Source organism: Sander vitreus, chromosome 12 (genome assembly GCF_031162955.1).
Source record: "Sander vitreus isolate 19-12246 chromosome 12, sanVit1, whole genome shotgun sequence".
NCBI lineage: Eukaryota > Metazoa > Chordata > Actinopteri > Perciformes > Percidae > Sander > Sander vitreus.
In genome coordinates this window covers 16,064,669-16,120,450 of record NC_135866.1, presented here as the reverse complement: position 1 = coordinate 16,120,450, position 55,782 = coordinate 16,064,669, and the positions used below count along the sequence as shown (strand labels likewise).

Below are 55,782 nucleotides of genomic sequence, written 5' to 3'. Positions count from 1 at the left end.
CACCTGTTGAGGATGCCTGCAAACTCGCACGTCCCTCGTTATTTTCCACATAAAAAGACATTAATTCATCTTTCTTACAAGGGGAGATGCAGATATTATATTGTTATCCCTCTCCGGTCTGTGTTTTTGACGGTAAACGCGGGCCTCCCGGTGCCCATTACCGGAGCTGCCAGATGATCGGTAGGAATGGAGGTCCCATGGGACACTGAACACGTGGTCCCGGCTGCCACAAGACGTCAGCGGCAGATGGCATGGGTACCCGCTGTTGGCATGAGTGTCATTCCTCAAAGAGAGAGGGAAGGGGAAGAGAGAGAGAGAGAGAGAGAGAGAGAGAGAGAGAGAGAGAGAGAGAGAGAGAGAGAGAAGGAGGAGAAAGGAGGAACAGCACAATACAGCAAGGCAGAGAAAAGAGTGTGCACGGTTTAAGCTTTTTCCTTTAATTTGTGGTTTGCAAGAGAAGAAGCTGCAGCGCAGATTCAGAAGAGCTATTTGGGAACATGCAAGGTGCACGCTGATCAGAGGTTAGTATTATTAGTATTATTATATGACTTATTAATGGTTTGACTTTGAGAGTTTGCGTTTATTGATTTTAAATGTGTTTTGTGCTGCGCTTTGGCTAAAAAAACATAATAGGCTTTTATCACGTATAGCCTATTATCAACAAATATGTTAAAAGAGGCTTGAAACAATTAAGGTTATTTTTCCACAAGTCCAAAGACAATGAAGTTGAGTGTCTTTGAAAAGGTAGCCAGCTGTGACATGGCCTTGGTTGCCAATTTGTTCCTCTTCCTCTTTGGGGGGTCAAATCACAAGGTAATTAACTGACAACCTTCAAAAGACTTCCGTGTTGTACTCTGTCCTCATAGTTTGGCTTTCATTTTCCAGGAAATATGTTGACGCTGCCATTTGAGGAACCTCATATGATGTGTGAGCCGCGGTTTGGTGCCAATTATCATCGTGAAAACTTACCTGAGAGCCTGGAGAAGGAGCGACAACACGACCCAGACAGGTCCAATTCAGACATGAAGGAGGACGAGGACGACATCTCCGACAGAGATGAGGATGAAAGGGAGGGCGATCACGATGACAACGGACTTCCTAAAAAGCGCGGCCCGCGAAAAAAGAGGCCCGGTAAGGAGATGGACAGGTCCAAAGTACGGCGCCATGAAGCCAACGCCCGAGAGCGCACCCGGATGCACAGCTTGAACGACGCGTTGGAGAGCCTGCGCAAAGTTGTGCCGTGCTACTCAAAAACTCAAAAACTGTCCAAGATTGAGACCCTTAGACTGGCTAAAAATTACATCTGGGCCCTGTCAGAGACTCTGAGCGCTGGGAAGAGACCGGACCTCCTCGCTTTCGTACAGACTTTGTGCAAAGGATTATCTCAGCCAACAACCAACTTGGTTGCCGGTTGTTTGCAGCTGAACGCGAGAAATTTCCTCACAGACCACAACGGTGAGGTCATGTTCTCTGGCAGATCGCCCTATGATGCCATGTACTCGTACCCCGGCTCAGACATGAACACGCCCCCCGGTCACAGCGGGAGCAACCTGGACAGCAGCGCCAAGCCGTTCAGACACTACAGCTACAGCGGCGCGTACGAGCCCTACTACGAGAACCCGTCCCCAGAGGGCGGGAGTCCGCATTTCGACGGCCAGCTGAGCCCCCCGATGAACTTCAACGGGATTTTCTCTCTAAAACACGACGATCCGCCAGACTACGGCAAAAGCAGCCACTATGGCATGCGCTACTGCAGTGCGCCAGGGCGCACGGCTCTTGCGCACAATTCCATGTACCGGGTCTCCCCAGAGGGCCGTTTCCCCTACGATCTGCACGTCCGCAGCCAGTCCTTCCAAGCACAAGGGGAAGTTAATGGCTCTTTCCACAATTAATCAATCAGCTGGACGAAGTTCAAGTTTCAGAAGCAATGCAATTTCCCCCGCAGATGTCGAGAGTGGAACGAAATGTACTCCAGACACGCTGATGCACTGCAAAAATGCCAATTTTAACATTATCTGTTGAATGTTCAGTCTTGTTTTTCTTTGAAACATGGTAAAAATCTACAAATGAGATATGAGGATTTCACCTGATGTGTGTCGATATAAGGCAGAAAAAAGACACAAGAACGCTTTTGCTTTGAAAACAAATGAAATGATTTCAATCTGAAGACAGATTCTTCTCTGATTAATTTAAAGAAAACTAAGATTTAACGGCTCACTGCCACATATTTGTTTCCATTGGAAAACCACAAATGTAGAGTAGGCCTAATTCGTTAAAGATGCAGGTTTCGAGTAAATTACATATATGATATGATATTTGTTTGTTAATGGCTGTACTGCAGATGTCGGTCGTGATATGGGTTATTTAAAGCTGATATGAATATGATTGAATTTTCTGCTTATTTAATTAGATCACAGCAGTCAGTCAAATTATTTACCTGGAAATAAAATCAGCTAAATGAAACAACCGGGGAAGAAGAATCTAAAGCATTTCACCTCATCAGGGAAGTTTGCTGAGCCATGATTGGAGTTCAGAGATTCAGTCTGTTAGCAATACAGGTCAATTGAGCTATGCAAGGCAGCCAAATGCAATCTTTGCTTATAAAAAAAAACACACACATATGTGTCTATTTCCTCCCACAAGGCGTTTCTCCTAATCTAATATCTAATTAAAATGATGACAATTACACAAAATTGGTTATAGAAAAAAGCCAGTTTGGAATTATGCACGTGTTTAGGAGCCTGATGATGATGATGTCATACAGAAAGTTTTGGGGAAAGAAAGTTTAAAAACTAAATGCATTTGTAGTTGGATTAAATAGTGTGGTAACGAGGTGAATATAAATGATTATTGTATTTATTTATTTAAGCTTATTTATTATAATTCCGTCAATTTTAATGTGGATAATATATCATTACAAATATTGTAAAAATCAATGGTATTACCTTTTTATGTGAATTCCCATACATTAACAGTTTGTTTAGGTTGCATTGTTGTATATTTCACTGCAGCTGAAAGGAAAATCATTTTGTGTGAGGTGAACAAAATGTTTCAAAATTATATAAATGCGAACAACATGCCTTAAAAAAGAGATGATGACCATCAATATGCAACGAAATGACAGTTTTGGATAGTTTGATGTGAACTTTTTACACTTCCTTGTTCCTGCCGAAGAGCAGCTGTAATGCACTTCATGTATTTCTGCACAATGTTGGTGACTGTACTCTCATAAATTCTGTTGCTTTTGTAACTTTAACCGAATGATTATTGGATGGTGTTCTTCATTTTTATCACACACACACACACACACACACACACACACACACACACACACACACACACACACACACACACACACACATTGGAAACTCGTTATGGATCGAAATATTCGTGAAGTAATGTCTTAATGTTTTGTGATGTGTTCGTCCCAATAAAATGAAGAGGCAGTGAGAGGCTTTACCTTGAAGCTTTTCAGCTTTCTGTGAAAATGATCGACAGCAGGAAGGCAGGAAAAAAAACTGATTAATAAATTGAGATAAAAACGCTCCAAGCGTAATTTACTTTAACCTATTTATTTTTTTGAGAAATTGAGTCTCATCTTGCATACCCTCTGAGTTTTGGGTGACACAGTAAGGCCTTTTGTATAATAGCAACATAGATGCGTATATCATTTTTATTTTTACAATATGTTAAGTTTCAAACCGTAAGAATGCATTTTAAATCAATAATTTTCGTTAACGATACAAATGTTTTAACGTCCCTTAAATTGTTTTTTATTTTATTTTAATTTAACAGTTAAAGTTAAAATATAAATCTGTGAAGTTACGCAAATATAACGCAAAAAGAGTTTTGAAATTCTTCATATGAGAGGCTTGTTTAAATTCCAGTCGATCAGATGGCTGATTTGTGACAAATATGCCCACAAGGTGTTGGATGTCAGCCAGTTGTACGCACCTATATTTTATTAATTTTACTCGCGGTTTTACAAATCGTTATTATACAGGACTATAATTTCATATAATCAGTGGAAGAAGACTCAAGCCGATGTTAATGAAATGATGTGGATCAAGTTATTAGTTTGTGTTTATATCGGTGTTTCACCGGCTGGATGAACTGGTTTATACTGTCACTGATTTGATTGTGTTTCACTTTCACTTATAAAAACATAGATTTCTTCTACATGTATCATCATTAAAACCTGGTGAAAACCACTAAATTATCTTTTATCCAGACTCCGATCATTGAAAACGTTGAGGTCTAAGTGCGCAAAGTTCACCTTGTTCACTGCAGCGACACACGGGACAACGCTGTTAAACATTTGACTTATGTACCAAACTTGTATCCAAGTCTAATTTATCCCTAATTAATAAATTAATTCTAAAACAACACAGCAGCAAAGCTCATGTTTATGGGAAGCAATGCTTAAAGAAAAACATATACAGGCTTAAGCTGTGACTGACATTCTGATAGTTTATATATCCACCTGTATGCAAATTTAATTAAAGTTAACAGCAGCAAAAAAACCTCTAAAGACATTAAAAAAAATCTTATAGAAACTGTCATTAATTAACCCTGTCTTTTTTAAATGATGTATTTGGATAGCTGTGACTTTCAAGGAGATGATAAGTGATCTATAGCGAAACCAGATAACTGAGTTTGAGAAGAGGCCTGCATATTTGACTGTATTTACTTTAGAGAGAGGAGAGATACAAAAAAATGAAGCCTATGAAACTATTTGCCATTGCCATATTGTTTTTTTTTTTCAGTTGTTGTCAAGCCACATGTGAAGAAGAAGAAACTTGTGTACTAAGCATGCATGAATTAAGAGCAGTGAACCTATTTCAGCATGTATTCTATTCTGTCGAAGTTGAACTAATGAGACAGCACATCATTGCAAATCATGAAATTCTTGTTCTCTTTACGTTTTTGTAGAGTGAAATGTAAGGGCCATAGCCTACTGGTATCAAATGTTAAATCACATAATCACATATGCTTTTATAGGTGAACACAACATTAATATAAAAGCTTTGCAAACATTTGAACAAATTTAATTGTGGAGAGTTAAAAGAGCAACAACAAAAGGAAAATCAGGAAACACAAAGTAACCCTAATGAATTAATTAATCAGTTTTAGAGATCACAAACTAGAATACCACATAAATTGCACCACATCTCATTTTCCTCTTCTGTGGATGCAACTGCAGAGAATTTCAAATTGTGTTAGCATGTATCCTGTTGATTTAGAAATAACCGTCTTCATTCCTTCACTCATCCTTCTCTCCCTCTGTATCACCATAAAATTGGAAGACCGGGCTACTGAAGGTCCCTATAGGGCCATAAAATCACCTTTTTAGCCTTCCCTGTGTCAGTAGTGTGTGTGTGTGTGTGTGTGTGTGTGTGTGTGTGTGTGTGTGTGTGTGTGTGTGTGTGTGTGTGTGTGTGTGTGTGTGTGTGTGTGTGTGTCAGTGTGCCTGTGAATATATGTATGCAGGTGTGTGTTTGTCGGAGGGGATTCAAATCCCTCTTGGGGCCTCACAGAGAGGCTGAAGAAGGTGAGGAGGAGTTGAGGGAGGGGGGTGGGTGGAGGTGGGGGGCGAGGCGCTGTACAGCAGTTTAGCACAGGGTCAAACGTGTACACGTACCCCTACACTCATGCAGCTCATTAAGCTGCAAAGAGGGAGTGAAGGAGAGCGCGGGAGAAGGAAGTATAGGGAGAGAGAGAGAGGCAGCATATGGCCCGGCTCTGTGTGGGAGGTTAAGGACAGGACTGGGGGATATATTGTATAGAGGTGAATTCACAATCTGAGATGTGGTGTCATAATTAGTGCAAAAGAAACAGTATGTTTCTATAGGAATGCATTGCAGAAAGACAACAATAACCTCAGAAGTTGAGAAAAGTTTTATGCAATCACCTTTAACAGAAAAATAAACACAAATGCTTCTTTATATGTATTTCTTTTGTAATATATTATGGTAATTTATTGTAATCAGGAGCCTTTTTTCCTGCAATGTCTGAAAATCTGAGCACCAGTCAAAAACAAAATGAAAATAATGTTCCCCGCAACGTCGGCAAGCATCCTCAAATTTTGTGCCATTCCCAAGCCCCAGATGGTGTGGGATAGGAAACGTTCCCCCATTAAATTCCTAATAATCATTTCTCCTGTGGAATCGGGGGTGGTGGCAGTGGGGATGGAGGAGGGTGGGGTGTGAGAGTGTGTGGCTGGGAAGTGAGGATTGGGTTGGTGGGTGAGGGGAGTTGAGGGATTTGGTGTTTTAATTAGACAGATTTAAGGAGCTGAATCCCCCTCTCAAAGTGTGTGTGTGTGTGTGTGTGCGTGTGTGTGTGTGTGTGTGTGTGTGTGTCTGTGTGTGTGTGTGTGTGTGTGTGTGTGTGTGTGTGTGTGTGTGTGTGTGTGTGTGTGGGTGTGTGTGTGTGTGTGGAAAGTAGTACTCAGATACATGTATTCTTATATTTCTGTGTGTGGGTGCATGTGTGAAAAAATTACACATATGAGTAAAGATTGTGTGTGTGTGTGTGTGTGTGTGTGTGTGTGTGTGTGTGTGTGTGTGTGTGTGTGTGTGTGTGTGTGTGTGTGTGTGTGTGTTGCAGGTCATGGCAGGGCTGATGCTGCAGCAGAGGAGGCCTGACACCCCAGTTCTATGGGCCAGGATCTCATTAACGTGTCAGATTGGTGGATCAGTCTCTCTGGCAGCCGGCCCGGCCTCTCACAGGAAGTACTTTCTCTCTATCTGTGAACTTGGCACTGAGAGGTTAGAGAGGGTGGGAGGGAGGAAGATGAGGGGAATATATTGGCCTAAAGGAGAGAGAAGAGACATGGCATTAATTATAATATTTGGTCAGATTAGATAAATATTGGGTGAAGGATTGTGGTTTAAGAGCTGCTTTTCAGTGAAATTAATGAGTTGTAGGAGCGCTGATTTCCGTGGAGTGAGAGAGTCAGACCAGCTCCTGCAGTTGCACTATTTTGGAGGTGGAGATATGCTAAGTATGTGACAGGAGCATCTGTCACTGCATCACCTTTGTGCTTTCTGGTCTTTGTCTAGGGGTACTCTGACTGGGTGTATGCATGCATGTGTCTGAGAAAGTGTGTCTGAGAAAGTGTGTGTGTCTACAATATGAGAGAGTAGGCTATAGGGTTGGTTTTGGAGCAGGTGGGAAGCATACAGGAGTGTGATCCTTTGACACCCCAGCAACACCCTATTTCAGGGCACACTGAGGGTGCTGCTGGGTGAAGTGTTATCGATTCCCTCGACTGTGAACATGAGCGTGTTGTAATCCTGACTATATAATAGATAGATAGATAGATAGATAGATAGATAGATATATAGATAGATAGATAGATAGATAGATAGATAGATAGATAGATAGATAGATAGATAGATAGATAGATAGATAGATAGATAGATAGATAGATAGATAGATAAAGGCATCAAAAAGAAAGATCTTCACCCGTGATTTAAAAGAAATGAGAGCTGCAGCGGACCTGCAGTTTTCTGGGAGTTTATTCCAGATATGTGGTTCATAAAAACTGAACACATGCTTCTCCATGTTTAGTTGTGACTCTGCGGACAGAAAGCAGACTTGTCCCAAATGCCCTCAGAGCTCTGGATGGTGCATAATGTCGCAGCAGATCAGAAATATATTTTGTCCCTAAACCTTTTAGTGCTTTATAAGCACCAAAAACTAAAATCTCAGTTTTGTCTTTGTTTAACTGAAGAAGGTTCTGGCACATCTAATCGTTGATTTGTGCAATGCACTTACTCACTGTTTGTATTGGACGATAGTCCCCTGGTGATAAGGTTATGTAAATGTGTGTCCTCTGCATAATTATGGTAACGAATGTTGTTGTATAATCTGAGCCAGTGGAAGCATGTAGATGTTAAAAAGAAGAGGCCCCAGAATGGAGCCTTGGGGAACTCCACATGTCATATTTGTCCGCTCAGATATGTAATTACCTATAAACACAAATTAGTCCCTGTTCTTTAGGATTAAAGTAGGATTCAAACCAGTTTAATACTGTGTCAGAAAGTACAACCCATAGATAGATAGATAGATTTTTCCTTATATTTCCTTACATACATTAGAGTATTGAGCAATAAAAGATACATTTTATAGATAAGTTGATGCAAGATAGATGGAGCTAAGCTACAGAGAAAAACAGTGTAATTTTCATGTCAGGGTTGTTGACTTTACTGTAAATTCACAAGCTGTAAGAACATAACTTGGTTTATAGTCATAAACTGTAAAAAAGTGAATGTAGCAGAAGTGGCGTCACCCATTGGTTTGTGGACTGCCGTTTTGAAGCCACGAGTTTGGCAATTTGGCTGTCGCCATCTTGGTTTTTTGAAAGAGATTTTTGGTGAGAGGGTGGAGCTGGGGAGGAGGACACGGCCAAGCCAGTGTTGCTAATGGTTACAATGACGCTGCGCTAAGCGAAACTCTAAAGATGGAAAATTAGAGATTTTCTCACCTTGAAGCGAGTCATCCAGTGGAGATTCACCAGCAGGTAAACGCGGTACTGGCGGTATTCATCTGCCTGTACGGCAGTACACAGAAAATTTGCAAACTTTCTCTTAAGTTACCATTTAACTAGCGGTAGCTATGCATTGCTTACCCTCTGTCCTGATTGACAAGTCGGCGGGTAACCACTCCCTTAAACATCAGCTTTATATTCTTTTTTAAATAAATGGGACCATAATTTACAAAGTGAACATCATGCTGTATTGAAGAAGACTTGAAAGTAGCGATTGAGGCCATAAACTTATTAAGAAAATGTTTACTGAGGCAATAAATCAAGTGAGAAGTAGGGTCGTTATCCAATAGAAACGTAGACTTCTATTCTTTTTGCAACCAGTGGAGTCGCCCCTTGCTGGAAATTAGATAGAATGCAGATTTATCAGATTGATACTTCATGACCATGACTAATTTTATTTTCCAAGAATTGCTTATAAACAACAACAAGGTCACCCCAGTAAAACATGGATACATACAAAGCTTGTTCATAAGAGTTTAAACAAGTTGTACCTCTCTGGGGTCTAACTGTGCCCAAACATAAATAACGTCACTTTGTAGGATACCATAGCCTACGTTTTTTGTCTTTATATTGCTTTATAAGTATTTTCATATTCATATTCATCAAATCTACAAGTCCAAGTCTGTGGCAAAGAGGAGGATTACAACTTCAATACTTTTCTACATATTGGGTGTTACAGACGTACAGGCAGACAGACAGACAGACATTTCTGAAGCTCCACTGACACTAATATTATACCACCATCACCCACATTCCCATTTGGAAATGAGAAATCACCAACATTAAACATGTAAGAACAAGTAGGAACTTTCTTGGCTCATCTAGACTAATTATATAGCGTTTTGTGAGGAGTCATTAGGTACATAATTAACTATCTATTAGTATGGAGAAAGAATCCATTCATAATATCTATACTAATAGGACTTACTGCTCTTTCTTAACTCATAACGTATTGTTTCATAATCACTCCTCCTTATGATTAATAAGAATCTTGATCGACCATCAAATATCACTTGAATCAGATGAGAGGCAACCACTGCAGTGTTACCTTTCACTATGTGCAATGAATGCAAAGTTTAATAAAAAAATCTCATTTGAAGTAGGTCTCTTTCCTGAGCAGGATTTGTTTGTCAAATAAAATTTGGTACGCAAGCATCAGCTGGCAAAGAACATTAACAAACAACAATGTGCATCAGCAAAATCCAATTAAAGTTTTTTTTTTTTTCTTTTTCTTTTTTTTTACAGAAGAATGTACTTCTATGCAGTTTACATTGTAAGACATGCAGATGCACATTATTGTGGAGGTTACGACTGTAACAAATGCCCCAACTTGGCAGAAGAGTCATCTTATCAATGTATGATCTCTCTGAATATCTTTGCGTTTCTTTTTAGTATTCTAGTCCATTCTGCGCCATCACCAATCTGTCCCATACTGCCTTTCAAGCATTTCCTGTGGGACTCATGCTGTGTTTGCAAGGCCCCTCTCTCTCTCCCTCACACACACACACACACACACACACACACACACACACACATGCACATACTGTGGTGACTGCATAGGGAAGTGAGCTGTCTGCGGAGGGTTGGATTCTTGGTGCCGGTCCAAAAATGTGTCACTCGGGACACGCATGGCCTGCTGGAGGCAGGAATTCTGTCGCTAATGGGCCCCGCAGCCGTCGGCACCACCTGGGGATATGGGAGACGGGATGGATGGATGGGGGAGGATTGAGGACGGAGGGAGGGAGAGGGGGAGAGAAAATGGAGTGTATGCAGCACAATGTGTTCGTAACAAACAGGAGGATGTTGTGTGTGTATGTTTGATATGGAAATTGATCTATCTATCTATCTATCTATCTATCTATCTATCTATCTATCTATCTATCATTATCAATTTATCAATGAAATGAAACACTTTATTGTTCACCAAGTTGTGAAAGCAGCTTGAATGTTGTTGTTTTTTTAAAAATCTGCAGCAATAAAAAAGGACAGTTCCCATATTCTATCAGATATAAACCAAGTTGTTTGCGTTCAATATGTTCTTTGAACTTGTGGAATTAATGTATTTAAAAAGGAAAAGTCAAAAAATTTTCCTGCTATGAAAGACAGCTTATAAAAAATGTGAAGGCATAAACAGGCAGGGCAGGTGTTGACGATGCAAATGAAATGGATGACAGATGGTAAGCCTCGCGATTGCTCACTGTGCAGATAATGGATGGAGGTAATCAAATTCCTCTGAGGCTTTGGGACTTTCTTCAGAACTTTCTCATCAATTGCACCATCAAACAGTACCATCGTCAAATACAACAACCCCCCCCCACACACACACACACACACACACACACACACACACACACACACACACACACACACATCAAAAGAAGGGATACAAAGAAGTTACAATATTTTATTTTTTGATAGACATGGCCAAATTCTGCAGCTAATGTCGAAAATACACTTTTCTGTTCATGTTTGTGGAACTGACAGACAGAAGATCCACCTCGTAGGCACGATCCTCAACCTGTCGTGGCAAATGCAGGTGTCGTTTCATCTTCATACATGCTTCTAGTAAAACAGGGCTGTCTGTGTTTGTGTGTGTGTGGCTCAGTAGGGGATCAGTTAAAATGTACTACAGCTATTATAGAAAAGCAACAATCACATCAGCAGGCCAACAAAGCAAGTCTGCAGGGGAGAGTCTGCTGTTTCCATCCATGTAAACCCTCCTTTTATGTTCTGTCATCGAAGCTTTCATATTTATTCACTCGAGCTGTGAGCGTTGTTGTTACTTCAAAAAGGTTCATGAAAACGAGCATCTGATGTGTATTTTTCATATTTGTCACTGGAGGGACACAGGCTGTAGTTCTGTAAATTTCCCCATCAGTGTGGTGACAGCCATTTGATTTTCATAGGACCCAGTTTGAAGGTCATTTTAATGGTCCATTTGTGTTTTGTATTCGTCATGCTTCAGTGGAAGCTTCAAAACAAACAGGGTCAGACGACGCAATAAATGAGATCTTTTTTTATGAGTAAAACATGTCATTAAAAAATGTAATAAGTCTTCCAATAAGTGTAGAAACTATTTTATCGCAGAACTTATTATCCAAATAATCTATCAAAGCATTGCTAGAAAGATTTATTTGCAAACTTGGCTTCACTGTTATCAGTATGGAAGACAAACACTGTTGCGTCAGACAAGACTTGAAAATGCCAATTATGTATCAGAAAAGCATTTTTCTGTCACAACACTCAAGAAGAGCGGCATATTACTGCAACAATTCTCTTTCACACTTCCAGCTATGATAACAGCTTCAAGTGTCAACCATATGTCTGCAGAAAAAGCGTAGGAGAAAGTATCACAGAGGCAAAGGGAAAAAAGTATGCTGAATGTGACAAGTTTTTATGTGTCAGGTTATGCTGTTTTTTTATTTTTAAATGCCTGTATTTTTCTTCTTGAAAAAATGTGATAATTACTTCTGCCAAATCTTAGGGCAGTGCACCATATTGGTTATGTTAAATGTGCAAAAGCATTTGCTATGCCTTCTTTTTTATATGCTTGTATGATAATGTTACTGGTGCAGCAGTTTTATGACAGGCTGGTAAGTAACCTTCTGGAAAGTGTTTCTTTCTAACACTGTTGAGTGTCACCTAAATTGGAGGAAAACTCTATGATGAAAATGAGAAACAAAATCTTTTTCTAGTTTTCCTGTTGTTCCCTGCCCAACCAGATCAAGGGCACATACAGTCAAGTGAGTGTAATTAACTTTTTCCGAACTCATTTGGATAATCTCTCCCTCAGTTACTTTAGCTTGTGTGAAATTCCCAATTAACTATATCGCGGCAAAATCACAAAACAACGCCACATGAAATTTGTTAATGAATTCCTTTGTCTCTCACTGGCACAGATGAGGCATGAGAAAGGCACATGTATGGTGAGCGTATTAGTTAGGTGAGCCCATGTGATGGTGCCCGTTCACGGCTGACGGAGCGTTGGTGTCCTCGGGCATAGTTGCCAAGCTGCCAGTCTGTGCCGTCACACCTTGCTGCCTTTAAAGATTGCCCTGCAGAGACGGGGAGGGGGTACGGAGGGCCTCACGTTTTTAACAACGCATAGTCTGGCAACCCAGGAGGGTTTACGACTCAGGATCTGTGCCAAGAACTGCCCACCAGAGAGAAGGGGGATGAGGGGAGAGAGGGGGGGGGGGGAGGATGCAAGGAGACATGGGTGTAAAGCACACACACGCAAGGTATGTGTCCATGAATATGTGCATATATGAATGCTTCCTCTATATCAGTGTGTGCGTGTAAGAAGAGGCAGCTGGGTCCAATAATGGGGTGTATATTCAACAAAACAGTATCTCAAATCAATTCATCAAGCTTTCTCTGTGACATGTTAGGGGACAGAGAAAAGTGTGTGAAGATACAATGTAGCCCTAGCATCACACACACACAGACACACACTCTTTGCCTTTTCTCAGTAATCCACACAAATGGCAGTGGATGGCAGAATGTAAATGAGCTGGTTATTACACAGCAACGTTCATCAAGCTGAGCTGGAAAGACTTCAATGGCCCTGATGAATATGCATGCAAATTTGTTAATTAAGTTAATTATTCTGCTGAAAATTCATTTGTCTTCCCAAGGACATTTCTGCGATGATTTTAACATGTTTCCACCATTAGTCATGCACGGTGCTATTGAAAATCACTTCTGTTCACCTTTTGGAAAGTTGCGGCCAAAAAGGGGGATAGAACACCTACAAATGAGGAGGAGGAGGGACGAAGCAGGTAGAGGACAACATATCAGGGGCGTGGAGTGTGTGCGGAGGTAGACAGCAGCTGGTGCAGCCTGAGGATAAGGATGGGTAAGCCAAAACGCATGGTCTGTTAGGATATTAGCTCAGTGGGTAGAGCATTGAAGAGTCAGTGCCAGGTCTGGAGGTCCAGTTCTTATCGGGACCATCCAAGTTTTCATTCATAGTACTTGGACTAAAACGTTCTGTTATGTGATGTGAAGTTAGGTTGTGGACAGAAATATAACATCTGATGTGAAGGTTACGCTCTTTGCCATACAGTTTATGAGCTAAATGAATGAAGGAATAAGTGTCCTGGGAATACAGCTGTTTCACTATATTAATGGCTTAATCTGTAATTGTGGACCACATAAATTTAAGATATATATCACAAAGTCATGTTATATATGTTACGTTCTTGTTACGTGGTTTAACTAAATCAAGATACAATGTTATCAGGTTAACCTCTTACAGTAATTTCCATCCACCTAATTTGGTTCTTAAACTGCATTTAGATGATTAATATGTTAATCTTAATCCCTAATTTGAAATAAAGGCATCAAGAGTCAAAACAGTGGTGATCATATGATAGCAGTTATATGTGCTGGGCATGAAGCCTGCTAGAATGCCTTGGGGACTCATGGACGTAGGTCTCTTTTTATTATCAGTGTTTCAGGATTGTTACTGGTGTTATTTTCCACATTTCCACTCTTTCCACACTTGCTGTTTAAGTTCTTGCAAGTTATTGTGGTTAAACCATGAGTGATGTTGTGTCTTGTAGTCAAACTGAATTATATTTCTTATGAATATTTTTTTTTTTATCCATTTGTCTTTTACTGTAAGAGTCAGAAAGTTCAGGTTGAGTCTTTTTCAACATAATATCTCAAACTAAATCAGGGTTGTTTCTTTATGTAAGTGTACCTATTTTATTTTTTTGTATAGTTTATCATGTACAGGAAGGTAACTCTTTATTTTGAAAATTAAATGGTCGTAATCAAGCAATTTATATAATTTGACCCTTCGTAATGTTTTCTCAGTAGCCTTTACGTTTGCATTCAAACATCTTACTCCTTGACAAATGTGGACAGAAACATAACATCTGGTGTAAGGGTAAAATAAAATAATAAATAATAAAACAATACAGCTATTTCCTCTCATTAGATGCCCTGCATAATTTCTGGCCACATATATTTCAGACATATTCCTATGTCATGTTTCTCGAGTAATGTAATGTAAAGTTGTGTTATGCTGTCTCAAAGGCCTTGTCCTAATCAACAAACCTTTTCCAATCATTGTCCACAAAGTAGCAAAAACAGGTACATGAAATACTTGTAAATGAGCAACATTAAAAGTGAAAGTTTCAAAGTGAAAGATGCTGTAAAAAAAAAATAAACAAAAGTAAAAGTGAAGCTACAAAACAAGCCAGATGGAAAACATTTAGCAAGAAACATCAGGACGCACTGTTTGATACATCAAATGGCCAGTCTTACAAGAGGCAGCTAAGCCTTTGCAGTAGGCCTAGTCTGAATATCCAGATGTTTGATTTGTTAATTAAGTCTCCATGGTAGTTAATCACTGTGTTTTTCTATCAGCCAACAGCAGGTAAGTAGAGGAGGATGACCCTAAAATATAGAGATACGATGGTGTGGGACATGCAGACACAGGTTGCATTAAATTGCTCTTTGTGGTGAACATTTGTGTTTGAAACACACAGTTGCTGACTCAAAAATAGAAAAATCCAAACACACATGGGAATGTATTCAAAGCAGTGCAGCTCTTCAGCTCTTTTGTGGCTACTAATAAACTTTTTGTCAATCTATAAGAGAGTACATCTCTGTCTTAAGTCTTTGAGGCAGTATATTGTAATTAATAATGTGGCCCAGTAAAAAGAAAACAAACAGCATTATGCCAATACCCATGTCCCCTCTAGTGGAGAAATGTAGCACTGCAGTGACAAAATGAAGGTCAAGATGCAGCATGAGAGGTTGTTTTTTCAATCTGTCATCTTTCAAATGCACATTTTTTAAGAATGTACTCCAAAACATATGACCCTCCTGAGTTCATGATTGAGCAAAGCAAAGTTGTGTTTGTCCGGGTTTGTGTTAAACAGTGAATTTAATCCTTTTTTAAAACACATTGTTCCCATGACAAATTTAATCAGGATGAGGTGCATTAGCGTTAATGTCATACATGCTAGTGTATGTAGTACGAGGATTAAGTCATCTATATTTGTTCACTAAAACAGTTGTTTGTGATGATAATGCTGACACACTTAATCGATTTGTATGCATTTCCCTGACAGTCCAGATTAACAGGCACTAAGACTTTATTAGCAATATGCGCAAAATACACACACTTTTAGACATTTGCAAGGCATCAATTAAATTCACATATGGTTGGAGTAATTATCGTTATAGATAACTGGAATTAAAAAGGGAAGATATCAATGTGAAAAAGGAGGGTGAATTGCCCTGGAGAAAAGAAGAGCAGGGAGTGAATGTTAGGGCCAGGGAGGGCTAGTAGCAGAGACTACATAAGAAAACAACAACAGCTGTTAAGCTTGTGGCTAAAAACAGGATAGCACAACAACATCATTTGCTAAGAAAATTATCCGGGAAAAGAGATTGTACTGACTCGAAGAAATGAAATGGGATGCTTTTGATTGTCTTTTCTATTTAAGCTCCGTGGGGTGTGTTTTCTTCTGTATTGTTCTAGTTTTTTTCTCTGTGGTTTTGATGTTGTTAATTCTTAATAAACTTCCTACATATTGTTTTATTTGCACATTAAAAAACAAAAATCTTAAAAACTAATTTATGAGTCAGCTAGATGGGATCCCAATGCGGTTTGATCACTTCCTTCTCAGAAATGCTGATAACTACAAAAGGTGTTTGTGAACACTCATAAATTGTTGTAAAATGAGGAACCAGATTGTGCAATAGCTGTTCCCTATACTACATCAAGGTGCATAGGTTTGAATCTTCTCTATTCAGAAGTTACTGCTATAGTGTCCAATTTATCGCTCCTAGACACAAACACACAATATTCGGCACAAAATCCTCTCCCAGTTCCTGCCAGAGAATGTGTGAGCACACCCGTGACTGCTCTGCCCTTGACTTGTATCCATTCATCCAAGCGTGCTGGATGGTTTAGTTAATTAAGCTTAATCTACCCCCGGAGACAGATATGAGTGCTGTTACAGTGGCCCACTGAGCTGTCCCTATACACTCTTCTCTGGACCCCCTGGTGGAGCCATCAGGGCCACGCTACTCAACCATGTTAAGGGTACACTGACAGTAACATATTACATATAATAGAGTTAAAAGATATGGACAACAGAAGAGGGAAAAAAAAGGGTTTGTGAAATATTTTAATTACCGAAAGAATAATAATACAGCAACCAAAAGCACATGGACTGTTGGGTTAGACACACTTGACTGACTACGGTTTATCACGAATATGCAGCAGTCTGTTATATTTTATTGATCCTGCTGCTGAGAGCTAATTTGCTTATTCTGTGTCACATAGACAAGGTCACTCCAGAGGGAAATACTTCCCTAACATATTGGCCAGGTTGATGTGTTAAAAAAAGGGGGAATAAATGAACAAGATTCCGAATGGTTGAATTTGCAGTTACAGTAGGTGCACAAGGTACATTAGCTGGTTAATTGGTGCTTGCACATATGAAGACAGAGACTAAACAGGTGTCGACAGAAATATAACAAATGATATGCAGTAACACTGTTTGACTCTTTTTAAGCAAAAACAATGTAGCTACTGAATATATTTATTTCCCTTTTTAAGACTTACTCTTTATTTTTTGGCCAAAAAAGCACACACATTTAAGGTAAATTTTGTTAATGCAATACGGCCAGACAGTTTCAGTCTCTCTGGGACTTGGAGAAAAGTACTTTCACAGCCAAACTAGATTCCAGCTCAATTTTATTCAAATGTATTACAGTAACAGCACAGCAAAGTTCATTCATAAAGGCTGAGAAAGTGCAGCAGTGAAACCATTCCCACACATTATTATTATTATTATTATTATTATTATTTTACACAATGATATAGGCATTAGAATATCTTTATATGCCCTCACATTTTTAAGGAAATAGTCAAAACATTGGTAGAATTCAATAAATTCAATTACATTACATAAAAGCATTTACGCGTTTTATTTCAAAAGTCTACTTGGAGTGTAATTCCAACATAACAGCAGAGTTGTGTGCTGCAAAAGCTACATTCTGAAAAACAGAAGTGCTCTGGCCAGTTCCTCTCTCCCTGTTCCTCCTCCTTGCCTTCTCGCAGCGTAAAAGATCCAAAAGATGCCTTCGCAACTTTTCTGAGAGCATATAGAGCAGAGGGTTCATACAGCAGTGAGAATAAGCAAGTATACGACAAATATGATATGCAATCTCAAAGCGTTCCTCCTCATTAGGGCTTTCGGGTTCATAAAAAGAACAGATGATAAGAAAAATATTGTAAGGTCCCCAGCAGATGAAGAAGGCTGCAACAATACATAACACCACCACTACAGTCCTGTGCCTTTTTCTGTTTGTTGCCTGCAAAACTGTCTTGAGGATGGCAGAATAGCAGAAAACAACAATGGCAAATGGGAGGAAAAAGAGCAGTGACACTTGGAGATAATATCCCAGCTTTTCATCAGAGACATCAGAGTGATCCTCACATGTTGAATCATGCAAGTGGATTTTCACCTTTACTTTGATAGCATCACTCACGGATGCAGCAATGCTGATGGCCCAGGCAGCTGCACAGGCAACCATTACACACCTCTGCCTCCTTACAGGCTTACTTGGCCAGTTGTGCAGCACCACTATTATGAAACGATCCACAGTTATGGCAGTCAGTAGAATGATGCTACTGTAAAAACCTAGAAAGTATAACAGAGTCATAAATTTGCAGGCAAAGTCACCAAAGATCCAGTGGTGCAGGTAGTAGACGGACCAGAAGGGAAGTGTGACAGTGAAGAGCAAATCGGAGCAGGCCAGGTTCAGGATAAATAGATTTGTGACATTTTTCAGGTTCTCGTAGAAGACGAGAACACATAACAGGAGACAGTTTCCCATGACACTGAAGATGAAGATCAAAATGAAGAAGGCACCAGTGATGGTGTTAAAGGTAAACGTCTCATCATTAAGATACCCCACATCATCGCTGTTGTTCACACCTCCATCGCTTCCTGTGGAGTTGTTTGCCATTGTAGGTTTTCTAGAAAACATGAGCGCAAAACTAAAATTGGCAAAATGTAACTAAGACTGAGCAGATGTGTACAATCTTTTAGCTATTTTTGATTTAACGAAAGTAATTATTTTCAAACTATTTCAATATAGAGAACAATAAAATACTAAGTAGGGTACCCTTAAATATGGAGAGCAATTACAGTAAATATAAAGCAACTTACCTGGAACAACAGCTGTCACGTCTTGTGGTGAATTGCACTGTGGATGTTAAGTTGTTGTAACTCATGGTTCCTCTTTCACATTAGTCGAAGATGCTGCAATAGTAGCTTACCCCATTTTCAGTTTCAGCATTACATTTACATGAAATGGGGGAATGGGTGACATAGATATGGCAGTGAGGGTTATTCAAAACAAAGACACTCCAGAACTTAATATTTTAACTTCATTTTATTGTATATCAAGAAAATATTAATAGTGATGATAATATAACGTCAAAATAAACACTATAACAAATTCCAGCGCTGTGGAGGTAGGTCTGGCAATGCGAGACTACCACAGGATTGACGGATTCATTCTTTGTCATTCCAGAATTGGAGGACATTTCATGTCCCACCTATGAAATTTCAAAAAATCTATGTCCAGTATACAAAAAATGCAGTCATTGTGTAAAAAACACTTTTTTTTCAAAAATATTATTGAAAATAAAAAATGAATCTCTAGCACCCACTTAAGTGCCATTTTTCTCTTGTCCCACCTTCTAGATGACTACATGGAATGTTGAATACAACCATTAAAATACATTTTAAATATCCTTTTTTTGTATGATTTTGTTTATATATGCCTCTTTTAATTGTTATTTTTTTTTTTAAATGATAGAAATATTTCAAATGATAGAAATTTTGCAATAAAGTTATGTCCCACAACATACGCAACCCTGTTACAAAAACATTTAGTCTGGCAGAAGAAGAAAAAAACAGTGAGTGACATGATTAGCAGGAAATTACATCACTAAGCAGTTTGCCACCAGAATGGGTAGAACAAAGGTATGTTCTCTTTTCGATTTTTCATATTATTATACAACTTTTAGCTTTGATTGAATGTGTCACTTTAACCAACGCAATCCTGTTACACTTAATATCAGAATAAGACAAATTAATTTAAAGGTTTGTCCTAAATATGACAGTAAGAGCTAGCTAAACAGCTAGCTTCTATTCATGAGAAAAAGCTAATAATTATTAGCTTATTATATATATATAATTATTATATATATAATTAGAGTAACAGGGTTGAATCTCCTTCAATCCACTCGTAAGGGACAATCTATTATCAATAGTTCAGCTAAATAATTAATAGAATTTTGATTATAATTTAGCATAAATGTCATGTTATTAATGTATTACTATGGGGTGCCAGATGTAAAAATTCAGATACAATTTTATAGCTGATATATTTTGATTATATAGCTCACTTTCTAAATTATTTTTGCCTTTGTTACCTGAGCTGGATGAATCAAATTATTTAATGGTATATTATCTGTTTTTATTAAATACATAATAAAAAATAATAAATAAAATAAAGGGTCAATTTTTCAAAATTATGGATGCCTAAATTGTCCTCCAATTCTGCAATGACCAATTTTCTTTTGCATTATTTGAACAGGTGTACGTAATAAAGTGGCCGCTGAGTTTATGTCAGCTATTAAGAGCTAATTGTAGCTTGACAATTATGCAGGGTATTGAGTACATAATCCAAACAGCCATGCAGCTCTGTGTACTTAAAGGCACAGCAGAGTTTTCAGCAGAGTAAAGCCAGCATGCTAATATACTCAAAATGACAATGCTAACATGCTAATGTTTTGCAATGCTTACCATCTTAGATTAGCGTGTTCAGATGTACCTTGTGTTTAGTGCCAATTAGCAAGTTACAACACAGCCCAGCAAAAGTATTTAATGTATATTTAGATTGTGTTACTACAAGGCTACCAGTAGGGGTAACCATATTAGAATAATGTGTGAACACTCCCAAGTCGGAGATTTGTTTCTGCTCCTTCCATGAATGTAGCATAAGCCCTGATGGTAACAACCCATTCTCACTGGGTTGGATGGTAGGGTTTGTTGGGAATGGTGTTCATTAAAGGCAGCTAAAAGCAGAAATATTTAATATACAATTACATAAAAGTGTTATTAACATCCTTATCTAGGGATATGGAATGGAACACACGCAGCATAGTCTACTGTTCCTGTTGTTATTTGCCTAAAATGGCAATGGGATTTTGAATTAGGTTTTCTTTATTCTGGTACAGAACCTGGAGGTTCTGGTTTCACTTCTGCTCTCTACAGTATATCAACTACATTGAGAACTCTTCACCACTTGTTAGCGATGTGATTGTGAGTCGGCTTTGCCTATTGCGGATGCTGCTATTGCTGTGGCCCCAGCCCTTCAGCATTTTCTTCAAGTGGTTTTTGAATTTAACCCCCACAAACACATAAAATACGGGGTTGAGGCAGCAGTGGGAAAAGGCAAAAAGTTGGCTAATGTAAAAGGCGTAATCCAGTCGTTCTGATGTTTTACACGTTTCAGCCACAGTCTTTGAGTCAGCAGGTGGTTGGGGCCAGAAATACAATGACTTTTGAAATAGCACTATATTGTAAGGCGCCCAGCCCACAAAGAAAACAACCATGAGAGTAAAAATGAGTTTTAAAGTTTTGTTCTTTCTTCTTTGGGCAGTTGGACGCAGCAACCTGCACATGATCTGAGAATAGCAAAACATGAACACCACTGAACTCACTATGAAGAGACTATTTTGCTGGTAGATTCCCCATATGCTCCAGTACGAATTTGCATTTACACAGTGATTCTGCTCAACTTTGGTGAAGATGAAGGCTGGACTGGCGACCAATATACTCACTGCCCAAATGATCACACATGCTACAACACTGTAGGAGCCTGTGGTGGACACAATGTTAGATAGAGGATTCATGACAGCTACATAACGGTGAGCAGTCATCAGGATAAGGAGGATACCGCTGCTGTAGAAGCCAATGTAGAAGACAAAGTTGACTATTTTGCATACATGTTCCCCTAAAGTCCATCCATACATGTGAGAGTAGGCCCAGAAGGGCAGACCTGCGGTGAAAAAGAGATCCGATACAGCCAGGTTCAGGATGAAAGCGTTGGTGAGGGATTTGAGATTCTCATACTTGGCCAGAATTACAATGACCAGGATGTTGCCCAACAGACTGAAGATGATCACAATGGAGAAGAAAACTGGCGTGAAGACTGCTACAAACTGGTTGACGCCTTTTGTGTTGCATATTTCATCCCCATAATCGTCAGGGTGGTAATTGTCTGTGGTTGTGTCAAACGTTAAGCCAGTTGTTGCCATATTCCTTCAGCAAGAAAAGAAAGTCTAAATTTATAAAAAAGCTTTGTTAGAGGGGTAAATCAAATTACACATAATTAATGATACATAGTGAATGTGATTATTATGTTGAAAAAATGTTTTTCATACGGTAGATTTCTGTCAAAACTTCATCAAGTAATATATCAATATAGTATTATATCATTTTCTTGATAGATAACTATATTTTGTTATCTCATATATCTTGACTTAGAGGGTCACTTTACCCAAATTACAAAAAGCATATTTTCTCACTTACTTCCTAGTATTTAGCCATGTAGATAGTTTGGGTTTTATTTGCTTAGACTTCAAGATATCCATCTCAATTCAATCATCATTCAATCATTTTTTTTCCTCCAACACAGTGCAATAGAAGTACAACTTTCAAAACAAATACTGTATATATTTACAGGCACTGGAAACTTGTTTTGCATGTCTGCATACCATATTAACATTCATGACTGAATAAACAACAGTCAAAGTTACAGTTTAGAAAATAACATTCATATTTCATTAAGAGATTATAGCACTGATTTGTTAAGATTGGTGTGTGGAAGCATTGTCAGCAACACGTCAGGATCTATTTTCTTTGCAATGAGTAATAAGGTTGTAAAGGGCCTCTAAAGTTAGCCAAAACTGTCTGCATGGCTACCACTAAAGAAGGTTATTATGTTATTTCCCTCTGCTTTAAAGTAAAATAAGAAGATACAGCATTCTTGCTTCAATTTATATCTACACAGACTGGATGAAATAGATAAAAGACAAATATTTCAGTAAAAAAAAGGTTGTTTTTCTCCGAACAACACACAAAACATTGTAAACATTTTTACTTCAGTATTGCTTAGCCTAACAAATAATAAATGAGAAATGTGGAAACATATACTGTACCTACACAGAGGATATGCACACAGACCAGAGTCCTTGATGTGAATATCACTGGAACTGTGAATTGTTCCTTAAGTATTGACCACAAAGGTGAACAGAAATCAAACATCATTTTCAGAGAACATGACGTCTGTATGACAACTTGGTTTCAACCACACATGACAAGACATGTTCCCTTTACTCAATTAATACTTTTTGGTTGCCATTACACTTCAGAAGTGCGGCATGGTATACGTGTTTTGATTTATTTGACATCTCAGATTATTGCATGTAACTGCTGCACTAACAGCACTAATGACAGTTTTTTTCTAGAACTCTGGTTTAGGCCTCCTGGATAATCTTAAATATTTAGAAAGTGTTTTTTTGGTTGTTGTTGTTGTTTTTGTTGATGTTGGTTGGTTTGTCTTTTTTCTAATTTTTAACGATTTATTTGTCTTCATTTTTTATTTTAATATTCAACTGGTTCTGTTTTAAGAATTTATTTAATTGAAATATAAAATATTGTTAATAAAAAACATATAACAATAAAATGACAATGGAGATATAATAAACATATGTTTTTGATTATACTTAAGAGAAACGTTAAATAAATATTTAGTTAAATGCACCTTACTGTAGGCCTATACAGAGCTTAACAGTCCCACCCCTCCTCTGAGAGACCTTGGGTTCGGGAAGTAAATTTCCCATTCATTTCTCCCATTGACGTTGGGAAAAATCCGTATATAAAGAGTTTTAGACCATGCCTTAGGCTAACCAGGTGGTACGTGACTCATACGCACACAACGTATCATTTCGAGTAAAAAAAACAACAGAAAATCCCAAAAAAGTCAAAGGTACAAGACTGTGTACATATCGTCATCTCAGAGCGAAGGAACTACTCCTCCCATAAACCACCGCGCACCACTGAACAAAGGAAGCTAACGTTAGTTTAGCTAACAGCTAATTCAGTTAACCGCTAGCTGAGACAGCATGTAATAACTTTAAAAGACCCTCAAAATAAAACCTGAAAATAACCGTTAACATATATAACGGCTTGAACGTCAGCTGTAGACGGCTTTAACCAAAGAATTTCTAATAAGGGAAGAAGTTCCACTCTCTCGTTACTTCCGGCTTCTGAATTGGTTAAAGTTAAAGTGGCTTTTTTGTTCTAAAAAGCCTTTTAAAATGTCAATGACGTCATACACATATACGGCCAGAGATACTGCTTTACGGCAAGCTCTGAGTCGTTTCCTTTGTTCTCTCGAAGCATCGACAACACAGCTGACAGGTTAGGCTCTCCCTGTTAATACACGTGGTAGATAGAGGTTTGCTAATGTTTTAAAGACCACGCCGAAATATTCACTCTGACATTCTGGTTCTGCTTTGGATGCCGTCAAGCGGGATCTCCGATCGTAATCAGTCCTTCACTGACCAATCAGCATTCATTAGCAGAATGCTAGCGTGTTATGGGCAACAACAACTCAACCTGTAAGAAATTGAAAGGACACAAGTACTCGTTCATTCAACTTTTGACCTATAATCCATGTTGAACTTGCAAAAACTACAATCAAATCTGAGATGAGCCGTAGCTCCATAGAGTCCCATTCATTCATTCATTTAGCACTGGACCGCGATCACCTCCAGTGGAACTCTGGTGGAACTGCAACCAAATTCGGTACAATGGGGCTGAATAGGGAGTGGAACGGCTTTCCGTAGACGGGCTTTGACTTTACCCAGTGTTACGTTTGAGTTAACGTTATTTTAGACTGAATCAAGCTGTCAGCTAGCGGTTAGCCGAATTAGCTGTTAGCTAAACTAACGTTAGATTCCCGGCAGAGGCTAATGTCAGAAGCGTGGAACAGATCGTGAGTCATGCAGTGTAGTAAATCCTCGTGACGGATCGTGCAGGCAGCACAGATCTGGTACTGACACCCCCCCCTCCTCACCAGCATGAGTTCCACCAATCAGAGGAATTACTGTGGGATTGTTCAGGATTGTGGGTAATGAAGTACTTATCCAAGACATCGCGAATAAAAGACATTTATCTCAAAACAAGGGTAGTGCCTTCACCACATGATTTGTGGTGTCTATATGAGCATATGCAATCGCTGAGTCATGTCGGCATGCTGGTTTTAAGTCTACTATCGACGGTTACGATTTTATGGCTTATACTCCAATTTGTCAATGGAGAAATTGCATTGTATTTTTACTTCCGGAACCCGCTGTGGGAGGGACTGTTGAGCTCTATTGTTTTGCATATAATGCATTTTGATGCCATTGGTCAACTTGTCAAAAAGTCCTGAAAGTCCTGTAGGCTTACTCATCTTAGTTTTGGATTTAAAAAAAGGATGTCAAATTCGTCACAACATCATTTTTGTATTCTTGTATTATATTTAATAAAATATTAGGTTTATAAAACACGACACACGTCTCAGCTTTCTGTTTATTTACCATTTGTCTCTCAACCAAACTACGACGGATTTCAACAGAAGCAGGAGGCTATTTATGTCAGGCCTGTCAATCATCCATAGTGCCCGCCCCCAACGGGTAGCAAGTTTCTGCTGATCGCCTACAAACTGGACATTGGGCAATTTACACATCAAGTACGTTCATTATTTTACCGTTTATTTGATATTGAAGTGTTTGGCTTTATTTACAACCAAATTGCGATGATTTGTAACAGAAACCTACAATTAAATACAACCAGGAAATGAAGAGCTAGTGCAGGTGCATGTAGTAGGATAGCGCTCGCCAGCTTTGAGAAATGTATGTTTATGTCACGGTTTGTGGCATTTTCAAGCCGTTTCAAAGTGATTTAAGTCAACTTTGCTGGTTTGTATGGTCGACGGTGGATAACTGTGTATAAATCTTGTGTCAATGGAGTCTGATAAGGACGCTGTCGCTACAAACATTGATAAGCTTTCACTCGTCGTCGTGACGTAAATGTTGTACCTCCTCTGACTGTAGGCAAATGTGTTGCTAACTTTACTAAGCTAACTACTGTGGTTTCTTCATCTTAACAAATGCATGGACCCCTCTGGAATATTTAAATTGTTTCATTTGTTAAAGACGTTTTGGGTTGGGAAGAATTCAACACTGTATTTATGAAAGAGACTTCACAGCATGGGGGAAACTACTTAAGGGCAGTGCTATGTTTATGTTTACCTCGTAGTGGTTAGTAGCTTTGGCATATTTTCATGCTTTATTTTTTATTTTGAATCCTACATGCAGAATTTGTTGACTACATTGCCCTTTCCCCACAATGGCCTCCTCCTCATCAGTTGGAGATAATCAACTGCAGAGGATAATCCGAGATCTGCATGGTAATTGTACAGTTCACACTTTCAATAAACACCATCCCTTACATTGTTCTATGTGTGCCATGCAGTAGGTGTTTTGTACTATTTGAAGTCGGGCATATGTCTGTGTCTCCAAACAAGAGATATCAAGGCAAAAATTATAAGATTTTATATATATATATACACACACGATATATTGCTCCCAGAATAATTGCATGATTAGATCAGTCAGGAAATGTTTTGTGCCTGAAGATCTATAACTGATAGACATTTCGCAAAAATTGTTGTGTAAGCAAAAAACTGTGTGCAGATTCTTAAACTGTTTTGCCCTTTGTGTGAACACAAGAACATAACTTGATATTTGTGTATGTGTTAACAAAGCTGTTAATGTTACTTGTTTAGATGCTGTGTCAGAGCTGAGTAAAGAACACAACGAGTGTGGTGAACCCGTAACTGATGACAGCTCCTACCTGCACAAGTTCTTCTATAAACTAGAATACCTGCTGCAGGTATGGTCTCATATACCATAAAAGTGTTGTTTGGAGTTTATCAGGATGATGTAGTTCGTGTTTGAAAGTCTACCAACACTGCTCATCTGACTTGCTAGACCAGTGGTTTCCAACTTGGGGATTGGTACCTCTAGAGGGCTAACAAGAGAAATCAATAAAGGGGTTATGAGATGATTCAAAAGTTAGAAAATACATTGTTTTGTTCTGCGTATTTTCTGTCTTCTCTTAAATGTTTTTCTTCTTCTTGTGAAACACTCGTGAGTCTAACTTTTCAGACCTCAACAAGAAATGAAACAACCTGAGAAGGAACATCACATTTTGGTTGAATTGTCCACATCTCAAACATATGCAACCTGCAGATACCAGGGATTGTGACTAGCATTGCTTTGCTACAAAGGGTCACAAATTTATAATATTAAGCAGCAGTGCTTTAGACAAGTGATTCCCAACCTTTTTTTAGTTGTGAACCCTTAAAATGAAGCGCTAAAAAATTGTGAGCAATTCCATTTTTTTTCCTCTAAAGTGGTTGTATATTTGTTAGAGACCACGGAAGTGGAAACCATGAGTACACAAGAAACACTTTTCACAAGAAAAAGTAAAAAAAAAAAAAAATACAGTAAATGTGTGTAGTAGCATACAGTAAATGTGTGTAGCAGAACTACACCCCCCCCTCCCTTGAACCCCAGATTGGTGACCACAACTCTAGAAAGACTAAGGTGGAAGAGAGAGAGGGAGTTCATAAAAATGATATTAATGATTAATATTTACATGCACATAATATTCCGTGTTTTTCCCTTATTCCGAAAAAGACGATATTCTGACTAAACTGTTTACATGGCTAATGAAAGTGAATATCCCGTTTACGTGTGTGGCGGACCTGTTGGACCGTGCGAACACAGCGTGCCTCTTTCATTCCTTCAACCAGCTTCTTGAAAAGGTCGGCGTAGCGATGTGTGCGCATATCCAAAAACAAGTCTTTGATAATTTTTAAAAGTAGCTATGTTTCTCCCGTTAATTGGGTCTGCAGCCTTGCAAACTGCTGGCTGGTTGGTTTGTGTATAGCAACCATAGCAACGCACAGAGCTGTCCATAAGCCTGCTGTAAAATACCCGATTGAGATGCATATTTCGAATGCGCTGTATATATGTCCAAATAATACCTCTAAAACCCGAACAATACCGGAATATCCCACATGGCTTAATCAGAAAATGCTATATTCGGAAAAAGGCCAGACTATCCAACCGGAATATGCTGTTTACATGAATTCGGAAAATTGTCTTTTTCGGAATAATAGTGGAATATTGCTGTGCATATCAACGTACTCAATGTAGACTGGCTTACCGGATGTACAGTGCTGGGCTAAAGCCTGACATGTCAGGCATTCTGCTCCCCTTCCGCTATTTATATTGCAAGGGCACTATCACTGCATCCGGGGTTTGCAACACCCAAGATGATTGTTATTGCTTTAAAGTAGGGCTGTCAAAATAACGCGTTAATTTTGATTAATTAATCTGAGAAAAAATAACGCGTTAAAAAAATTAACACAGATTAATCCATTCCATATTGACGTTTGCATACAGACGAAAATACTGTAGAGGATTCAACACTGGTATGTAACAATCTGCAGCTGCCGTCAGAGAAACAACACAGACGGTGCGTTCAATGAAACTGGTAAACTACAGCCTCGTGGTGCATTTGAAGTTATTGTAAATGTCCTTTTCCTATCTGGTTGTTGTTTTTGTCGTTCAACAGCAATTTACTAGTGAAATAAGTTATTGTTATACATTATTATTAAATAATTTAATTTTGACCATATGGCCTTAGCAATAAACAAGCTGTTCTTTAATGTCACCAACTGTTGTTTAGTACCCTTCTTTTTTCTTTTCTTTTTTTACTTTCTTAAAAAGTATCGGTTCAGGCACCGTTAATTATGTATGCGATTGATTTCGATTAATTAATCACAGAGTATGTAATTAATTAGATTACATTTTTTTTTAAATCGATTGACAGCCCTAGTTTAAAGAAATGCAAACAGGCCAGGGCGTTTTTTCCTCCTATGTCAGAATGATAAGCGGTGTAGCTAGTCCATAATCCAGCATTGACGCAGCGCTGTGGAGATAGGTCTGGCTATGCGAGACTAATTACAATGTGAATCACAGAGCAGTTTAAGACAGACCTGTTGTACAATCCACACTGCTGAGGACATATAAGGTAATTATGCAATAATAAGGTGATGCGTGTTTCTTAGTTTGACCAGAAAGAGAAGACAACCTTTCTTGGTCAGAGGAAGGACTACTGGGATTACTTCTGCGACTGCCTGATTAAGATCAAGGGAGCTAATGATGGCATCCGTTTTGTTAAATCCATCCCTGAGGTAATCCTACTCTGCAACACACACACACACACACACACACACGCTGTCACCCTCTCTGCCTTGGCCCTGCCATGTCGCGCAACGCATGCAGACACACAAATACACAGTGACTGTATAACCATGTAACTAATCTTCTAGTGAGTCCGATACAGTAAGACTCGGTGCTGCTAATTTACTTGCTGCCTTACACCTTGTTCCTCACCTTGTATCCCAGGAATTCAGTGGTGAGCTTTATACTGAAACAACTGTAGTTGAATTAGTCCTAGTTTGTACTATTTTTAATTTGTTGCTTGTACCTTCTGTGTGCCTGATACAGTATGAGAGTTATTGTTACTTAAAAAGCCTCAAAGAGTACTAGTAGTAGATGTATTTACAAACAAAATGATTTCTGTAGCTTTTGCCTTGTGGGGTATTGGCATATGAGGCCATGTTGTTCTCTCTAATAGGACTGCAACTAATAATTATTTTTATTATAAATAAATATGCTGATTATTGATAGTCTATAAAATATAAGAAAAGTCAACAGTCCAAAACCTAAAGGTATTTGATTTACTATAGAACCAGCTAAGTTTTGTCTTTTTTTTTCTTAAAAACGTGTTTACTATGAATTAATTATTTAAATATTTGCCAATTTATTTTCTGCCAATTGCATAATCGTTTAATCGACTACTGGTTTCAGCTGTACTCTCTAAAAAGTAAGTAACTGAAAATCTGATGTGAAATAACAATGTTGGGTATCGGTAGGCGTACAGATTCAATTAATGGGAAATTATCAAAGATGGTTTATCAGTATTAATAAAGTTATGAATATGGGTATTAATAACTTTTACCAAATTGACAAACAATCAAAACGGGGCACCACCCTGGCAACCAGGGACCAATATTGAACTGTGAAACAGTCTCATTAGGTGGTGTTTCCTTTAAAATACAGATCTTAATTAATTAGATTAATTAATCTGGTATTTTCTAAAGGAACAAAGGGAAGGATGAAGTTCGAGCACTGACCTGTGTTCAACTAGCAAATGCAACAACTGCTATTTAAAGTATAATAGAATTTATCTAACTTCAAAATCATCAATGGCCAATCAATAATTCTTCGATCAATCAAAACCAATATACCTTTTTTATAAACTACAACCAAAACAAAACAGCCAACCAACAATCTAAAGCAAGTGTGCATTTACCTCAGCATTTGACACACTATTTCTGTGTGTGTGTGTGTGTGTGTGTCTGTGTGTGTGCGTGTGTTGAAGAGACTGCGGGGGTTGCTAGGCAACGCAATCAAGATTAGCTGTCAGCTCGTTCAAGCTAGCCTGTGTGCTACAGACACAAATAGATACACAAATAGGTTTTAGTCTTTTCAACGAGGGGAAATGTTTATATACACACTCTGGTGTGCAAACGGCTGATTCTTCGCGGAGATAAACGCACGTTCCATCGGTCTAAACGGGGCCACGGGGTGGCGTTCTCGTCGTATTCAGACGGACCAACAGAGCTTATTATCTCGCTAACAGTAACTAAACTCTGTGAGCGGAGCAGCAATGTAGCATGTTCAGTTCACAAGCTACAGTATTCAACACAACATATATCAACAGTATCGTGATCAAATGATACATTCACAGCAACACAGATTGGACTCGGCGGTCCAATCAGATTAATAAATCACGCGTGCAGCAATAGCATAAGTATTAATCAAAATCACATTAATGTCATAACAAAATTTGCAGCATTAGCAGTCATAAACATCAATAAACGCACCTATTTCTCTGCCCAGAAAAGCTCAAGCCTTACGTGTGTGTTCAGTCCGTTCGTTTCTGTCCATAGATTTCCACAGAAAAACAGAACGAGAATCCGGATCGCCCGTCGGCGAGTTCACGGAAAACTTTTCCCTCCAAAAGCAGCAGGAAGGGAACAGTTTAGTCGACTTGAGAAGAAAAACGTTGTTTCCTTCTCCTGTAGATATGAAAACACTGGTGCGTGGTTTCATAGGATCCACGGTGTTCCCAGCACCAAAATTAAATCCACTTTGTTTCAAAAATGGAAGTTTTAGCACAAACTTGGGCGCTAACCTGTTACAACCAGAGTTGAGATGGAAAGCGATGATTTTGGTGTGTCAGCAGGTTTTATAGGCCCTGACCTCATGCTGTGTTCAGGGTCTTGCTGAGCCAATGGGAAGATTCCGAACTGTCGAAGGTGTGAAAACCTTCATGAAGGTCCACTCAGAAGCTATTTTGTGGCCTTCTTATCTCCTTTTCTTCATTTAGGAGTTTGGAGCAAGGGATGTGGAATTTACATGTAGGCCGAAACCGAAACTTTGTTTGAAAGACCACATGGTCTCTGAGTCTTTTGTCTCTGAGTGCCGGTTGGCCACGTGTGTTCTTTTGTACAAGATCAGTTTATGCACATTTGTTTGGATCCAACAACAAAATGTGAATATGATGTGTCAAGACTGTAATAACCTTTCTTCACTGTCCTTTTTGTTATCCCTGATTTCCTGGATATGATAGATCCATCACCTTTTAGAAAGTGTCATACTGACACACTTTTATTATCGTATGCTAAAATTTCATGAGAACATACTTCCAAAATACTATTTTGGTATTCAGTTTAGGGGTGCATGATATATCGACCCAATATCGTTATTGTGATATCACGTTGCACAATATTATATCGAAAGTGTTGCGATAAGTATGCAATATTTTGTTTATTTTGTGGAGCGCTGCATCCCGTCCGTTGGCTGTGTGGCTTGGTTGTGTTTGATTTAGAGCCCGCTTGAAATGCTATAATGATCATGTTTCATTGGCCAGTTACCGTGCCACTTGCACATGTTAGTACACGTCAGTGCACGGGTCCACTACGTGACAAACCCTATGGAGCGTACCACGTGTGTGCATATTTTGACAGAGTGACGGTATAAGTGAAGAAATAGATGGAGACAACAAAACGGAACAAATCAGAAAAGCGAAAGAAAAGTTGTGTCCTGTTCTCTTTATTTATATATTTTATACTGTACAACCAGTAAAATATGTCCTGTTCTGTAGACATGGTCCTTATTTATTTATTTATTTATTTATTTATTTATTCATGTTGTACCAGTCCAATATGACTGTCAGTTGAAATAGCCCTTGTGTTGTAATAAAACTTGTTTTATTTGTTATGAATCTATTTTGATGCATTTTCCCATAACTTTTGTAATTTTACATATGTTTAAAAATATCGAAATTAATATCTATATTGCAATATTCATAATATCACATTTTGTCAATATCGTGCAACCCTAATTCAGTTCAATTAATTGAATGACTGTTTGGCTCAAGTGCAGTGCATTGTTCCATTCCACAAAAAAAACTTATAAGTAAGCTGTATTCTACCATGAGAGAAGTAATTACTGATGGATTACTGAGTCCTAATTTAAAAGCATAGTTAAACCACACATCTCATTGTATGCCTATTGATGCTCATTTCTTACTAAAACATATCTGTGGTTTTAAGTGTCCTCAGGGATTTACAGTAGTCAGTATTTTTCTTCTTTAAAAGTCACTTACCAGCTTACTTGTGGAAAACTTTGGGTACTCTTAAAATAACTTATGATCATTAGTTGCAACCTTTTTTCAAATGAGTTTTTTTAATGTCACATTCAAGTAGAGATTATTCAGAAGGTAGGGCGCCATTGTTTGTTTATACGTTTGACCTGGGTGATGCTAACTAGACTATAAACTTACTGACTACTGAGGTCAATCCACATTGCAGTGAAGTGATGTCGATGTGTGTAGGAGTGTGAAAGTACACTAAAGTGTGTATTTTTGTGTCCTCAGTTGAAGACATCACTGGGAAAAGGAAGGGCCTTCATCCGCTACTCACTCGTTCACCAGCGTCTTGCTGACACACTGCAGCAGTGTCTTATAAACCAGAAGGTCACAAGGTCAGTGGACAAACACTGACACACACGCACACACACTGCAATCAGACTGTTGAACAGCGCCACACTGTAAACTGAGACAATATGGAACATACATTATGTGTGCATATGATATATGTATATGTGTGGGATATGTGTATACACGTGTATTTCTACATCTCTCATATTTTTTTAAATGCTAGCTATCTTATTTATATATGATATTTTTACTACACCATATTTATTTATTTACAATTGCATTCTTCTAGCTGTTGATGGTCTGTTTTTATGGTGGTCCTATGCAATGTAATTCCGTTCTACGCGACAATAAAATAATCTTGAATCTTGAAAGTATATAAATGTCTCTTTTGTTCCCTTTAAGTTGCCAAGCAGTTCAGGTTTTACACTATTAAGGTTTGATGGTTCTCGCTTCCTGATTTATGTCTTAGTTCTGTTTTCACAGAAAAACACAACAGCAACTTAGTTTAACCAGACACCAAAGGTCATGTCTCAATTCCTCAGCAGTTCATCAAACCATATGTCAATTTTGTTTTTGCTTCATTCAACCTTTATTTAGCCAGGACAGTGTTATGATTTACATTTCTACAGATAAATATTAAATATATGGTGCGATGCCGGTGAGCTGGTTCAGGCAGTCAGCTCGAGCTGCACTGCTGGCATATACACGTGACCTGCCTCACTCTCCGTACCATTATCATTTATCAAACACACCCTCTCAATATGGCGGACTATTTAAAATGCAATTGAAAAATTGGTATTGAAAAAAGTGTCATTCAGGAATCGGTATCGAAGTCAGGGTATTGGTATCGGTACCGAACATTTTTGAAAGATACCCAGCCCTACTCTCCAATATCTCATGTAAACTTAGTTGCAGGGAGTGATGAGGTCGGAGACTGGCCGTCAAACACTATATTCTGCTGTTATAAAAAACATTTCAAACGTGAGTTCTCTGACTATTTTGACATTATATTATATATATCCGTGTAACAGTTTGCCCACAGTTAAGCTTATTGATTATACACGGTCCAGCCATATACTAGATTTTAAACTAGTCTTGTTTGGTCTAATCTTATATTACCTTTATAAACAGTACAGTATCAACTTTAAACACATTACTAAACCAACAGTATAAACATTATTATTTTTGTATTTATTTTTTATTTTTCCCATGCAGTGACTGGTATTATGCTCGGAGTCCCTTCCTCAAGTCTCACCTCACTGCTGACATAATCAACCATCTTTATGAGCTCAACCAGATCCAGTTTGATGTGGCAGCCAGAGGTTACGACCTTGATGCAGATTGGCCAAAATTTGCAAGGTAACTAATTCCTACAATTAATGTGTATACTTTTACTACTTTAACTTCTTAATCGCCAGTTTCCTTTTGTCATAGAAAAACACAAACTTGATTCTGCATTAGGGATGCAAGATATATCGACTAAATATGGTTATCGCAATATCACGTTGCGCAATATCACGTTATCATATCCAAAGTGTTGCAATAAGTATGCAATATTTTGTTTATTTTGTGGAGCGCTGCGTCCCGTCCGTTGGCTGTGTGGCTTGGTTGTGTTTGATTTAGAGCCCACTTGAAACACTGTAATGATCATGTTTCATTGGCCAGTTACCGTGCCATTTGCACATGTTAGTGCACAGGTCCACTACGTGACAAACCCTATGGAGCGTACCACGTGTGTGCATATTTCGACAGAGTGACGGTGTAAGTGAAGAAATAGAGACAACAAAACGGAACAAATCAGAAAAGCGAAAGAAAAGTTGTCCTGTTCTTTCTTTCTTCCTTTCTTTATTTATTTATTTATTTAATACTGTACAACCAGTAAAACATGTCCTGTTCTGTAGACATGGTCGTTATTTATTTATTTATTTATTTACTTATGTTGGACCAGACCAATATGACTGTCAGTTGAAATAAACCTTGTGTTGTAATAAAACTTGTTTCATTTGTTATGAATCTATTTTGATGTGTTTTCTTGTAACTTTTGTAATTTTACATATGTTTAAAAATATCTAAATTAATATCTATCGCAATATTCATAATCGATATCGCAATATCACATTTTGTCAATATCGTGCAACCCTATTCTGCATGTCATAAATAAACAATAAAATCTTCTCATTTTTCGGCTTCTTGGTTGGAAATGATCAGAGACATACCTTAAGTAATTTTGGAAAACACCCATTTGAGTAATGTAGAATTGTGGTGAAGTGACACTGGGTATTTCACAACTTGAAGTAACACTTAATTACTATCTGATCACTCTGCACATTCACAGCTCTTTTTTTTCTAGAAGTGTGTAAATGTGTGTGTGTGTGTGTGTGTGTGAGTCAGTGGGTGCTGACAATGTGTGAGCGTAGATCGCTGTTCCTCACGTCAGCACCTTTGCCAAAACTTTTCACATCCTTGTCATTCACAGTTACTCTACAGGCAACGTACACACTTTGTTAAAAGCCTAACTTGTGTTGTTGTGCATCACATTATTGTGATTATTGGTTAAATCTTACAATATAATGCAGTGCAGCAGCATCTACAACAACACAAGCTATGTTCACTGGCTCTGTTGCCCTGGGTCAAGGGTCCTCTAACCTTTTAAATAATAGGGGACCCATAAAATAAAGTGTTACTATAGAAGTTGTGTCCGTCAACTTAAGTTCCTCTTTTGTGTCAAGTTTTTTTTAATTTTTTTTATCATGTTTGTCTCACTAAACAAACAGGTGTTAATGACCTTAATATATATATCTTATTATGTCAAAGGAGAACATTAGGCACTGCCTCACCAGCATCTATGTGGAGGCCTCCCAGTCGCTGCTCCAGCATCAACAGCCTCATTAGCAGCTACTCACACTCACAGGTACTCAAATACTTCTATACATAATCTAGATAATCCTGCACAAATATTTTAGTAAATGTGACTGTTTGAATTTTAAAGCTCTGTTGTTCCATTCACTAACCAGGCACAGGAGTTTCTTCCAATCCCAGACTCGAGTCAAAGTCTCCTTGGTGAACTAGGGGAACTGGGGGAACCCTCTCCTTGCAGCATTGCAGAGAACCTCCGCATTGAGCTCGACCAGTCGGAGCTCAGACAGCAAGAGCTTCTGATCCAGGTTCAGGAGTTCGGGAAAGAAGCTACTGAGCTCAAAGGTGTGGTTAAAGACCTTCAAGGCCAGCTGTTAGCAGTTCAGAAGTCCTCTAGCCACTCTGTATCTACTGCAGCCCAAAGTAACCAAGAAACAGAAAATCAGGAGAGAGCAAATCACCTTCAGTCCTGTAGGGAAGCAATGAACAGTGAACTTCACGACCGACTCACAGCTGCTGAGAACAAAAATATGGAGCTTCTTTCTAAGTTGGATGAGGCTCTTAAAGAAAAGGGACAACAAACCGCTAGCTATTGCAACTCGGCCTGGAAAATCCAGGAGCTCCTGGATAAACAAAAAACCACTGAGGAGGAAATGTTGGAGGTGAAAAGAGAGGCTGAGGACAGGACCAGGCACTCTGAGCGTTTGTCCCAGAAACTAAAACTCAGGGAAGAAGAGTTGAGGAACAGTGAGGAAAAGCTGGCTGAAGTAACAGCCCGAGCTCATGACGAACGTGAGGAGGCACTCAAACGGTTGGAGGAGCTCCAAAGTGCAGTCAGGCGAATTCAGGGGGTGCTGAGTTTGAAAGAGAAGGAGACGGGGAACTTAAGAGCCCAGCTTCAGGATTTACAATCATCACTGGAGTGCAGAGAACGGCAGGCGGAGGACCTGAGGAAAAGACTGCATGAGGAGAGGGAGGAGGTAGAGCAGAGATGGAGCATGAGTAGTAGCCAGAATGAGGAACTGGAGACCCAGCTCTTGGACCAGAGAAGAGCTCTAAAAAACAGAGAGAAAGAGCTTGCAGTTAGTTCAGAGAGAATCAAGCATTTAGAGGAGCAGTTGGAGAAGCTAAATGTTGAGAAAGAAACTCTGAGCTCAAGACTTGCTGACAATGAAGTTGTTTTCTCTGAGAACATTGAGGACTACAAAACCAAATGCAGCAATCTTATAGAAATAAACGCTAAGCTACTCCAATCAGTTACGAAAAGTGAAGGGAGCATTACAGAGCTGACTGAGAGCAGGGCAGCCTTGTTAGAGCAGCTAGCTTCTTTGAGGGCTTCTGAAAAACACTTAAAGGGCCGAGTTGAGGCTGCAAAGATGTGTGTGGAAGATCGAGAGAAGAAGCTCCTAGATGAAAACCTGCATTTGGAGGAGACGGCCCAGAAGGCGCTTATCCAGAAGGAAGTATCTAATGCTCAATTAAAGAAGCTCGAGCATGAGAACAGGGAGCTTTTTGAAGTCCAGTCCTCGTTAAAGAAACAGTTAGCCACAACTCAACAAGAACTGGACTTATTCACTGCCAAAGCTGCAAAGTTGGACCAGAATCTCATTGTGTCCCAAAGAAGCCAAGCAGAGTTACTTGAAAAACTCCAAGAAACTGAGGCTAAACTGAAAGAACAGACTGTTGAATGTGGGCGTCTGCAAGTTAGAGCAGAGGAGCTGGAGAGCAGGACATGGGAGCTGCATGATGAAAAAGGAGCTGCAGAAAGCAATGAAAAAGTGCAGAAGCTTCATGATGAGCATCAGACATCCTCAATGGAAACCAAAGAGGCCCCGTTCAGGCTAGTTATCGCTGAGGCTCAACTGGAGCTCAATCTAAGGGAGGTGCAGCGGCTCCAGGAAGAGGTGGTGGAGCTCAGGGCTCAGCTTCTAGCAGGAACTGAGGAGAGGATGAAGGTTCAGGCACTGCAGGAGGTGACAGAGTCCTCTAGAGAGGACCTCCGTGTCTTAGCAGAACAACTGAAAGCCCAGGTAGAGGAGCTAAACCGCCGGCATGTGGATGAGATTCTTCGATCCCGGGAGCGAGAGGAGGCTCTTATGCGGGAGCGTGATGGAGAGGCTCAGGCTCGGGCAGGTCTGGCTGTGGAGGTGACTGCCTCCAGAGAGGAGCTCAATAAACTGAAGCTGGGTTATGAAGCCTTGTGTCTGGACAACAGCGAATCCAGGGAGGCTCTCCATAGAGCCAACACAGAAACGGCTGAACTCGGTGTGCATGTGTGTATGCTAACTGCTGAGAATGAAGAGGCTCGTCTGCGCTGGGAGGGCTTGTCAACAAGGCTGCAAGAGCTGGACGAGGAGGCAGCTCAGGAGGCAGAGAGGCTGAATACCTGCATGGATCAGCTGAGTCGGGAGAATCATCGGCTCCTCGGTCAGCTCCATAATGACGAGGGTTTGTTGGCCACCAAGCAGGAGCTGCAGGATAAGCTGTTCAAGGTCCAACAGGAGGCTGAAGCTGTGCAGGAGACGTGCCAGGAGGAGATCCAGGCACTCCGCTTCCAGCTTAGCAGCCAAGCCCTGAGCTACGACAGCCAGCTGCAGGTCAGCTAAAGAAATGTAGCATGCTAAAGTAACCTGGTAATGTTCGACTGTCTCCTGTAAGCTAATTTCCTAAACGTGTACACAAGAAACCTGTTTTTTCATAACTAGGCTAGGTGATCAGAGAAACCGGATTTCTCCAGGAGAATGTTGATTTTTCTGCCATGTATATGGGTAACCTGGCCTCTCGGTCAAAGGAGAGATCATTACATGTAGCAATGCATTTTCATGTTTAAAATAATTCAAAGTCAGACTGAAACTGAAAGTAACAAAGCGGCCTTTTAGAAGGCAGAATAAGCAGTTTACAAAGCTGAACATTTATCTATAAAATTCAAGCACATTTCTGCTGTGAGGAAAAGCTTCTGTGTTGTGCATGTACTACACTCAAGAGTACCCTGGTTACTAATGTGCACGTAAACATACTGCTTGTTTGTTTTATGTTGGGTAACATCAGCGGAGCTACTGTAATACCTACATTTTTACCATATTTGCTAAGTCATTAATTGATGAATTTGTGCTATGTGTTATCACCCAGACTGTGAATCAAGAGTTACAGGAAGTGAAATTACAGTTGACGACTGAGCAGGAGAAAGTGGTCGACCTGGAGAACGAATTCAAAAAGCTAGAGGTGAGAGGATATACTCATTCCAGATCTGCTTAAAAGTTTGGTTCCTTATCATTGGCATGTTAATCTGGCCCCCGTCTAATCACTAAAGCAGCCCAGCGATGTTTTAAATTATGACAGTGGAGGTGGTTTTAGGCAAGGAAATGAAGCCGTTAAACCAGCTGTTAAACACTGCAATATGTTAACAAAAAGCATATATGTGCAGCTCTGTGTGTCTAGGATTGATAAATAAATAAAAACAAAGTCCAGTTTTATATTTCTGCAGTTGAAGTAATCATAACGCTATGGTCACAAGCATAATTCCAGAAATAATGTCTTGCTTTTGCTTTACTGATTGCAGGCTGAGAATCAGAGATATTGCCAACAGATTGAGGAGAAAAACATCCAGATGGCCGATTCTGAAAATCTCATCCAGCAGAAAGAAGATGAGATAATCCATCTGAAAGGGAATCTATCAAGGTGAGATACTGTATTCATAATCACACATTCTGGATTGAATTAGAGCTCTGTGAAATTTTTTTAAATCCTGTGTGTTTAGATCAGAATGTTTATTTTTCATTTAGCACGCCTTATCTAGGAATTTGATCTACTTGTTCTGAACTGTTTTTAAATCTCAACCCTAAAAAGTATAACTGCATGAACACAATCAGTGTCCCAATGGTTTGGTTTGTTTGGGACATATTCTGAATCAGCCTGTCTATGTATGTATGGGTGTATGTATGTATGTATGCAGGTCTAAAGATGCTCTAGCAATGGCTCAGCAGACCTGTCAGGAGATGAGTGAAAATCTACGGAGAGTCACACAGGACAAACAAAGCTTTGATCTTAGGACGGCTGCTGAACTCGATGATCTTTACCGTACCAAAATCAATTTGGAAGAAAGGCTTGTAGAACTCATCAGGTATAAACATACATATTTACTCCAATCCACCATTGCTTAACATGCTTGCAGTGTACCCTATTGCAGTGGTTCTCAACCTGGGGTCCGGGGAAAAGAACGGCAAAGATCACAGGGGGGGTGTGCAAGTCTTTATCTGGTATGAGGTTGAGGTAAAAAAAAATATTTGCACATGTTAAACAAATTATGATAATACACTAGAATATATAATGTATACAAAAGTCTGTATAAAAACTATGTATTTTTGTTCTCGCTTAAAATTGTAGGCAGGCTACTTAGGCCAAACCTCCGGGACCTCTTAACCTGGGACCCTGGCTGTCATCAGGTCAGCTGCTATCATCCTCATTTTTCCTGCCGCCGCGGCATCACTATTTTATGAATGAAACATGGCGGAGAAACGTAAAAGTGCTGATAACTCCTCTGTATCAAAAAAGAAAGTAAGGCTCTATCTCGAGAGTTACCTCAACTTCAGTTTCGGGGGGGCTCGGCTTTTCTTAGACATAAGTAGGGCGGGGGGCGCCAAGGAAAAAAGGTTGGGAACCGCTGCCCTATTGCATATACAAATGTGCTTGATGGTGCTTTCTGCAGGGAGAAAGATGCACTGTGGCAGAAGACAGATGCCCTGGAGTTTGAGCAGAAACTGCGGGATGAGGAGACGGAGAGGGACGTCAACTATTGTCTGGGCTGTCATAGTCAGTTCAGCTGGTGGCTCCGCAAGTACAACTGCAGGTCAGATGGTCCTCTGTATATTAAACAAATATACTATATATATTATATATCACCAGGTCAACCAATAAAGCAAATGTCAATGGTACTACTTTTAAACTAGTAGTGTAATGACAGTTTTTCTCGATTGCTAAAGTAATGTAGTTCTAAAAACATTAGGAGCAATTACCACATCAATTTATACACAACACACGTACAATGTACGTAACATTTCTACACAAAACTTGCTTAAAACATTTCACTCATATGCCAAAAGTAAATAAATTCATCATCTGCCACCAAAATGAAAATTCTCTTTGTGATTGCTTCGGTCAAAATAGTCAAATGTTAAAGGAACTCATGCCCAATCATTTCATTTCCATATTTCACTTCACATTTAGACTTACCAGCTCTAACCAAATAGTGAAGTCAGATAACAGCCACTTCAATGGTATTCATTAAAGCACAATAACAATACAAATGTCAGTTTGTGGCTCCATATCCAGAAAATGTGGTGCATTTGTAAAAGTCAGTCTCACTCCATGTAGTGTCAATGTATTTGAGTAAAGACGGTACTGGAATTGCATCGGCACTCCAGAGTTTGATTGAAAGCGTACCAAGACCACCTCTTCAAGGAGGTCTCGCTACGCTTGTTTGGTCCGCTTTTGGTGCGCATCCGAGTGTGATGCATTCACACCTGCCCAAACGAACCTCACCAAGAGGGAAAACAAACTCTACTTCACTTCGGTGCGATTCAACCGAACTAAATGAGACAGATGTGAAAGCCCCCTTAGATATGTTGACTATTCAAAGATCAAAGCTGAAAACTAAAGGGGAATTGTGCTTTTTCTGTTGTGACTTCTCAACTTTGGAGCAACTTTCTGCAAAATCTCAGAAATGTTTAAAAAAGCAATTTTAGCAGTCTGTGTTTTACATGTAGTTTTATTTTGTTATGTCTCTTTTTACAAAAATCTTTGTAGGAATTGATTTGAAACATGCTCTCAAAGCTAAAACAAATCTTTGCTTAATTACCTATTAATTCCTCTCTACAGTAAAATATTCTACATTTCAAAATGATAAGCAATTTTTACTCTATCTCACTTATGATATGTCTATTCCCAGACTGTGTGGGCGTCCCTTCTGCTACTACTGCTGCAGTAACACAGTGAGCACCCAGCAGGGTGGCCCCAGAGAGCGCTGCTGCAGGGACTGTTACAACCAGCACAGTGCAGTAGTTGAGCGCCACCCACAGGAGGAAGTGACTAACAGCACACCAGGGACACCTTTCAGTCGTTTGCTGCAGGCTGGAAGAGCAATGACGACTGTTTTAGGTAACAAAACGCACGCATGCACACACACACACACACACACACACACACACACACACACACACACACACACACACACTGAAATAGTGTGTCAAATGCTGAGGTAAATGCACACTTGCTTTAGATTGTGGGGGTGTTAGCAACAGCATACACCATACAGTAAGAATAGAGTATAAAATGCAATAATGAACATGGAGCTGATGTTTTTTTTCTAGGAGCAGTTGAAGGTGACAAGTTGGATGATGGTGTTTTTGACATCATTTCAGAGGAGGAAGTGAGTGGGGTCTATGACAGTGACTCCCTCTCTTTTGCCACCGCCAGCTCTCCTGGACACGAACAGCAGGGGGCAGCACAACTGTAAGTATCTCACATGCGACTGGCACAGAGAGTGTCGAAGAACTTTTTCAAAAACAAGATTACAGTCGATGATGTGATGAATCCAATCTCTTAACTTCATGCAGCATGGAGAGAAGACCTGGAACTGGTGTTCTCTCCTTACTTTCAGAGTGTCTTAAATGTCATCATATGAGCAAAAGAACAACAGTTGCTGACATCATGACGAGGTTGATTCAGTCACTTATTTACCATGTCCAATACCTGAGCCCTTCCTGAGAACAATGGTCTTTTTCGCCTGTCCTCAAAACAATGGCCCTTTAATGTTAACTCTAAGTTGACTGTCAGATGACTCTCATTGGACAACCACACATGGTATTATAGGCTTTACCAAAATCAGTACATTATGTACTAAATCTAAAATGTTCATTTCACATGTTCATTTCAGCCAGTAAACCACGACATGAGCTGTTAATACCAACCACAGAAACATATTTTCTATTTACAACATGTCACCTCTGCACGCCATAACATTCAGAAAACTGGAAATGTTAACAGCAGTGAATAGAAATTCAAGAGCATGATCTTAAAAAATTAATGAACATTAATTATGTATATATATCCACGACGCACCACTCCCGGGATTGCTCTGTTGCTGCCGGAAATTCCACCGGATTTCACTCTTTTCGGCCGGATGTCCGGTACCTTCCGCTTTTTATGCGTTTAAAATTTTTAACTCCGGTGGATTTATGAGGACTATGGTTAACTGCTCCTCAGATCTCTGCAGGGTAAATCCAGACCGCTAGCTAGACTATCTGTCCAATCTGAGTTTTCTGTTGCAAGACTAAACAACTTTTGAACGTACACATTCCACCAAAACAAGTTCCTTTACGAGGCTATTTTGCAGCGGCACCGTGGCTCTGTCCGGTGCTTAGCGCCACCCATAACGATTGTGATTGGGTTAAAGAAATGCCAATAAGCCAGAGCACGTTTTTCTCCCATCCCAGAATGCTGTGTGGACTATCCAGACCCTCCTTCGCAGCAGTGTGGAGGGTCTGGCAAGCGAGACTAATTGAACTCATAATTCAGTTAGAGTCTCTTTTCAGCTTTAGCAGTTTTCTATGTACATAACCTAAAAAAAATTAATCAGTGATATAACACATGCACATATTTGCACTTTGGCATTTCCTGTACAGCCGTACAATGTGTATACTTTATTTTTTTCAATGCCATGTGGATGTGTTTTTATTGTATGTGTACTGTGTGAGCCACATCAAAGACTCATTTTGATTGCCTTGATACTGTAATGTTTTCTTGATTAACTTTTTGTTATTCTGTACAACTTTGAATAAGAGTGAATGTAATTAGATATTTTGGCACTTATTGTAAGTGAAAATAATTCTCCACAAATTGATAAAAATTATGTATAAATATAAAATATCAGTCACTCTTTCTAGAAACAGCAGTGCCAGTGCAGGAGACCTAACAGCAGAAGATACTGAGGACCTCAGTGCTGCAGTACAGGATGCAGAGATCTGCCTGCTAAAGTCTGGAGACCTCACGTGAGTTTCACATGCAGTGAAAGTTAAACTGGAAAAATCCTCAGTGCAGCAGAGTTGTGTTTACGCGTGGATGCGGTCACAAGGTTGGACTTTAAACTTTCAGAGGAACTTTACAATGTGTTTTTCTAGTAAAAACAAATCCCAAAATGGGAAGTGAAACATGAAGCTAATTCATGTGTGGCATGGACAGCTTTCCTAAATGTCACTTGGTATGTGTTGTGGGCCTTTTGGTTCGCTTTTATTGTAATTTGGAGCAGGTTTGTTTACGTAGTGAGTGTGGAGAAAGCTTTAAGCCTTAAAGCTTAAAGTTTAAGGCTTCTTTTGTTGCCTGTCTCTTTAATGTGCCGTTGAGCAAAGCGTTAAATCCTATCCCCAAAACTAAAATATATTGTGAACTTTTAGTCTGTAAGTCTGTTTACAGGGCTTTGGGAGTACTATTGCATATGTGAACAAAGTTGATTACGCCTTTTGTGGCTCCAGAGGGAGTTGCGTAAAATTTGATGAATTAATAGCGTGGTTTGGGGCTTAAGACTACAAGAAGTGAAAGAAGTGAGGTAACCAGACCTCTGTAGTCAATCATCAATCAATCATTTAATCAATCAATCAGTCAATCAGATTGCACACACCATCACCGTCCAATGTCAACCACAAAAAGCACAACTAATGTTTGTAAAATAGACAATGCAGCATACATTTTTCAGAGCTGACGGAGAGGCGACTGGAGAGGTCCGCTACTTATTTCTGCTTGAGGCTAAGACACAAAGCTACATAAGCCGCTACTAGCATAACACACCTGAATCTCCAACCAAACTGTCAGAGGTCAAGATTAGAGATGAGCCGATACCAGTATCGGTATCGGCTCCAATACCGCCTAAAACGCTGGTATCGGAAAGTACTGGAGTTAATGCACCGATCCGATACCACGTAATAAAGCCCTAAAGAAAACGTTCTTTTTCCGTTGACTGTCAAACTGGATAATAAAAGAAAGTTCTGGGGCATTCATTATTTGTGTTTGTTTATGTTTCACAAAGAGTTTAACCTGAGCCAGACTGACAACAAAGATAAATAAATCATATCACATCCATACAGGAATAGTAGTATACAGTTGTTTAAAACATAATAAAATATATGACACATTGGTATCGGATCGGTACTCGGTATCGGCCGAGATGCGATCGGGAAGCAAAAAATGGTATCAGTATCTCTAGTCAAGATGCATTGTAGGTAATGTAAGCACCAGGTTTTGACAAGGAAGAAAAATAATGCATGTTATATAAAAAAAAGACTGTGTGCTGCATTGATTTTGATCCTTTTTTTTTTCTTCAAGCACATAATACACAAATATACAAAAACTATATGACAATATTGTGAACTTTCTTGTATCCTGTTTTTATTCCCTGTGCTGTAGACTCTCCGTCCACTTCACAGTGAATGACATGTCAGGGTTTGGGGACAGCTCCCGAGAGCTCTTCATCAAGTCCAGCTGTTACAGCACCATCCCCATCACCATGAGTGTTCCTGGTCCTACTGTCTCCTGGACGTTCACCTCTGAACCCAAGAGCATCTACTTCAGTGTGGTCTACAGGGAGAGTACAGAGACTCCATTAGAGCAGGCCAAGGTGAGACACCAGTATAAAGAGAACATGCACACACAATACGTCCTCTTTATGCCTTAACAAAGTGTGGATACATCAAAGTCAATAGGGCTGCACAATAGATCGTTTTTTTTATCGTCATCGCGATATCAAAAGGCTGCGACATATTGCGAAAGACACTCTGAGATTTATTTGTTAGTTGAGCGAAAAAATATCAATAGAAAACTGCACTTTAAAATGTAACGGTTATTCTTTTTTTAGTGGTGCCTTTTATATTCAATTCAATGTTCAATTTGTAATAAAAGAATGTTGTCTTTTAAATTCAACAAGCAATTTGTTGTATTTTAACAGAATCCTGAAAGCAGCAGAAATGCAGAGCTGAGTACTGTTCATTTATCGCAAGTAATATTGTTATTGCAATACTCAACAACGTTATCGCATATTTTCCTTATATCGTGTAGCCCTAAAAGTCAACCAAACAACTGCGAAATGCACTATTTGCGGGAGGATTTAAGTCCCTTGCTTAAATATTTATCTACCATCCATCATGTGGGAACTCATGTCATGTTTGATAACTTGAGGATAATGAGTGCGCCATTCTCAGCCTACCGCCGGTGTTGCACCGTATTCTGTGACCTGTCAGATTCTGTGACCTGTAGCAGTGCAATGTGTACCTCTTCAGATGTATTTAGTTGATATTTACTGAATGATATTTGCTGTTGGTTTTATTTCTGCAGCTGTAGCACAGCCCCCCCCCCCAGTGAGGAGCAAATGCCATTTTCCCTCACAGCAAAAGGAAAAATGAGTCAGGACAGGGTTCATGAATGTCACAGAGCAGTGACTAAATATGTGGTGAAAGCCCAGTAGACTATTTGTGGTTTAAGTATGATACCGAGTACAATAAAAACAGTACAGTCCCGACCAAACAAACTACCTGAAAAAGATTTGATAAGCGGATTCTCAACTGGATTCAGATTCTATAAAATGCTATTGATTCCCATCCCCGCATTCTCTTGTCATTCTATCACCCTTTTTCGGGTGTCTGTACCTACTATATGCAAAAATATATTTCCCTGCTGTAGTTATAAATGTCAAACAGGATTTCAATCCTTTGCTCTCCACAGGTCTTGATCCCACTGACTCGCTGTAACTCTCACAAAGAGACAATCCAGGGGGAACTGAAAGTCAGAAACGCTGGAGAATACACACTAATCTTTGACAACTCTTTCTCCAGGTCAGTCACTGTGTGCTGTAATTCAATAATTCTTTGTTTCATGTGAGGGCTTTGTGTGTTTGCTAAAATTGCTCAAATGTGTGACAGGAAGAAGCAAACGTTGAGTAAACATTTTTCTGTTTTTCCTGTTAATTAGGTTCATCTCAAAGAAAGTGTTGTATCATCTGAGTCTAGACAAGCCTGTGGTCTACGATGGAACTGACCTCCTCTGAACGTGACAGCAAGGATGAGAAATAGGTGTGAAACATTAAGGGTCTTTAAGCTCATAATTTCCAGGCAACTGGTTTGGAGTCTACTGACATTTACCAACGTTAATAAAAGGTTACAGAATTTTTAAAAACCTCTCTCTCAACTTCCAGCTAGATCATGAGGTGTTACAGTTGAAACACATTCACGTAGCATAGAGATGTGCCTGATCGTGCCCCTGGCCATTCATACTAGACGCGTATTTCTACGCGGCGGTCGGGGCTGTGTGCGTGCGTGTGTGTGTCCGATAAATTGGCAGCCGAAAAAAAAATAGCTGCTTTACACTGCTATACGTGAAGCTTGCATATACGTGACGCTTGTATATACGTGACGCTTGTATATACGCGTGCGTTGTGTTCCTGCTGTAACACATCATATAAGTTCGGATCATGAGAGTCTGAAACCATGAAGTAAAACAATGTTACACTATTGAATGTGAGCATGCACTACCTTTTATAAAAGACTGACATAGTTTAAATGTAGCATTAAGGGTATCAAACTTCACTCCGAGATGACTGGAGGATTGTTACATATTTGAATGTGAAGAACTTGCGTGTGTGTGCACATACAAGTTTCTCAGCATCTACAGATGTAGCTCATGTAGGCAACTTTTGTTACTGCATCCTTGCAGAACTAAAGCTATATTTATTTTCTTTGGCATGAGGTGCAATTGATTGATAAATCACGGGTTGTTCTCATTATTTGCCTTGTCTCAAAGTAAGTACTACTACTATCTTTTGAAAATGGGATTAATGTGTTCTCTGCACAGAGACAAAAGTACATTCCCAGCTAGGAGTGGGAGATATGGATCAGTATGTATATGGTGTGATATCAATATTCATCATGATTAAAAATGTTTTCAAGAGATTTAAGTGAGAAAATGTTTAAAAGAACCAGACAGAAATGTCTGTTTTTGATCCAGGAAATTAAATGTGACAAATCATCACATTGATGCAAAAAAAACAGTATTGCCATGAATCATATCCTGATTATTGATTAATAACATTACCCACAATGGCCTAATACACCCAGAGATATTAAAGGGAGGGCTACCACTCCATAAATGGTTTAGCTAAATCTCTGACAAAATCCCATCGTTGCACAGGTCGTCATATTGTTCAACAATGGAAATATTACACAAATGGGACATGACGAGACTTATGTTGAGAAAGGCTACTTTAAAAAAAAATCTAACTCTAATTTAACTCTAACCTTAACTGAATTTGTTTTACTTGCTTAAATGTACCATTAGCACATTAGTTACCATTGAATGTTACTAACTCTTTAAATTGGCGTGTTGATCTCATGCTGTTATTGCTGGAGAAACTATTGGTGTCCAATGCATGTACTGTAATCTGTTTCAGAGTTCATGCTCATTTCACAGTCAGTACAGTATCTTCAAAATCATTGCCTTTTCAACTGTCATAAATTACAAGAAATGGATTTGTTGTGTTCCAATTATGATAAAGCAGAACAGGAAGAAGTAGAATTTCTGCGGAAACATGCTTTAAATTAGAGTTTCTGACGATTGCAGTTACAAATTTCTATGCATGCAAACACTAAGACTGTGCACGTTTCCCTGACTTAACCCTCGAGGGTAATAAGAGGGAGCACCTTTCAAAATCTAAGTTTCAGTGCTTTGAATATTTAGTTTTTACTTAAACTTGAATCGTCACTCATGTTTTGTCAAATGGTGATGATTTGCATGAGATTTAGTGAAGAGAGGAGCTGTAATGACATTTTCTCACTACATGCATAAAGCCTTTGGATGATTTTGATGTCTTCAATACAGTTGTTTACTGTTGCTGTGTGATGTTCCAAATACATTGTGTAGTGTGTCAAACAAAAATATGAATCTCCGTACAGCCTTCAAATAACACAAGTCCAAAAATCCCTTTTATACTTGTCTTATATGGACTTTAATTTAAAGGCTTTAATGTTGAAATAGACCTTTATGTCTTTATTGTGTCTTCACTCCATTCACAACATTTGGTTATACTGACTTGAATATACTGAAACATTGCTTTGCTATTCAACAAAGACTATTTTTTTTTTTTTTTAAAGTTTATTTTTTGGGGCTTTTCCCTTTATTGTGTAGAGACAGTGGATAGACATGAAAGGGGGAGAGAGATGGGGGATGACACACAGCAAAGGGCAGCAGGTCGGATTCAAACCAACGCCACTGCAGGACTCAGCCAACATGGGGCAAACGCTCTTACTGGGTGAGCTAGAGGCCACCAACAAAGACTATTTTAAAACCTTTTGTAAATTACAACATGACACAAGGAAGAAGATTAGGAAAAATTTAACGTTTTATACATATTCGTGTAAGAAGAGTGATATATTGCCAAATATATTGGAAACATATTTGTCTATTTAATTGTTGTTGAATGGGAGTTTCTATTTAAAAGCATTGCAGAAGGACTTCTGTAAAATGCACTTTTAAAAGGGCTTTTTGTCGGTCTGTATCCCTTGAGCCTTTGTGCCAGTTGATGAATGTTTTTTGTTTGTTTTCATTAGTATCTAGAGAGTGTGTGATTGTAGATGTTTACTGCTGGATTTGTCAAAGGGAAGCTTTCACTCTTTGTCTTAAAATATTGTTGACAAATGTTTTATTGAAATAGCATTTACATATTTTACAGCAGATTATAGCATTTTAAGATTTATAATAGAATGGATTTAAGATTGTTGATAAATAAATAAGGATTGTGTGATAACTCAGAGGAAGTGCTGATTAATTTACTGTATCTGCAATATATCACAGTGTGTGATCCTTTTTGTCTTCACACATTTTAATTTGTTTATGGCCAAATATCTACTATTGACATTCCCATCAGCCTCTTGGATGCGTGCCTGCGATCTGGAACCTTGTCGCTACGTCTTTATAGAAGTTGTTGCCCAGAAACATCCCAAACACAGCTAAATTAGAAAATGCAGGCAGAGTGCAGGGTCTCTGCAGATATAGACACCACCACACACTTAGTGAGTCATAAGTATTGATTGAGAGGGATTATTCTTTTTTTTTTTTTATTTCCAACATTCTTTTATTAAACAATTTGAACATTAAATTGCAAACAAAAGGCGGCACTAAAGAAGAATGACAGTTCCATTTTAAAGTTCAGTTTTCTACTGATACTTTCTTTCAATTAACACAAAAAATCGGTGTTTTTCGCGATATTTCGCAGCCTTTCACGATGTGATCATTGCGCCAGTTGATATCGCAATGGCCATAAAAAGACTTGTATATTGTGCAGCGCTACGTAGTTTAAAGGAAGGCACTCTATTTTCAATATCTGAAAACGTTTTAACACAATTTACACTGAGCTTTTAACACGACACTCCAGGAGTTGTAATACCCTGGAGAGGGATTATTCTTATATGAGTCTATACATTGTTTTTTAGAAAAATCCTACTCATTGTGCCTTTTAATAAGCTGTTGACATGGGGATCTTTTCCATCTCTATACGTACAAAAACATCTATATAACGTGTATAAGAACAGCTCTACAGAGCTGCTAGCCTACTTATTGTATGAAGCTAATACTAATTGGGCCCTATTTTAACGATGTAAGCGCACGGCGTGAAACTCATTGGCGCAGGTGTGTTTAGGGCGTGTCCAAATCCACTTTTGCTAGTTTGACGGCGGAAAAAGGGTCCGTGCGCCGGGCACATGGTTCAAAATGGTTGTACTTAGTGTCTTCATTAATCATAGGTGTGTTTTGGGCGTAACATGCAATAAACCAATCAGAGTGTCATCTCCCATTCCCTTTAAAAGCCAGGCGTGTTTGTACCTAACGCATTGCTATTATGATGGCGGATTTGCACCGTAATCTTTTGTGTGTGTGTAAAAAGCAGTGTGCGCACGCTGTGCATAAGCCTAGGTGCATTTTACTAATGCGCTGTTAAAATAACAATGAAATGCTCCGCTATTGACTTTAAACCAGGTTTTTGTTGGTCAATGGTGCGATCACTTCCCACTACCTCAAGATAGCAAAACACCAAGAATTCACTTGAACACACCTCCCTTTAAGACCAGCACGCCCATGGGCGCAGGTGCATTTGCTATTTAAACGACGTGGGCGCCGGACGGTCTTAAAATAGCAAAGACACTTGCGTCGGGTGCAAGATAGGGTCCATTGTCTCACAATACTGTTTTTGCAGTTGGTATTACAATGAGCGTTTCTTTTACCAATAGGAAACAATATAATATGCAACTTTAGAAGGTCACAGCCAATTAAAGTTGCTGCCGATTTGTTTTTTGCAGCTGGGATTAGCTCCCCCATTTGCTTTGTGCACTGCATTGTGGGACAATGTTGTCCATCAGAAATCAGTTTTAGTATGCATACTGACATTTTTTATATACTTCTTTCTGCCACTTTTCCAGTGTGAACACACTACACACTCAAAACTTGCTTAGATTTAGTATGTAGTATTTGGGACAGAGCTAATGTCTTATTTTAAGGATCACTTTGCGAGTGTGTGCACACGCTTGCTTCCTTCCTACTCGCCTGCTTGTGTTTTTCTGAGCAATCACGTGTGTGTGTGTGTGTGTGTGTGTGTGCGCACGCACGCGCAAGCGCAAGGTATTGTTCTTGCAAGGTGTCCATAGTGAGATAGTGTTTTTGTCGCAAAGGCCATTCTGTTTCTCAAGGTTAATGATCTCATTGTAAATCATGTCGCATCCACCTTTCCTTCCTCCCTCCACGACTCTTTCCCATAACACATAAGTGCACCCACTCACACACTATATTATAATATGATGAAAAACATGCCTTAACCTCTCCCCTATTCAGTTCTGGATATTGTGTATCTGACAGTTACACAGAAATGTACGGTACTTCTGAAACCTTTGCAATACAGCCTCAGCGTTCAACTTCCTTTTTCCAATAAGAATAAAAGAGAAACACTTTTATCGGCACTTTGCAGCTTGTCAAGTTTCCTGCTGTTCAAACAAAGGATGTAAGACATTTTGCAATGTTTTTCCATGGAGAATCAAAGACTGCAAAGTGTCAGCCACGTTGCATTTGTCTGTGGTGCATTGGCGATTTTATACCCTTTTTATTAATTTTAGTGCTTCAAGTAAGAGTTTGCGATCTTTTACAAACAATTACAGGTTCAAAGGGCTTGAAACAGGTTTAATGTCCTGTGTGGCTGTCGCCGATGCTATGCACCTGTAACCCAGTCAAGGAAAGGGTTAACCGAAACTTAGTTTTGGCCAATCGGAGGTGGTTGTGCCAGACTCCCGCCTTTGGCTGAGTTTCTATCTAATATATCAAAGGGAGAGCAGGAGTGCGGTTGTGAAGTTTAACGTTGGTAGTCCCCAGAAAAGAAGTTGGTAATTTTATGCCGCAGATTAGAACCAAAAGATGCAGTTCTGTATGACGCTTACATATAACCTAGTACTGTAGTCTTAAGCATCTCCAAATCGCAGCAGACCGCGCGTTCTCCAAAGTAACATTCCCAGTTTGAAAGCTCTCATCCTATTTAAGCTTTCCCCTCAGACACCGTAACATAATCAGTACCTGCATGACACTGCATTATCATAACTGAATAAAGATGGGTCGGAGTGAGTTGGCAGCCTCTATGTGTGCAGAGGGCACAGCAGCACTGATATGAACTTGCCACTGTGTCCCTGCAGTGTATGCATGAATGTGTGTGGGTATACCCGCACAGGCATCCTGGTGTGTGTTTGTCAGTGTACCTCCATCTGTCTGCTCACTGTGTGTGTGTGTGTTTCCTCTCAACAATTTCTCTCCTCAGGCTTTGCAGCCCCCCTGTAGTGGTAATGGCAGATTGTGTTGGCCCCTCTTAGACGGTTTGCTCCTGTCAAACATAGTTTCACCCTGACGGTTTCAGCTGCTGCTGCACCGGGACACTCCATCACAACAAGCTGCAGGCCTGTCAGAGACTTTCCCCACACGGCAGCAGATCTAGTTTCCTCTACTGGACTCCCCTTCCTTTATTTATTATTTGATCAATGCTTTACTTTCTCTTTTTCTTCAGAATGCAGTGTCCTTTTTTGCCCCATGCTTGTTCATGGTACTGGACATAAGTACTTGCATTCAAACAAGCATGAAAGCTATCTTTCTTTTCTCTTCTTTTAAAGTATTTCATTCAACCAACCTAAAGCTCTGCCAAACTCTGATTATGAGGGACAGGAGTGGAAGAAGTATTCAGATCCTTTACTGAGATAACTGATTATGTTTGGCCACAGAAACAAGATGTAAACACAACATTGGCATTGATCTTTAAGGCAATGTGGGAAACTTGTTAGCAAACAATTGCTTATTTACACATCCGGTATTTATCCGGAGTCGTGCTTTTGGCCACCTGATTAATGTACAAGTAAGTCCAATCCACTCTCTTAACTATTTTTGACCTCAACCAACTCCTGAGGAAAACATTGTCTCTTTAGCTGCTAAATGCTCCACTTTGTTCACCAGCTACTTGCTAACTGTGTCTGTTTGGTGCTGAGCAGGTTGTGTACAGTGACTTTTCAGAGCCTTTTCACTGAAAACAGCTGCCTGCTGCGGCCGAAAACAACTCCATGAAGGTGAGAGTGAACCAAAACAGTAGTGTTACAGGGCAGAGAACTTAACAATGAACTGAAACTTAATAAAGCTCCATAAAGCCAGACTCTCTGTAGGTTCATCACTACTAGCAATTGTTATTCATATTTTATTATTATCGAAATATTGATAGCAATATAATATATATATATAGTAGCAGCTTTAAGTACAACAATGTGAAACACTCCATTGCTATTAAAATTCAACTTAAGTAAATGTTAAGAAGTAATATTAGCAATATACACTTAAAGTATCAAAAGTACTCGTTCAGCAGATATGTCTCCTGTGACTGATATATTATTATACATATTAGATTGATATTGCATTTTACTGTTGGAGCTGGTCGAGGTGAAGCCAGCTTTACTTTACAAAAAATGAGGTAGCTCAATCCAGTGACATCCAACTTAATAGACACCAAAGGGTCACAAATGAAATGTGATGCTCTTTTTCAAATCTTTGCTTTTTTTTTTTAAATATTGCATCATTTTACCTCTCTGGCCTTTGAACACGTATTTAAATTAAACCATCTAACAGGTTAAGATGACTGCTAACAACTCATTGACATCTGAAACAGGACAAGAAGCCCCAATTAGACACTTCTTTTTGTAAGTGGTCACAAGCAAAAAAGATTGGAAACCACCGGTTGAATCTTAAGCTACACATTATATATAATATCACACGTTATATTTAATAACCTTATGTTTTTTTTTTATGTAAAAGCTTGCAAGAATGTAAAAGCTAACCTCCAGCTGTAAAATAAATATAGTGGAGTAAAAAGTTTAGTATTTTCCTCTGAAATGTAGTGGAGTAGAAGTACAAAGTAGCATAAAATGGAAATATTCAAGTAAAGTACCAATAACTGAAAATTGTAGTGCAATACTTGAGTACTGTACATCTGTTTAGTTACTTTCCACCACTGATGCGAGATGTGAGTCAGTAATGGTGACCTCATCTCTCTGCATTTCTCCTGCAGTGGTCGCTGACGGAAGTATCATTACTGCAGTATTTTCAGAGCAGTGTGACCAGCTACTACTACGTCTAAATTTGTATTTCTTTGCTGCATGTATCAGATGAAGTAGTGATGTTTGTATCCCCCCTGGTACTTTATGATTCATTGTGTCTGGAGTTTTTGTTTCTGTAGTTACAACCCTGCAGCCTCTCAGCCAGCCGTATCGGAGTTGTTATGATGCATGTGGAAGAGTTACAGAAGGCTGGGGATATAGATCCAGCAGGGTGATCATTAACTGAAGCAGACTCATGATGATATACAGGAGAGAGGGATCTTTGTATATATGTGTGTCTTTATATACAGTACTTGTATGAGTGGCGTATGTGCAGCTGAGCCATATTTATTCCCTTTTTCCAATCAAGCATTGATCCACCCACAAATCCCCACCATCTTAAATCACATAGATGGAAAAGAGCAGGGGGGGGGGGAGGTATATGTTCATTACACCCTTTCTTCTATCTAGATGTAGAAAGTGAAATGGTAGCTTGATGGCCACTGTTTCCATGGTAACTTTGTTAGAGCAACCTCCGCCCACAACATCTCAAAAGATCAGAGATGTTATTTTTAAAGTAACATAAGACAAGATGAATTCATGAATTCTCATACAAATCAAAAGCTGACATACAGTGAGTGAACACATTTGTGAATACAGTACAGGGCAGATCTTTTGGGATGCAGTGCAGTGTCTTTGTGTGGGATCAGTGTCACTGCACAACAGGCAGCAGAGAAGCTGAAAAAGGTTGGCATTCACCATCTGCAATGCCGTTATTCTAACTTTAACTTACTACCTAAATGTGAGTATTTTAACTGCTTTAGCAAACTTGTGTCAGCTTAAAAACTCTGTTAAACAGACACTACGTAAAAAAGTCCTGTTTTAATCACTCTTTCTTTGCAGCATTTCATGACATTGGCATACAATTAAACCTTCAAGATGATTTTACACTTGGAGGCCTCAAGTGGCACAAAGTGATAACTGTATTTTTTTAAAGTTTGAACTTGTTAGAGCTGGATTTGTTTCTGTAGTGGCTGTCAAGTTGAAAATGGGGAAGGTGGGAGAATATTTGGGTATTAATGCATCAGGTCCATCCGTGCTTGATTTATTTGTGTGACTACATTTTGTTTCTGTATTTCACTAGATTTCTTCCAAAAATCAGAAGTTCAGCAAATCTTTGTGGTCTCAGTTTTGCTCCTCTGTGTTGTGATAAGGTCGTATTTTAATTAACAAATTTAACAAAATGTTTACTCATAGTGCATATGTCAAACAATGTGAATAACCTGGAACAAATTTGCTTGTTAGAAATATATAAACTTTCATTTAATGCAGGAAACTAGCCTTTTGACACTGTTTCTCCTCCTTCCTATGTGGG

At 39.2% G+C, this 55,782-nt stretch overlaps 4 protein-coding genes across 12 annotated transcripts; 2 read left to right on the top strand and 2 right to left on the bottom strand.

Moving 5' to 3' along the window:
* The first annotated feature begins 361 nt into the window (after positions 1 to 361).
* neurod6b (neuronal differentiation 6b) lies at positions 362 to 3,261 on the top strand. The gene is made up of 2 exons (XM_078264753.1): positions 362 to 521; positions 886 to 3,261. The coding sequence occupies exon 2, from the start codon at positions 891 to 893 to the stop codon at positions 1,890 to 1,892; it is 1,002 nt and encodes a 333-aa protein (XP_078120879.1). The 5' UTR covers positions 362 to 521; positions 886 to 890; the 3' UTR covers positions 1,893 to 3,261.
* A 13,433-nt stretch (positions 3,262 to 16,694) lies between these two features.
* Positions 16,695 to 18,843, bottom strand: LOC144526559 (chemokine XC receptor 1-like). Its single transcript, XM_078264107.1, has 2 exons — positions 18,760 to 18,843; positions 16,695 to 18,566 (listed from the first exon to the last, which is right to left on the bottom strand). The coding sequence occupies exons 1-2, from the start codon at positions 18,822 to 18,824 to the stop codon at positions 17,525 to 17,527; spliced, it is 1,107 nt and encodes a 368-aa protein (XP_078120233.1). The 5' UTR covers positions 18,825 to 18,843; the 3' UTR covers positions 16,695 to 17,524.
* A 123-nt stretch (positions 18,844 to 18,966) lies between these two features.
* Positions 18,967 to 22,901, bottom strand: xcr1b.1 (chemokine (C motif) receptor 1b, duplicate 1). 4 transcript variants are annotated; one of them, XM_078264109.1, is made up of 2 exons: positions 22,831 to 22,901; positions 18,967 to 21,947 (listed from the first exon to the last, which is right to left on the bottom strand). In XM_078264109.1, exon 2 carries the CDS (start codon positions 21,921 to 21,923, stop codon positions 20,886 to 20,888), a length of 1,038 nt encoding a protein of 345 aa, XP_078120235.1. In that variant the 5' UTR covers positions 21,924 to 21,947; positions 22,831 to 22,901; the 3' UTR covers positions 18,967 to 20,885. The 4 variants fall into 4 exon arrangements, with proteins under 4 accessions (XP_078120235.1, XP_078120234.1, XP_078120236.1 ...); XM_078264108.1 differs by having other exon boundaries at positions 22,827 to 22,893; XM_078264110.1 differs by having other exon boundaries at positions 18,967 to 21,927; positions 22,827 to 22,882.
* Positions 22,902 to 25,295: 2,394 nt separating this feature from the next.
* LOC144526557 (FYVE and coiled-coil domain-containing protein 1-like) lies at positions 25,296 to 49,559 on the top strand. 6 transcript variants are annotated; one of them, XM_078264105.1, is made up of 18 exons: positions 25,296 to 25,405; positions 26,034 to 26,125; positions 26,504 to 26,610; positions 28,859 to 28,984; positions 32,800 to 32,906; positions 34,078 to 34,221; positions 35,677 to 35,773; positions 35,877 to 38,315; positions 38,848 to 38,940; positions 39,278 to 39,396; positions 39,671 to 39,838; positions 40,424 to 40,564; positions 41,663 to 41,871; positions 42,084 to 42,225; positions 43,665 to 43,763; positions 45,172 to 45,382; positions 46,483 to 46,592; positions 46,729 to 49,559. In XM_078264105.1, the coding sequence occupies exons 2-18, from the start codon at positions 26,065 to 26,067 to the stop codon at positions 46,802 to 46,804; spliced, it is 4,449 nt and encodes a 1,482-aa protein (XP_078120231.1). In that variant the 5' UTR covers positions 25,296 to 25,405; positions 26,034 to 26,064; the 3' UTR covers positions 46,805 to 49,559. The 6 variants fall into 6 exon arrangements, with proteins under 6 accessions (XP_078120231.1, XP_078120230.1, XP_078120226.1 ...); XM_078264104.1 differs by having other exon boundaries at positions 25,297 to 25,405; positions 42,090 to 42,225; positions 43,659 to 43,763; XM_078264100.1 differs by having other exon boundaries at positions 25,298 to 25,405; positions 43,659 to 43,763.
* The last annotated feature ends 6,223 nt before the right edge of the window (positions 49,560 to 55,782 follow it).

Bases quoted from the DNA above. Each gene is read 5' to 3' on its own strand.
- neurod6b (XM_078264753.1), top strand. From the start codon at position 891: ATGTTGACGCTGCCATTTGAGGAACCTCATATGATGTGTGAGCCGCGG.
- LOC144526559 (XM_078264107.1), bottom strand. From the start codon at position 18,824: ATGAGTTACAACAACTTAACATCCACAGTGCAATTCACCACAAGACGT. The intron at 18,567-18,759 runs GTAAGTTGCTTT...CATGTTTTCTAG, and splicing joins CGTGACAGCTGTTGTTCCAG to AAAACCTACAATGGCAAACA.
- xcr1b.1 (XM_078264109.1), bottom strand. From the start codon at position 21,923: ATGGCAACAACTGGCTTAACGTTTGACACAACCACAGACAATTACCAC.
- LOC144526557 (XM_078264100.1), top strand. From the start codon at position 26,065: ATGGCCTCCTCCTCATCAGTTGGAGATAATCAACTGCAGAGGATAATC. The intron at 39,839-40,423 runs GTATAAACATAC...TGCTTTCTGCAG, and splicing joins AGGCTTGTAGAACTCATCAG to GGAGAAAGATGCACTGTGGC. The intron at 42,226-43,658 runs GTAAGTATCTCA...CACTCTTTCTAG, and splicing joins CAGCAGGGGGCAGCACAACT to AAACAGCAGTGCCAGTGCAG.